The sequence below is a fragment of the Salvia splendens genome, chromosome 22 (assembly GCF_004379255.2).
Source record: "Salvia splendens isolate huo1 chromosome 22, SspV2, whole genome shotgun sequence".
Lineage (NCBI taxonomy): Eukaryota > Viridiplantae > Streptophyta > Magnoliopsida > Lamiales > Lamiaceae > Salvia > Salvia splendens.
Window position 1 is genome coordinate 240,177 of NC_056053.1, and position 69,738 is coordinate 309,914.

General features: G+C 39.2%; 6 protein-coding genes, 1 long non-coding RNA gene and 3 pseudogenes across 12 annotated transcripts; 6 read left to right on the forward strand and 4 right to left on the reverse strand.

The window, feature by feature from the left end:
• The first annotated feature begins 937 nt into the window (after positions 1-937).
• Positions 938-4,445, forward strand: LOC121786061 (putative D-cysteine desulfhydrase 1, mitochondrial). The gene is made up of 10 exons (XM_042184579.1): positions 938-1,292; positions 1,364-1,429; positions 2,075-2,269; positions 2,360-2,470; positions 2,564-2,655; positions 3,136-3,228; positions 3,316-3,373; positions 3,451-3,564; positions 3,697-3,794; positions 4,061-4,445. The coding sequence occupies exons 1-10, from the start codon at positions 1,170-1,172 to the stop codon at positions 4,263-4,265; spliced, it is 1,155 nt and encodes a 384-aa protein (XP_042040513.1). The 5' UTR covers positions 938-1,169; the 3' UTR covers positions 4,266-4,445.
• A 65-nt stretch (positions 4,446-4,510) lies between these two features.
• Positions 4,511-6,241, reverse strand: LOC121787768 (annotated as a pseudogene).
• A 6,065-nt stretch (positions 6,242-12,306) lies between these two features.
• On the forward strand, positions 12,307-16,159 carry LOC121785888 (DNA polymerase epsilon subunit B-like). 2 transcript variants are annotated; one of them, XM_042184355.1, is made up of 13 exons: positions 12,307-12,580; positions 12,677-12,869; positions 13,276-13,429; positions 13,529-13,660; positions 13,924-14,001; positions 14,195-14,299; positions 14,394-14,474; positions 14,586-14,716; positions 14,801-14,895; positions 14,967-15,066; positions 15,290-15,404; positions 15,492-15,602; positions 15,670-16,159. In XM_042184355.1, exons 1-13 carry the CDS (start codon positions 12,418-12,420, stop codon positions 15,817-15,819), a joined length of 1,608 nt encoding a protein of 535 aa, XP_042040289.1. In that variant the 5' UTR covers positions 12,307-12,417; the 3' UTR covers positions 15,820-16,159. The 2 variants fall into 2 exon arrangements, with proteins under 2 accessions (XP_042040289.1, XP_042040290.1); XM_042184356.1 differs by having other exon boundaries at positions 12,310-12,580; positions 15,679-16,158.
• A 4,626-nt stretch (positions 16,160-20,785) lies between these two features.
• LOC121786421 lies at positions 20,786-23,503 on the forward strand. The gene is made up of 2 exons (XR_006047156.1): positions 20,786-21,413; positions 22,835-23,503. It is a non-coding gene; the product is annotated as an uncharacterized LOC121786421 (long non-coding RNA).
• Positions 23,504-24,411: 908 nt separating this feature from the next.
• On the reverse strand, positions 24,412-26,822 carry LOC121786420 (BTB/POZ and TAZ domain-containing protein 1-like). The gene is made up of 5 exons (XM_042185049.1): positions 26,435-26,822; positions 26,150-26,274; positions 25,582-25,885; positions 25,169-25,485; positions 24,412-24,806 (listed from the first exon to the last, which is right to left on the reverse strand). Exons 1-5 carry the CDS (start codon positions 26,573-26,575, stop codon positions 24,656-24,658), a joined length of 1,038 nt encoding a protein of 345 aa, XP_042040983.1. The 5' UTR covers positions 26,576-26,822; the 3' UTR covers positions 24,412-24,655.
• Positions 26,823-33,801: 6,979 nt separating this feature from the next.
• LOC121786161 (protein STICHEL-like 2) lies at positions 33,802-37,741 on the forward strand. 2 transcript variants are annotated; one of them, XM_042184720.1, is made up of 8 exons: positions 33,802-33,840; positions 34,118-35,742; positions 35,816-36,038; positions 36,197-36,376; positions 36,565-36,780; positions 36,848-37,307; positions 37,389-37,446; positions 37,524-37,741. In XM_042184720.1, the coding sequence occupies exons 2-8, from the start codon at positions 34,192-34,194 to the stop codon at positions 37,581-37,583; spliced, it is 2,748 nt and encodes a 915-aa protein (XP_042040654.1). In that variant the 5' UTR covers positions 33,802-33,840; positions 34,118-34,191; the 3' UTR covers positions 37,584-37,741. The 2 variants fall into 2 exon arrangements, with proteins under 2 accessions (XP_042040654.1, XP_042040652.1); XM_042184718.1 differs by having other exon boundaries at positions 36,848-37,446.
• A 7,401-nt stretch (positions 37,742-45,142) lies between these two features.
• LOC121786174 lies at positions 45,143-48,185 on the forward strand (annotated as a pseudogene).
• A 186-nt stretch (positions 48,186-48,371) lies between these two features.
• On the reverse strand, positions 48,372-52,186 carry LOC121787513 (protein TIFY 6B-like). Of its 4 annotated transcripts, none has more exons than XM_042186257.1 (7): positions 51,915-52,186; positions 50,786-50,979; positions 50,152-50,354; positions 49,971-50,061; positions 49,564-49,885; positions 49,413-49,473; positions 48,372-48,734 (listed from the first exon to the last, which is right to left on the reverse strand). In XM_042186257.1, exons 1-7 carry the CDS (start codon positions 51,976-51,978, stop codon positions 48,614-48,616), a joined length of 1,056 nt encoding a protein of 351 aa, XP_042042191.1. In that variant the 5' UTR covers positions 51,979-52,186; the 3' UTR covers positions 48,372-48,613. The 4 variants fall into 4 exon arrangements, with proteins under 4 accessions (XP_042042191.1, XP_042042190.1, XP_042042194.1 ...); XM_042186256.1 differs by having other exon boundaries at positions 48,372-48,737; XM_042186260.1 differs by lacking the exon at positions 51,915-52,186 and adding an exon at positions 51,731-51,747 and having other exon boundaries at positions 48,372-48,737.
• A 9,296-nt stretch (positions 52,187-61,482) lies between these two features.
• LOC121787098 lies at positions 61,483-63,221 on the forward strand (annotated as a pseudogene).
• A 286-nt stretch (positions 63,222-63,507) lies between these two features.
• LOC121787708 (probable arabinose 5-phosphate isomerase) lies at positions 63,508-66,224 on the reverse strand. Its single transcript, XM_042186524.1, has 3 exons — positions 65,458-66,224; positions 64,827-65,050; positions 63,508-63,949 (listed from the first exon to the last, which is right to left on the reverse strand). The coding sequence occupies exons 1-3, from the start codon at positions 66,109-66,111 to the stop codon at positions 63,793-63,795; spliced, it is 1,035 nt and encodes a 344-aa protein (XP_042042458.1). The 5' UTR covers positions 66,112-66,224; the 3' UTR covers positions 63,508-63,792.
• Positions 66,225-69,738: the final 3,514 nt, after the last annotated feature.

Here is a 69,738-nt window from a genome sequence, read left to right on the forward strand (position 1 = left end):
AAAGATTGGTGGCAGTGTTGCCATTGGAATAGTTTCATTGGCCTCTGCCATTTTTGAGTAGTAAAGAAAAAGATCAAAAACAAAAGCCAAGAGCCAGAATCAGTGAGATCCTGCTTTGATACCATGAAAAGAAACTGCGGAAGCCATGGACGCACACACACTAGAGATATGTTTGGGGAGAGCTCTCAAATCGGCATTTTTCATTACTTCAAATGTAGCATGATGCGATACATATATTCTTCATTCAAATGCAAGTACTAATCTACTTTAACAAACTATGAACATTATACTAATCTACTTTAACAAACTCTGCAAAGCATGTTTCCTCTTTAAACCACACAACACCACGTCGCGCCAAGTACATGTGTGGTCCTCCATCTTAGCTGGCTTGTTTACGGTTCCAACACGTGCGTGCGAGGTTGATCATTGGCTCCTTTTGTGCCGCACACTCCTTACTCTTCTTTGTCTCATTCTCAGCTCCAGCTCTCATGGAGTTCGTGATTGTTTTGGATCGCGCACAATGCATTGCAGCTTGATCTGCTTGTCGGTCCAGTGACTTGAGGCAATGTATTGCAGCTTGATCAGCTTGGTGGTCTAGTGACTTGAGATCATGCATTACGACTTGTTGATCAACTCGACATGTGGCGGCTTGATCAACTTGGTTAGCAGTGGCTTGATCCAGCCTAAGCGTCTGATTATCTCTTCCAACAGGTAATAGCCAAAAATTAGTAATCATATTACATGTATTGTCCATATAGCCGCCTTCATACTATATTGGAGACTTGGGGTACTTCGTGCGTCTGTGTATTTGTGAGTCATCGAACATTGAGTTATAATTATAACTGATTTTTCAATAAAAATCTTGATGAAATATTGTGTGAATAAAACGAAATACTAATATTAATTAGAATTTTTTTTTCCGTTTTTAAAATGAGAGAGTGAGAGCTGACTCTCTACTGAAACAAGATTCACACACTCCATCGGCAAATTGAGATGATGGGAGGTTACATATAAACTACAAATCAATATCCAAGCACTGATGATAAGCAGTCGCTTATTCAATTCAGCGCCCTTTTCGATCATCTCCGTCAATAAAAAAGAAAAATTTCAGCTCAGCAAAAGGCTATCCGACAGCCACAGCAATTCATTCGATCAAATCGGAGGTTTCAATGGATTCTATGCCCAAAACCAACGACACCTCTTTCGAGTTTCCCTGCAAGAAGCCTTACACGCCGCCTTCGTGGGCAGCCAACCTCAATCCAATTCCTTCCCACGTTTTCTCCCTCGGCCAGGTCTGTTCGTTTGCAGTCGTGTTGAATTAATTGAATGCAGTAATGATTTTCTGGGTTTTTTTTTTTTGCAGTTTCCGACTCCAATTCACAAGTGGAACCTCCCTAATTTACCTAAGGGAACCGAGGTTTATCTCAAGGTAACCGTGATTCTTGATTTTTGGTGGTTATTGAGTCGATTATTGAATTATTCTAGTGTGATTGGTTGGTTAACCGATTGCCTTTTTCTTGTGCTTCTATCTGCGTATGCTTGTAAAGTTTAGTCTTTCTGGCTGTATTGTGCCTCTACATGTTTATCCTTTGGTAGATAGTTGGTGGATTGTTCGAATTCGTGACCAAATCGAGCAGCAAATAGATGAGTACCGGATGTAGAGAGCTAAGGCGTGAGCTGACATCTACTGATTCAGTCTAATACTAGCTGACTGAATCACTGACATGTAGTGATTCGTCATTGTGGGACATTTGCAATCCTTTTTAGAGAACTAGATTTCCATGTTTGAAGGGGCATGAATAATACTAGTAATTTGAAATCTTGCTCAAACTCTTAAATCTGCTAGATTGAGAAACATGGTTTTAATAGTTTGCTTGATGTACTCGTATTGGTTTCAACGTAAGTTTTTAAATTAAACTAGTTTCCATGTTACACACATATTGGCATGTGACTGATGTGGTTTGTGATTCTTGTTATCCTGGTTGATGCTGTGTTATTTTGCAATTCCTGAGTATTCTAGATGGGATTATTTTGTACCCATTTGCTGATGTCTAAAGTTTGCTATTGTTTATAGCGTGATGATCTTTCAGGAATGCAATTGAGTGGTAACAAAGTCAGGAAACTTGAATTCTTGATGGCTGAGGCGGTGGCTCAGGGTGCTGATTGCATTATAACTATTGGAGGGATACAAAGCAATCACTGCCGAGCCACTGCTGTGGCTGCCAAGTATTTGAATCTCGACTGCTATCTTATTCTACGCACGTCTAAGGTATCCCCCGGTTAGCACTCTTTTAGCTACTGAGAAATAACAGGTGCCTTCAACGTTGGTTCTTCTTCCCCCATACTTCCCTTTTTGCAGGCTCTAGTCGACCAAGATCCCGGTTTGACTGGAAATCTCTTAGTCGAACGTTTGGTTGGAGCACATGTAGATCTTATTTCAAAAGAAGAATATGCTAGCATTGGGGCTGTAGTACGTCTAATTCTTCACTGTTTAATTATGCTGATTTACCGGCCTGACAGTTTCTGCAAGTCTTACTTTTCTTTCTTTTGTTTCTTCCATCAGGCTCTCACCAACATACTGAAAGAAAAGCTGTTGAGTGAAGGCAGAAAGCCGTATGTCATTCCTGTGGGTGGATCCAACTCCTTGGGGACTTGGTAAAATTTTTCACGAAGCAGACTATTTACCTTTACCATATAAGTTTTTACTTGATTTTCTTTTTGTTGCTTTTCATTTATATTTGGTCTAGAGAACTGTAGCCTTGAGAAGCAGTGAGTGAAAATAATTTGGATAACGACGGATTTTTTTTATCATCATGCCTCATAGACACGACTTAGTCTCCTAGTACGGTACTTAATCTTGGGACAGTGCCTCATAGGATTAATCTTACCTTATGACTTGTGCCCCCCTGACAAAATGAATCTGTGATATCTCCAGCCAATTCAAACTTGAATAAAGTCCGACCAATTTGATCTCGATTAACCAAATACTGCCATAGTCTTTAATCTTACTATTCTATTGTTGGCATAAGCTTTAGTTTATTTTGATGAATCTCAAATTTGTAGTTATATTCCATTTTGTTTCTTCTTCACGTGATAGTGTTGCTATCAATCAACAAAACACTCATCTCTTCCCAGGGGCTACGTCGAAGCAGTTAGAGAGATCCAACAACAGCTTGGAAAAGGGAGCGGTGGAATAACATTTGACGACATAATTGTAGCATGTGGAAGGTATAAACCTTAGTTATGATGTAGCTGTTGTTTTCTAATCCAGTGATGGTAACCGCTGAGACGTGCATACATGTCATTGATTTGCAGCGGAGGCACAATTGCTGGCTTATCAGTCGGGACTTGGCTGAGTGGCTTGGCTGCTAAAGTATGTATTCTTCTTCCCCACTACTCTGCTCCTCCATCTTGAAAATCGTTATCTATTTACAAAGTCTGTAAATGCAGGTCCATGCCTATTGTGTATGTGATGATCCCGACTATTTCTATGACTACGTTCAAGGCCTAATCGATGGGCTCCAGGCCGGTGTTAGCTCGCGTGACATTGTCAACATTCAAAATGTTGAGCTCCATTTCTTTCTCAACACTTTTAGATTGGCATTTCTTGATATTTGAATGTTAGTTAAGATTATGACAAAATTCTAAAATTTGTTTAAAACTCTAATTTCTGCTACTTGATTGCACTTTCAACAGGCGAAAGGACTTGGTTATGCCATGAATACATCAGAAGAGCTAAATTTTGTGCGAGAAATTGCTAAAGCCACCGGTATTGTTCTTGACCCCGTCTACAGGTACGAGTTCATTTTGTCTCGATGAAACACTATGAGATATTATGAATTTCATATGAAAAATGGTGAATAAAAAACAATAGAATTTTCTCCACTTGTGGGTTGCGAAGCCTGTGCCTGAAATCGATTTAATAGCTTGAAATGGTTCCTATTTTATAGAAATATATATCCGGGCTCATTCAAACCAGTCCCTTTAACTAAATTCTTTATGAAACGTAAACTTCCGACCAATATTTTCCGGTGACGTCATTGTTTTGTGATACATGCAGTGGAAAAGCTGCGTATGGGATGATGAGAGACATGGCTGAGAATCCCAGGAAGTGGGAAGGAAGAAAGGTCCTCTTTGTACACACTGGAGGCCTCTTGGGACTGTACGAGAAAACCGAGCAGATAACGCCTCTGGTCGGAAACTGGCGCAGGATGGATGTCCATGCGTCCATCCCTCGCAAGGAAGGCACCGGCAAGATGTTCTAGAAACTTCTTTGGCCTATGTGAACATGTTCAATTTCAAGAATGGGGGAGTCATGATTCTTAGTTGTAACCTCTTTTGCTGCAATATAACTTAGTTCTCTTGCATATGTTGTGGTGACAATGAGATCATAGTGATGTATGTGTGAATGTTGGGAAGAATTCATTTAAAGCCCCTTGTGATAATCCACCCTTTTCACATTATAAACTAATCATAAATCACTCTAAATAATTTCACAAACTCTTGGCTCTCAAACACCATGAAAACTCAAACTAATAAACCAGCCAACTACTGCAATACAGTTTGTGACTGCAAATGCAAGAAATCTCCCATCCCCCACCCCCCTTTCTTCCAAAAACAATGAGAAACCCGCAAATATCCATTTTCCGCCAGTTCCCGACCAATGGGGCGACTGCATCCCCGCCAGTTGGGAGCCAAGCGCTAGACCAGCACCCGTGCATCCACTGTAATTAAATTCATAAATCACGTCATGCATCGTTCTTATTAGTAATTTATTTAAAATGAAAAAAGTGAAATAAAAAGAAGAAGGATCAAACCTTCCACATGCTACAACAATATTATCAATGTTGCACCTACAACATTCCCTTGCTTAAGCTGTTGTTGGATCTCTCTAACTGCTTCAATATAACCCCTGGGGATAAACAGATTGCAAAAATATAAAAAAGTGGAAGAAAACATACTTTTATTTAAACAATAGTACCAAGTTGCCAAAGAAGTAGATCCACCCATAGGAATGACATAAGGCTTTCTCCCTTCACTCAACAACTTCCTTTTTAACATGTTGATGAGTTCCTGATAGAAAACAATCAAGATTCGAATTCAAATATTATAAATATTCAACAAAATTAAACTTTACGTTGGTAGATATATATGCTTACATCACGACCAAGTCTATAATAGTCTTCTTCGGAGACGAGTTCTATACGTGCTCCGGCAAGACGTTCGACTAAAAGGTTTCCATCTAAGCCGGGATCTCTATACACTAGATCCTGCAGAGTCATAAGTTCAAATCAAGCGAAACCCTATCCCAAAAGCAACAAGTTTAGTCCATAATTGTTTTATTTAATATCTTAAACAGCATTATGTATGTTACAAATTTTGTTAACGTAGTAAATTAAGTATGACAATAACAACTTTGAACAGATAAAATAAAATGAATACTCATATAAAGTAAAATAAACAATGTTAAGAATGAGAATGATACTCATAGTTATTCATATTGATACTTAACCCAATTATAAAATCAGCAAATAATGATTTACCTTGGTAGTGCGCAATATGAGATAGCAGTCTAGATTCAAATAGTTGGATGCAACAGCAGTGGCACGGCAGTGATTGCTCTGCACACCACCGATGGTTATAACGCAGTCGGCCCCCTCCTCCCCCATCAAGAACTCCAGCTTCCTCACCTTGTTCCCACTCAGCTGCATTCCCGATAGATCATCGCCCTACAAATTTGAAATTTTAATTAATAATCTTGGATTAATGATTTTCATTGTTAAAGGGAGAAAATATATTCATATATTGTATATTTACAGTAGAGGAAATAACATGCCTTAATAGGCAGAGAGGGAATTTACATATGGTAAGATACATGCACGATTTACCCTAGCTATAATTGGGGAGGGATCTCCGTAATTGATCTTGTAATCTTTTGCATTAACTCCGTGATATTTGCATATCTTATAACACTCCCCCTCAAGTTAAGCAAGGGGATTTCCCATTCTTAACTTGCCAATACTTCATTAAAGCTTCTTGCATCAACAGCCTTTGTGAGGATATCGGCTAGCTGATCCTTCGACCGGACATACGGGAGATCTATTACTCTTCCTTCTATGTTCTCTTTGATGAAATGTCGATCCACCTCGACATGCTTCGTTCGATCGTGCTGTACCGGATTTTCAGATATACTGATGGCTGCTTTGTTGTCACAAAACAATTTACACGGCTCCTTGGACATCAGGCCGAGTTCCGTCAGTAACTTCTTCAGCCATAATATTTATGTTATCCCACTTTTGATTCCACGAAATTCTGCTTCTGCACTGGATAGAGCTACCACCTTCTGTTTTTTGCTTCTCCAAGTCACCAGATTACCTCCAACGAAGGTAAAGTATCCAGCAGTTGATTTCCGATCATTTGGATTTCCTGCCCAATCTGCATCTGTAAATCCATGTACCTCCAAGTTCCCATGATTTTCGAACAGAATTTCGTGCCCCGGTATTCCCTTCAAATAGCGCACAATTCTCAAGACTGCTTCCCAGTGATCAACTTGAGGTTTATGCATGAACTGACTGACTACTCCCACGGCGTATGCAATATCGGGTCTCGTGTGAGAGAGATAGATAAGCTTACCCACCAGTCGCTGATATCTTGTTTGATGAGTGAGTTCAGCTCCTTCTGTCAGTCGCAGACCGTGGTTCTGCATCATCGGGGTCTCTGCAGGCTTGCAGTCAAGCATCCCTGTTTCGGCCAAAAGATCAAGAACATACTTCCGTTGATTTATAAAGACCCCCTTCTTCGATCTCATTACTTCAATGCCCAGAAAGTATTTTAATAGGCTCAGGTCCTTCATCTCAAACTCGGTGAATAGATTATCCCTCAACCGTTTGATCTCGTCCTCATCATCCCCAGTAAGAATCATGTCGTCCACGTAAATAATCAAACATGTGATCTTCTCTTCCCTCCCTTTTATGAACAGAGTATGGTCAGAGTTACTATGTTCGTATCCATATTTCTTCATCACCTCTGTAAATCTTCCAAACCATGCTCTTGGTGACTGCTTCAAACCATACAGCGTCTTCTTGAGTTTGCACACTTCTCCCCTTCTGAACTCTCCATCGAACCCTGGTGGAGCTTCCATATAGATTGGTCGTGTCAGCTCTCCATGCAAGAACGCATTGGTAACATCAAACTGATGTAGGGGCCAGTTTTTTGTTACTGCAATAGAGAACAATACGCGGATCGTGTTCATCTTTGCTACTGGTGAGAAGGTCTCGGCATAATCTACCTCATACGCGGATCGTGTTCATCTTTGCTACTGGTGAGAAGGTCTCGGCATAATCTACTGGTGAGAACAATATCCCTTTGCCACCAGTCTCGCTTTATAGCGATCAATCGATCCATCTGGTTTCCTCTTGATTGTAAAGACCCAGCGGCACCCCACTGGTCTAGATCCCTCTGGCCTTCGACAGACTTCCCATGTTATTCTTCATTAGTGCCTTCATTTCCACCATCATCGCTTTCTTCCAATGTGGGATCTTTACTGCCTCCTCTGCAGTCCGGGGAAGTTCTTCTTCCTCGTACAAAGCGGTCATAAAAGCCTTTGCCATCTTGGTCAGATTTGCCGATGCAAAGTTTCCCACTGAATATCTGCTCTTCTTTGATATACGCTCGGGACTGTATCGTTTAGGTGGAACACCCCTTGTACTCCTCTCTGGAAGTATATACTGTCCTGTGTCCCCATCAATTGCAGCACTCTCCGTGGGTTCTACATCAGCATCGTTAGGAACAATTGTACTATTGACATTTGTTTCAGTGTTTACCTTGGATATCACTGGAGGAGGATGTTCAGACGTTGGTGACTGGGGAGGCTCCGCCGGTGACAAGACGGGCTCGGTGACAGCGCTAGTTGTCTTTGTTGGTTCCACCACAGATTCGCTTGGTAGTGGCACAAACCAATTTAGGGGTCCACTTGACCTATCAATTATTCCACTCTCCCCCTGACCACTAAAATTGGTGTAGAAGTATTCGCATTCTAAGAAGTTGCAGTTCATTGTCATTATAATCTTCCTAGACGATGGGTCGTAACACCTATATCCCTTCTGATTTATTCCATATCCCAAGAAAATACATTTTAGGGCGCACGCGGAAAATTTTGTTCGTTCGTGTTTAGGGACATGGACATACACCGAGCATCCAAAGATTTTAAGGGGTAGGGTAAGAGGTTCAGGCACATCGGCTAGGGAAGACAAGAGGTTTAATGGGGTTTTCATGTTTAAGATTTTTGTAGGGAAACGGTTTACCAAATAAACAGAGGTAGCAACAGCTTCAGGCCACAAAATTTTTTGAACTTTTGAGTCAAAAAATAAGGCGCGTGTGATTTCCAAAATAATCCTATTCTTTCTTTCGGCTACTCCGTTTTGTTCGGGGGTATAAGGGCACGAGGTTTGATGAACTAACCCGTTGTCTGTGAAAAAGTTTGACATGTCCTTGTTAACGAACTCCCTCCCATTGTCAGACCTAAGAATTTTTATAGTTGTCTGAAACTGAGTTTTGATTAGTTTGTAAAACAAAACAAATTTTTCAAAGACTTCAGATTTATTTTTCAAAAAATACACCCACGTCATTCTTGAGCAATCATCCACAAATAATACGAAATATCGAAAACCATGATCCCCAGTAACGGGCGCAGTGCCCCAAACATCAGCATGCACAAGTGAAAAAAGACTCTTAACACGAGTTTCAGTAGATTTAAATGACTGTCTGTGGCTTTTCGCCAAAACACATGACTCACAATCAAAATCCTTAATATGTGAAAAATTCGGGTAAAGAAGTTTAAGATAACCAAGAGATGGGTGACCTAGACGTCTGTGCAACAACCAAGCGTCTCGAGTAGCAGATCCGTGAGTCAACATCGCGGCACTGCCTTGGTGAGCCATCTCGTCGACATAGTAGAGCCCTTGACGCTCAGTGCCACGCCCAATTATCCACCTCGTCCTGATATCCTGTAAAACACAGAAATTTGGATGCATCAGTAGTGTACAATTTAATTCCTTTGTGACGTGACTAATCGACATCAATTTATGAGACAGCTTGGGCACATAAAGACAATTTGATAATGTCAGTGTCGGAGAAATTTCAATAGTTCCACTCCCCTCTACTGAAGTAAATTCCCCGTCAGCAGTCTGTATTTGACTTTTCATAGTTCCACAAAATTCCACAAAATCCTGCCTATCATGAGTCATAGTATCAGTTGTCCCGCAATCAAAAATCCACCGATTATCTTTTTCCCTAGACTTATGTCGCACCGCACATGCAATGGCCAGGTCATGCAAAATTTCAAACCTATTGGGGCTAACATACAACTCATCACACAATATGGGGTCTGTTTTCAAATTAGCTACATTTCGGGGGGCAGACTGTAAATTCTTGTAGTCGAATGGGGCATGATTCGAATTAACCAAAGTTTGGGGGGCGGATTGCATAGAATGGGGTTCAATGTGTAATTCATCAAAAGTTTGAGGCATATATGAAAAATAATATGGGCTAGGTTTAGAAAACCCTAGCCCATTACCTCCTTCATTGCCTCTCTCAATTTCGCCGACTCGTCCGGCGAATGCTGCCTGGCCGACTTCCTCCGTCCGTCTGCCGCCGCCGCCGCGTGGAGTGACACCGTCAGTACTCCGTCCACGGGTGGTATTCTCTGTTCCACTCGTTTCCTCCATGCCGATAGCCAATCTGGCCTTCCCTTTTTGGCTCTCCTCCCACCACTCCGGGAATTCGATCAATTTGAAGCAATTCTCACGGGTATGTTTGTTCATCCCACAATTCGAACACCATAGTTTGGATTTGTCTGGCTTGGTGGCTCCGCGGCGGCTGTTGGTGGCTGCAGACGGTTGTATTTGGCGGTTCTGTGGTGGCTGCAGACGGTTGTATTTGGCGGTTCTGTGGTGGCTGCGCTGGTTGTGTTTGGGGATGGGTCTGGAATCGGGTTTGTCGAGCCCCAAATCCGAGTCCCACCCCGTTGGCTGCTGTGGTTGTGTCGGTATTGACCGACGGCATGATCTTTAGCCGGACGACTTCTCGCTTGATCCAGCCGTAGGCAACGTCCACTGGGGGGTTGGACTCTCCTTGAGGATGTCTCGCCTTGTTCCTTCGAATTGGGAGTTCAATCCCGCCAGAAACTTGTACAATCTCTTTTGATTGGTGATTTCTCGATACTCACATATTCCCTTGTCACATCAGGTAATGGTTTTGGTTTGGCATCGATCAATCTCGATCCACACCCCGTGTAGTGTTCTCCAGTAAGTCTCCAGATCCATGTCCCCTTGGACAATCCGGCTGACCTTGTCCTCCATGTCATATATCAGGTAAGAGTCCGACGTACTCTGGTACGTTATGGCCAAGCTATCCCAAATTGCCTTCGCACTTTGATGGTGTGCGAAATCTGCCACGATTTCAATCTCCATATTGTCAACGATCCAGGAGAAGACCACTAAATCGGTCTCCTCCCACTCCAGATACTCTTTATCGGTAGGTTTCGGGGGTTCCGGTACCCCGGTAATGTGCCGCAGTGCTCGTCGGCTTCCGATGGCTACCCGCATCAGTCGGGCCCATAGTGCATAATTTCTCCCATTTAGCTTGAATGCAACTGTTACATTCTTGCTTGCCTTTAGTTTGAGATCGCCAGTCTTGACGTCTTCTCCTTCTGCCATTTCAGGTTTCGATTCGTCCGTCACCGCCTTCTGGTTGGGAAAGGTAATTGGGCAGTGATGAGGTTATATTCTGAGCCCTTGAATTCTTTGAATTTTCGGTGGCTCTGATGCCATGTTAAAGGGAGAAAATATATTCATATATTGTATATTTACAGTAGAGGAAATAACATGCCTTAATAGGCAGAGAGAGAATTTACATATGGTAAGATACATGCACGATTTACCCTAGCTATAATTGGGGAGGGATCTCCGTAATTGATCTTGTAATCTTTTGCATTAACTCCGTGATATTTGCATATCTTCTAACATTCATGATACTACTATAACCTACCTTGACATAAACCTGGGTGTTCTTAGGCAGATCCACTTGTGAATTGGAGTAGGAAACTAGAACAACAAACCGTCAAATTTACTGCATAATTAATCTACATTAATTTTCACATAATAATCCATTAATTAATTGAAACGTACGTGTCCGAGTGAGAAGAGGTGACAAGGGGTGGGAGTGAGATGTGCTGCCCATGAAGGTGGGGTGTAACACTTCTTGCTCAAGAACTCAACTGGGGCAGCCGTGTTTCATGCAGAGTGCAAGTAATTAATGAGGAGGCCAGTTCTCTGTCTATTTATATACAGACTACAGTCTACAGTGATGGATGGTTTAGAGTTTAGGCGAGCTTCATGCCTGCCTCGCCATCTAATGTAAAATTGATAAAATATGAGTAATAAATATTTTTTAAAAAAAGTGATTGGAGTGTTGTTATTAGAGAATGTAGACTATCTTATAAGGGAAAAAAACTTAGCAAAAAATACAAGCGGATTAGTTTTGCGAGACGAACCAAAATTTTATAGAAGAAACTGAGCGAGTAATATTTTTTTTTTTATAATTTGGAGTACAAAATTATGAAAAGACCCCTGGTAAAATTGAAAATTGTCGATGGCCAATTGGCCCACCGAGATAAAACAACTCATTATAAACGAAGCAAAACTAAAAAAAAGTTTTATATGTGTAGAATTTATATTTGTTTTATTTTCTCCGTCCTACAAGAATATTCACTTTCCATTTTTAGAAACTCTTTTCACTCTAATAACGTGGGATTCATTCTTCACTAACAATACTTTAATTACTTTTTCTCTCTGCTCTTTTTTACTATACTAATTTTGTACTCCCTCCGTCCCGGACTACTTGCACTTATTTCCTTTCTGGGCGTCCCAAGTTATTTGCACTATTTCCATTTTTAGTAAAAATTTTCACCTGCAGCCGTAATATTTGACTTTGCTATACACTCATTCCTTAATCTCCGTGCCGAAAATGAAACGTGCGAATAGTGCGGGACAGAGGGAGTATTAAAATTTATATCAACTTAAAAATGTATATTCTTTGGGGACAGAGGAAGTATTATTGTCTCTCAAAAGTCAAAGGGATGGAAGATAGTCAGATAGTAACAGTTTCAGAGAATTTTATTTTTTAATTAGGCAGGCCTTTCAGCCTGTGCACGTATGCCCCCCATATTTACGGTCCGGATTAAAACCCAATAACAATATGAGCCCGGCCCACACTACAGATTCCCGCCATTGCTACCCCTCAGAATTTCAGCCGTAAACACACTCATTCCATTCCTTCTGCCGCCAAAACCTCCTTTTTTTCACTCACTTCAAATCTGCATCACATCGAGCTGAACCAGCGGCGAAAGGCAACTCAACAATGAGCTCTAAGATGAGAAATAAGGTGCAGAAGAAGTTCAACATGAGGGGTTACAAACTCAAAATGGAAGCCCTAACGGAAATCCTTGGATTCATCGGCCGATTTCCCGATGCGGAAGACGAAGCGCTCGATCTACTCCTCGACGAGCTGCATAACGTCTCATGTAATGGACTCCCGAGCTTCTATCTTAAGCATTACCCTGTTTGGTGGCGATTTTTTGCTATTTTGATTTAATTGAATGTTGCTTGTTCTGTTTCAGTGAAATCGTCGATACTGGATAAGGAGCCGGTGCAGAGAGTGGTGGCGCTTTTGCTTGAAGCTGAAGCTGCGGTGGAGGAGAGTCCGACGACTAGCGGTCATAGCTCGGCTGCCTCTGCGTCTGCTTTGAGAATCATTGATGCATTTGATTTCCCCAAATTTCGTTATGATGCGATCAAAAAATTATTTCACAAGTATGTTATGTCTTTTCCCAAACCTACTTCAAATGTATTTTTTCTCAATTATGAATTTCTAACGTATTTTACCGATGCATGACAATTTCTTTAATGTCAAATTTAATATCTACTTTGTTGGTGAGTATGATGTTGTTGTGTCTTTAAGCTTGCACATATTAAGTACTAGTTGACTTGGTTTCTGAAACTAGAGTTTTCCTATGTATTACATATAGCTGAAGCTTAGTATGATGGGAATATGGGAGATATATACTAACAATATCTGATTCATAATATTCACGTAATGAGTTAACTATTTCATTCTAAAGATAGAACTGGTCAACATTTGAATGGATGGGTTTATGTGAATGTATTGATACTCGCAGCTCCTTTTTACCTTCTGATGGTAAATTTTATACTTGTTTAGGTACTCGGGAAAGCTCCCAATTTATGGTGATGCGCCTGCAAAGGTCACGCTATACAGAGATAGGTTTATGTTGTTGTTTCAAAGGCTCTCCCGGGATCCTCATTTTTCTAGGCCTGTTTTTGATAGTGATATGTCAGATTACGGCAGCTGCCAGGTAACCCTGCTGCTACATGAGTCCTTTATAAGCATACTTTCAAAAACTAGGAAGCATTTTTCTGCTGACACTTAATATTTACTATAATTTCATTTTCAGATATCGCCAATTCAATCTCTGGTTGGTCAGAGAGGAAAGAGATGGGTCATGGGACTTATATCTCAACTGGAGGATGGCCATTTCTACCTGGAAGACTTAACTGCTGCTGTGGAAGTTGATTTATCCAATGCAATATCCTTTTATAGACCAGTAAATATTTGGCCCTCTAAGTGCCTTTTACCATTTAAAGGGAGAAAAGCCTAGTAGTTGGGCTAGAATGCGTTTGTGAATAGCTTAAATCTAAAATCATCTAGCGTAGTCAATGTTAATAAGAAATGATGTTCACTGTAGTGTTGCCATTTAGAAGTCTTATCATCATGTATTGGCGTGTGATATGATTGTGGTATCTTCTTGAACATTACAAAGCTCTATGCAGTTTCTTTAACTTGAATTACAGAATCACTACAGGGTTTTTTGTTGAGAACACAATTGTCTTAGCAGAAGGCGAGATGCTCATGGATGGTATCTTTCAGGTTTGTGTTGATAATATTTGACCATGCAAAGACCTTTAAGTGCTGAACAAACAATGCTTATTATAGAATACATTAACTGTGCTTTCTAAGCTGGATCCTTGGAGAATTACCAATATTGCATCTGCAACCCTTGTATGTAACTTGCGGTTTCAACAATGGAACAGTTAATCGTAATTTCGTAAATGACTTGCAGGTGAAAACATGTGGATTTCCTCCATTAGAGGACAGAGAAAAGTCACTTGCAATGCTAGCAGGACTTGATTTTTTTGGCAGTGGTTCACTTACCAAAGAGGAGATGGTATCCTTTGAAAATTACTGCTGTCAGTGACAAATCAGATGCTGCCTCAGTTTAAAAAGTAATAATTGCTTGTCTTTCCTTAACACTGGCCCAGGTTAGACTTGCAGAGCTTGAAAGAGGGGCAGTTAATGACATGTTTGTGATACTCTCTGATGTTTGGCTGGACCATGAGGAGGTAATCATTCTTAAAATCTCATCTGCCTTGCTTAGTAATTGGTTAAATCCAATCTTGTTTTAACTTGTTAGTGTGATTCACTAATTGCTTCATCCTCCATCCTTAGAGAAGACTATGGAGAAACTTGAGATCATCCTCAATGGTTATGAGAATGAGAATGTAGTCCCGTCTCTGTTCGTTTTCATGGGAAACTTCTCTTCTCATCCATGTAATCTTTCTTTTAGTTCTTACTCCAGCATCAGGTGAGAACACCTCTATTGTATTTGTCATTGATATAAATCATGGGAAACAAAAACAGTGTGAAAGTGGACAAGGTTTGCCTGCAGATCAAACTTTGGGAGACTAGGCAAAATGATTGCGGATCATCAACGTCTAAAAGAACATAGTAGATTTCTTTTCATTCCTGGTCCTGATGATATAGGTAATTTAAAATACTTTCATAATTTCCAGATGCAAATTTAACATGCTCATATCATAAAATACTGCTTTCAGGACCTTCACATGCTCTACCCAGATGCTCGTTGCCAAAATACATAATTGAGGAGTTTCAAAGTCACATTCCAAATGCTGTATTTATGAGTAATCCTTGCAGGTATTTTCTTAATGCTTGCTAAAATATTTGTTGCTTGACCATGCTTGAATACATGCTTTCTGAACTCTGATAGCTATTTTTTTACTATGATCACACCAGTAGAAACTTCAGTAAGGGATTTCAAGCATCAATGTCTGTATTATTTCCAATTCTCTTTTAATTGCTGATGTTAATCGTTTGTTTTGAACTGACCGAAATTACTCTTCTTTTTGGTTGAAAGCAGAATCAGATTTTATACGCTAGAAATTGTATTTCTACGGGAAGATATGCTTTACAAAATGCGGAGATCATGTCTGATGCCTCCTTTAACTGAAGAAACAAGCGACCCATTCGAGCATGTAAGCCTAGTATTCTACGCAATATTTTCCTGTCTTTGTTAATTGGAATCACCCTGAAGGCCACGTGGACACAATTCTTTTGTGCAGCTTGTTGCGACCATAGTGCATCAAAGCCATCTTTGCCCTCTGCCCTTGAGCGTACAGCCCATAATTTGGAACTTTGATCACTGTCTTCATTTGTATCCAACTCCACAAACAGTAATTTCCTTTTTTATATATTAAGTTCTGAGTTCAAGCTCATCAAATTTGGTATTCAATTTTTTAGTTGATGCAGATTGTCCTGGGGGATAGAAGTGAACAGAAGGCATTCAAGTACACTGGAGTTACATGCTTTAACCCTGGTTCCTTCTCAAATGACTTCACTTTTGTGGCCTATCGACCTTGCTCGCAGGAAGTTGAACTATCGGCTGTGTAAGTATGGTTTCCGGTTGTTAAATGCACAAATAGACATTTGAGAATTGAGTGTTCCTATTTAACTGGGACATAGCTCTTTGGAAGTCTTATTATCAAATTTGTAGGGTTGAATTTATTGAAAAGTTGCTGCACATATTGTATTCTCCTTGTAGGTCAGCAACCTCATTTCTATGATTCTCTGTAATTTTTAGAGTTTATGATGCAATTTTACCCAGCTAAGCTTGTGGGCGAATTTCCATTTTATGTAATGTAATTGTATACATACCTGACTCAGAATAGTTCCCTAAACATTATAGTTTTGATTTTCAAATTTCTGATTCCTAGAGCTCTGAAACCAGATTTATAGGTAGTACATGTGTAGGAACTTCTTCCTATACGAGAACTGCCAATTAAGCACATTTATCTTATTTTTCTTTCTTTCCTGTGTGCACAGATGATGTTGAAGTTTAGCATTGACATGGCCTTTTATACTTTAGAATGGCCCTTATGCTTATTGCATGAGATTACTGAATTAAATTCCTAACTTGCTCAAATTTTTAGCTTCATTTCTTTGTAAGCTAATTTCTGAAGTAGATACTTCATTCAAAGTAGTGTCATTAACATCAGCAATGAGGATAAAACTGCCACATGTTTGAACATGAACATCCAAAACTTGACTCAAAGTATGACTCTGTATTTTGTCTGGTCGGTAGTTGAAATTTTGACTTAGACAGAACCAAGATGTGAAAGGGGTTCAAAGGTGAGAGTTTAAATTTCCCTCAGATGCTTATACAAGGAAGGCCACATAAGGTGAACTTGAAATAGGAAAAGATAAAGGTAAATTACAATTACTGCATGATGTTATTCCAATTTCCACCTAATTATTTGCATTTTCAAGCAATTGGTACTATTGAGTAATTTTATTTACCTCGTGCTCTTGGTAAAGTATACATAAGTGGAGCGGTTGCACATTTTTCATATGTTCTGTTTGCATCATTATTTGATTATTGACTGCTGTGAAAGCTGAGATCAGGGTTTGCTGAGCACTGGACTTTCTGGTACGTTTGTGGAAAAACTACGTGTCATGAAATGTGCCACTTCAAACTCTGGTGTGGAGCCTTTTGATTGGAAAACTGACTTTTCTTTCTGTTACTGGCCTTCTTTTCTTGAGCAATATTGAAGAATCATGTGTTTCTACTTGTTTTTCCAATCTGCTAAAGTTGTGATAAATATAGTATTAAAGTTTTATTATATGCAACAAACTGCATCAATCATGAAGTAGTATCAATCATGAAGTAGTATGATATTCAACACTTGACCCGAAAGTTGTGTCTTTCTGTCCATTTCTCCAACTCTTGCTTAAAGTGAAAATGTCAGTCATTTAGTACGCAGAAATGTTTTTTGAATAACTATCAAATCTAAACAGATCATACATATCTGCCGTCTTGTTTCCATTGACATTTTCTTCCTGCAGTCTCTTCCTCAGTATCTGTACCTTTGTTATTAAAAGTTGCTAGTTGGTATAGAACTGTTTAAAGATGAACTAGAATTTTTCTTTGGTATGATTGCAAGAAAAGAGTGGTAAGGGAAGCAAATAAAATAGTATGATCTCAACCAAATTTAGAAAGAAATAAATAGTTAGCCTGTACCAGTGCCAAAGGTGGTGTATCCCATCAAGGTTAGATTATTTAAGGAAAGTATCAATATGTCAACAAGGACATCTTACATCCTTGTCTTCTACCTACTATCAATTAGATCCAAAAAGTAAGTTGTACTCAAAAGACACCTCCAGTATTGCCCCTTAATTAATTCGTTAACTGATTTATAAATCCTCTCGAGATAGGTACATGTAGACCATAATCAAGGTGAGAAAATATGAATAAGCATTTCTCTATGAGCTGGTGCTGGTATTATTACAGAACAAGCTTGGCCGAAATAGGGAACTTATAATGAGCTGCTAGTAATAGTGACTGCAATAATATACCATTAGGGCAGGTAGCTGAACTCCTCAATTGTTAATTAGGAAACCTATATTTTGATTTCTCGTTGGAACGGTTCGAATGTTAGCTTTCATAGGGTGCTGCAGTTGGGAAGTTCTGATAACTTCTTAACTCAGGAATCACCCATTGCCAACTTGGTGTGCTAATGAGTCAAATCAGGTGAGATGTGGAGGTTAAGTCTAGCACAGAAGCACTCAGTATTCCACCCAAGATGGAGACGAATACAAAAACTTATATGATGCGAACTGAAATGTGTACATGGATAAGAGAACTGGCTGGATTCATTGTCAATTTGCTTGAACCTCTTACTTTTAAGGTTTTACATTGTTATAGAGTCATCTAGACTTTGAAAACATGGATCATTTAGGAAGTTATTGTTTGTGCGAGTATTATTTACTGCTTGGGATTATAATAATTTACTTATATGCTGAAATGTAGTAGGTAAAGCTGGTAAACTATCTACTAAGTCCTCCACTTAAGAATTGGCTTCAACTTAGTCATACCAATATGCATGGAACGAATGTTATTGTTATTCAAGTGATTACATGAAAACTTTGTATATTCCGTTTCTTGCATAAATTCATAAACACTATAGACTATATTCCCTTTCTTTGCAATATGCTTAACTAGTTAATTGGCACTTGAAAACTCTTAGGTATTTCTTGAAGCATGCAGTATCAATTTCATAGCTTCACATTTATATGTAGATTGTATATACAGAATATAGTGTGAAATGTGAATATTAATGAACTAAGATTCAGTCCTTGAACCTTGTATGATGAGAAAATTAAGTTCAAGCTTGTTAATGTTACTTTTCATTATCTTCTATGTTGTGATAAATATTTATTTTGATAATATATTGCGAATAGGTAAAAGACATAATTTGGTCAAATTAATAGAAATGGTCGGTTTTACAAGTGGTGGGCTCGTGATCCGTTTACAGTTGAAATTAAGAAGAATCCATTAATTTGTTCTTAATTAAGGATAACTCAATAACAATGAATATGACAAGTGAGCAGAAGAGAGGGGTAGGCCAACAGGCAAAAAACAAGTCTTACTCAGGAAAAAGGTTTTAATATCGACAGTTTTAGGATGTTGAGAACTAAGTTTAGTTGCCGTTATAGTTAAGTATTTGGTGTTAGAAAGTTAGCTTGTCAGATTTTTTTTGGATCAATCAGACAAGGTTTGCTATAGTTAAACTAGAATCAGCCTGAGAATTCGGTACGCTAAGAATTAGCTGACTCATTGTTATGATGCCAAAATTTTTTAAGTTACAAATGAAAGCTTTTCATAAAGTGAGAGGTTTTTGAGGAGTACATGTAATTTTGGACATTTTTTCAGAAAACATCAAATGTTGTGGATATGAACTATGATTAACACAAATATAATGGCTTGTCTCGATTTAGCTAGTAACGGAAAACGAACCCTTATTATTTATTGCGATGTAAGTTTATATAGGTACAATGTGTATGTAGCTTAAGTAAAAATAAATAACAAGTTTACCTTAGTTTGAAAGTTAATTTGAACTAGAGGTTTGATTTCAATATACTACTGCTGCCCCAACATTGTTATCTATGATGTGGAGATATCAACTGAATAGTATGTTAACTATATATATAATCAATTGGGAGGCTTGGGAAAATATAAACAGTGCAAATTGTTTATTTACAATAATATAAATGCACAGACAAAATGAATGCTATACATTTAATTTGTGGAGATGTTCTTTCTATATGTAGGATTGTAAATTGTGTCAAATTCAATCTGTTAGGGTGGACGAGATTTCTTGGACGAAATTGATGATTATTAGTCATTTTGTTGGGAATTTGGTTTGGCATATGTGCATTACTTTATAACTAATTTCTCAAGTTATTATGTAGTTATTAGTCAATTTGTTCAATTTAAAACGTAAAACGAAAGAAAACATGTGACAATTTCCTTAGCCACCGAGATCATATACCCAATGATTAAATCCAAAAGGTGTTAACGAAATATGGCCAAAGTTAAAATAAGATAGGTGCATATATGAATGAAATGTGGGACTCATCACATGAAAAATATAATTATCTGATTTCCTTTATATATGTATATTTACTGTTGCACAAAACATATTTTTAAATACTATATGAGTAAATTAATACGCAATATATTCCAAGGGATGCAATACACACCCTATAACATTATTGAATGGACTATGATCGGAATATTGATTCCTTATTAGATGATTATCTATGATTGAAGCAATTATAAAATATGTATAAATAATAATATATACTCCGTATTAGATATTCAAGGATAGTAATTACAATCTCCCATTTGTATTAATAACATATGCATTATAAATTATTTTTAGTGTCTAGAATATAGGTCCATGTTTAATTATTAATCTTAAATATGCGTATTAATATTGCAAATTAGACAGTAAAACGCTTTAAGCAAAGACATTAATCCTACCTACTTGACTTGGATTTCATGTTTAATTAACCTTAAATAAACATTATTTATTATCACTTCATCGCACAAACACCTGATATACACGCTAGAAATAATAAATAAAATTCGAGAACAACTTAATTTGGGCAGTAGTTAGGTTTAGGAAAGCTGGTGAAGACCTAAAACCTTATATTTATATACACATACGTCTTCTGTAAATAAGCTCTAATTAACAACAATGCCAAACATTTCAATGCAAGTCAATATTGATGTTATCAAATTAATTTCCAATGAAATTGTTGTACACATGCTCAATTGCACACACTCCACCCTCTTATTTAGGTACAAGCGTGCAAGTTTTTCGTATAGATTTGAAATCTTAGATCAAATAAAACTTGACAAGCGTGTGATATCTTATATAATTATTTACGTATATACATTTATTATTGGAGTATAGTTTAAATAGTGTTGCATGCACAGTTAGAAGGGAAAGACAAAGTGGTTTGGGTGTAGGTTAGAATTTTGGAAAAAATGGATGTTGAAAGGAGAACGACATTTACCCCTCCAAGCAACCCCCTCTCTCCTTCCATTCTATTTCTCTCTACCATACATATAGTATATATATCTTGAGATAGAGAGAGAGACAGAGAAAGAAGAGGAATACAACACCCTATATGTAATATGTGTATGTATATATTCAATTCTCATAGTAGTATAGTAATAGTATAATTTCTGTCTCTCTCTAGAGGTAGAGGTTGTACATGTTGTGTAAGTGGGTTAGTTAGCCTAGAAGTAGCATCAACTGGTGGTTCTAGTCTGTCCAAATCCCTCCCACTCTCTAACGGATCTAACCCCTTAATTTTCTATCTCTATATTCTCTTTTATTTCCCACTTATCTTCTTTCTTCCTCATCAATCATCATCATCTTCATCTTTTCTTCTTCCTACACATACATATGTTTCTTGATAAATAATCCCTTTTGAGCTCTGATTGTTGAGTTTGCAAACAAGGAAAGATTGAATTAGAGCCTGATCAACTTAAATATAGACATATATATTATCTCTGTTGTTAGTCGTCGTGATGTGCAGTAGAGGCCATTGGAGGCCGGCCCAGGATGAGAAGCTGAGGGAATTAGTTGAAAGATCCTGGAACGCCATAGCTGAGAAGCTTCATGGTAGATCAGGTATATATACTCTCTCTCATGCACTCTTCTAGCTAGCTAGGGTTTGATCATATTGGCAGTAATTTATTTGAATTTATAGAGAAAATAAATACTACTCCTACTATATTGAGATTTTATTTTTATGTAATTTATCGAATTAATGAGTTTTTCCTATTTTGAAAAAATAGAATAAAAATAAATTTATAAAATAAAACAAATCATACTAATCCAAATTAAACGAGAGCGAATCTCATATTTAACATTTCTCCATGCGTAATTTGGAATTTGAACTAGTTTGAGTACATCAACCTCCAAACTTGTAACCAATGTTTTAAAAACCGGACCTGCAAGCGAACCGGCGACGTTACTGGTTCACGGTTCAACCGGTCCAACCAGTCGAACCATCGGTCTAACCGTTTTACTGTTGCAAAAATATATAAAAATATATTAAATTTAGTAAATGATTTATAATTAATAATATATCACAAAACATTAAACCTTATAGATAATTAGTGATGTATAAATATAAATAATATTAAAATTTAGTAAATATATTTAGATATATATATTTAATATTAGTTAATCTAGATAAAAAAATTAATATTTCATGTATTAAAATAGATAATGTTTATATTAATTTAAGAAAATTTATTTTGTAAAATAATATATAATTAAATACGAATTCAGTAATTATTAATTAGTTTAGATAAGATTATTCATTAATGTCAATAGCTAGGGTATATAAATTAAGTATGTAATATAAAAAATTTATTTATAGTAAATAATGAATCTTATATGGTACTAATAATAATATAGGTGGTAAGTAGAGCATCATTAAAATATAAAGGATGATAATTATATATATTAAAATTAACAATTATATTAAAGAATAATAAAATTAAAATGAATTATTAGTTTTTGTAGATAAAATTAATGGTTAATGTATAAAAATATTTAATGTTCAAATTGTTCAATGAGCCCATGTGGTGGAGTGGTAGATGTCTTCTTAACTAAAAGAGAGGTCATAAGTTCAACCTCTACCAACAACAAATTTAAAAAAATTTTGAAAAAAAATAATAAAAAACCGGTTTCCGGTTCGCGGTCCGACCGGTCGAACCGGCCGGTCCGGTCCGGTTTTTAAAACCTTGCTTGTAACTAAATTAGGGTTTCATTTAAAAAATTATATCTCTACATATTCAACAAGATATTGGTTATCTTAAAAACCTTTTTTACCTGAGAATATTGCAATCTGCATTAAACGTTTTCCCTGCCTGAACATAAAACCACAATAAAATGCTCTTAAAGTGTTCTCAAGTTCTCACTTAAAGCTATTATATGAACATTTTCAAATTACATGTATATAATCACATCCTAAATACTTACAGTCTTTAATTTTAAATTCGTAACTATTACATAAAATGTTGTTGACATATCTATATCAGGGAAGAGTTGTAGGCTGAGATGGTTCAATCAATTGGATCCCAAAATCAACCGCAACCCCTTCACGGAGCCACAGGATTCATGGCAACCGGTGGGCCATAATAGCGCGGCTTTTCCCAGGACGCACAGACAACGCCGTCAAAAATCACTGGCACGTAATAATGGCTAGAAAATGCAGAGAGAGATAAAAAATCTATGAGAAACGATCAAAGATTGATAATGGCAGCAGAGGGAAAAAATTGAGCTTTAATGGCCCTCTAAATCTAATGGAGAATTTTCAAGAGAGGTTCGAGTGTCCGTTGAGATATAATTTTCAAATTGCAGAGTGGAATCATCCTCAATTTTGTCACACGCCAATTACTAGAATGAACACAGATGAAGGTAATATATTATATTTTTTTACTTATATAATTACGTTATGTTTTGATGACTTTTTTTAAAAGAAATAGTACTATAAGTTTAGGGTTTAGACAATCAATGGCATTTTATATTTTAGTTGTGGTTATACTTGTACATACTTGCTACTCCTCACTCATGCAAAATAGTTTATTTCTTACTAATATAGTAATATCTCAACTTCTTTGACATGTATTTTTTCGAACTTATTAAACTGATCTCATGACTTGAGAAGAATCCTTTATTAATTAATTAGCTTATATATTAATGTTTAATGCATGTATTTGTATACCGAAGCAAAGGAGTGGAGAATCCTCTCTTTTACCAATTGAAATGTTTAATGCATGTTTCGAACTTATTAAACTGATCTCTTGAGAAGAATCCTTTATTAATTAATTAGCTTATATATTAATGTTTAATGCATGTATTTGTATACTCTTAGACACCTGTTAAACCTTTCTTTGTTTTTTATCCTTGACACGTGTTTTAAGAAATGTAAAGAAAAGTGAGTTAAAAATGTTAGTGGAGTGAGGATCCCACATTTATATATTAGTTTTATAATAGAATGTGAGTGTAAAAGTTAGTGGAAAGTGGGGACCATTTACCAAAAATAGAAAAAAAAATAAAGTGGACAACATTTCACGGACGGACCAAAGTGAAAACTGGACAACATTTCACGAACGGAGGAAGTAGTGTTTAATGGTTTATATGAATAATAAGTTTGAGAAAACTTTCATTAATAGATAATACTGTATAAGATACTATTTTTATGAGACGGATAATAAAGAACAGTATCCTTATTTTTATGGGACATGGGAAGTATTTCAATTTAGAATATTAATTGTGCTTCGCCACTTGGATAAACTTGTTAAAATATTAATCCCTTCAAAACATAAAAGATGTTATACTTGGATGATAACACAAGATTTTAGGAGATGTTTTGTATGTTAAGTGGAGAGAAACTATATTTTTATATATTGATGCTAGAGAAAAAATTTTCTAAGAAAAGAAATATTAAAAAATATATATAACATGTATTATGAAACAAATAAAGTATTTACAATGACTTATACCAATTTCCCAAGTCTTCAATACAATAAAGCCCAAGGAGAGTAAGTTTGTGACTAAACTGCATCTCAATCTTAACGCAAACCAACACGATCAACTCATACGGACCATCGAGTAGTATAAGCGCATGCTTTGTAACCATCAAAATAAATTAATACACTACTCCACAACTTACAACAAAACTATACTACTCCGCCCGTACTACCAAAAACGTAGATTATTACAATCAACTAGTTGGCTTGACAGACAGAAACAAAACTGCAATGTGACAAGTTACAACACACAACAATAACCACCACATTTTTTTAAACTACACTTTTAACCATAAATTTACATGGCAAAGTAAAGTGAGAATTGATTTACAGACTAAATCTCCTCACCCTGCGAGGGTTCAATGCGATCCGGGAGAGAGAAGAAATGGTTCTGGCTGAGACCACCTTCTTCACAAGCAGTCTCCACCGCGCATCGTTGTTCCCTCGTCCATCTTGTTGTGCCTTTAACTTGAATTGCCTGTATGAAATTGAAATTATATCATAGTGTTTGATACTATAAAATGCGACTGTTTTCAAAATATATATTTATAATCACTTTTTCTGCTGTTGTACAAACAGCTCGATTCATTTTTCTTTTCACAGAGAATCTTCAATTTCATATTTACACCAAATAAAGTATCTGATTGCATCCCTTTAACACAATCTGCTACCATTTAGAGTTGGCAAACAAGATATAGTACAATCTGTATATGCTAAAAAACTAGAGTTTTTTTTTTCTCTTTCTATATGGTTGGATCCAAGTGAATTTCCAAATGTTATGCTAAATCAAGTACTAGTAATTAAATATAGATTGAAAGATAAAGAAATGCTTCACATTACCTGCAGAGGGGGACTGTGCATTCATCAGGCTCATCACAAATTGAAGAGTGCAGCTTGAAGAGCTGCAACATCCGCGTGCAACGCGAACACCCTCCATCACCCCTCTTCTTGCAAGCACCGAAATGCTTGATCAGAAGCTGTATCCCTTGGCAGGTCGAGAACTTGCTACACGGACCCTTATGCTTGTTCGGGTCCATGTCACATGGACCAACGCTCGTGCATCCCTCTGAACATAAATGCTCAAGACAATCCATTGCTTCACTCAGCTGCATATATAAACTCTGCTCCCGCCTATGCCTCCTCGTTCTCTTCCTCCTCTACACAACATCAACAAAAGTCAATTTCCAAAACATATACTACTACTACTACTACTACATCATAGTATGGATTTGAGGTATAAGGTGTACACATACCAATTCAGTTTCATCGATGTATTGTAAAATCTGGAGCTCGAGATGAGGATCGTGGTCTTGCAAGAACTTCCACGCCTCGGTTTCTTCAACAGCTTTGTAGTTATTAGTCAAGAATCTCATACATTTGAGGTAGAGATCAGGCGCGTCACACAGTCTTGCAAGCTGAAGCACATCAACCACGTTTTCGACGTTCAATCTCTTAGCTAAGCCTCTTGTGCATACCTGCTTCAGCTGTGGTACAGAGTAGACATGGGATAAGGCAAAGAGGTGCATTCCATACTTTTCCATTTGCTCATGGCTGCACCTGAAACACGATTACACACGAAGGTCAGTTTAGTAATTTCGTGGATGATATTGGAAACAGAGAGTAAATAAAATATCTGCTGCTATCAGCCAATCACCAAACGAATCGGCGAAAATAAGCCACGTGGTTATAAATGGACAGCTGATGTTGAAATTTTGAATTACTCTCCTTGAGATCTTTTAGAATTACTATTGAGTGAGATTTGAAAGAAAATAAAGTTACTAGTATAGTACTATTATTGATCAAATGTAGTACTCCACTTACTTGGCGAAATACATAAACTGGAGGAAGATGTGGACGGCATCGAACGGTACGCCGGAAATCGTGATTTTCCGTTCGGTACTCTGGAGCTTCTCTATCATGCTCTCCAGCACCGGCGATGCTGATGCCTGCAATTTTCCCCAATTATAAATAAAAGTTTCCATACATTTCCTATGAACCTAAAAATCGAGATTTTGAATCTGTAGCATGCAAACAGAATTACGGCGAAAGCGAAAGAGGATCCAAACAGACGCATTGAGCTGATGAATCGAAGATCGGAGACTGTACCAAAATCTTAGAATGAGCCCAAATCCGCTGACCGGCGGAAGTGAAGACGCGCATATCCGGTTGAGGCATTTCACCGGCGCCGGCGTAGGGGGGAACGTATTTCAGTCTCATTCTGGCGGAGAGTTTCTTCTTCAGCTGCATGATGGTAGAGTTGATTCTATTCAATTCGATTCTATTCAATTCTATTCTATTCTATTCTATTCTATTCTATAGGCGATTCACCCAATCACCCGAACCCGGTTGGTTACTCCAAATAAAAGTAAATATTTTATTTTGGGTCCATATCTATTTCGTGTCTGATTTTTATACTCTATATAACAACAAATAGATGTATGAAGCCTATAGTTTTATTAGAGACTCCATCAACGGAATGAGATCCCCTACTGTGCAAGATACCACAACAGGGGATGCTGTGGTGAATCAAACCACACATTTTTTAAATGAAAAATAAAAAATAATAATACAAGTAGGGGAAATTATTGTGTGGTTTGATTCACCACATCATCCCACTGCTGTGGCATCTTGCACAGCCACAGCAAGGGATCTCATTCCCTCCATCAACACATCACTGCCCAATCAAACTTACTTCCTCCATTCTCCATTAATTGCCACCAATCATTTGTCCGTCCCCTATTAATTTACACCTTTACTTTTTAACTACTACCTTTAGTAATAGACCTTACATTCCACTATAACTCATTCCACTCACATTTTATTATAAAATTAATATATAAAAGTAGGACTTACGTTTCACTAACTTTTTCCATCCATTTTCTACTACATTTTCTAAAACTCGTGTCAAGTCAACTGCCGTCAATTAATGGAGGATGGAGAGAGTACTATATTACAAAAGTCAACAACTAAAAGTTCATGGTTTAAGTTTAGCTTATAGTTAGGTTGGCAAAATGAATGTGTTAGTAAATTAAATTTTGACTTAGAAAATAGATCACTCACTCCTTTAAAAATCCTATTATCCAAAAATATGTGTGAGACAAGAATCCAAGATCATTATGAAGCAAGAGCAGATCCAGTTTATGCTAAAGTGGGCACCACACTCACTCTTCTGTATTTTTACACTAATTTTCAAATATACATTAAGTTTTTTACTAAATGCACAAGAATATGCAATTTTTGTTGATGTTAGATAAGAAATTGAGGATTTCAAATTTGAATGAGGGTCATGTGATGTGAGTCAAATATGAATAAACGGCATTTTGAGATCCGAAGCGTCTTGTATGTGTTTAACCACACGTGTCATTATAATTCCTTTCACCACCACACTTTTCCAACTTGCACAAATCAAAGTATTTTTTAGTACATGTTGGAGCTCGAGGACGTCGTGGCATTCCAGTCCCCACTAGTGAAAAATCTCAAAATTGTCGTCGTGGACAATTGTGGTCGAAGTAGATTAAATTAGCAAGATTTTGGTGGTGGTAGCCATAGGTTATGACTTATGATGATGATGAGGTAGGTATTTGAGGAATTAAGTCCACTCAATTACTAGTGATGAGTCATGTTTTGTTACCTTGAGAGGGTTAGGGGCAAAGTTCGATTTCAAGAATCATGAGTGTTTGGTTCATACTTGTTGTATTTTATGTACAAGTATATGCTTCCTATAATAGTTCAAGTGTTTGGTAGTTTGAATTTGATTGTGGTCATACATAGTTTGCATCTGTTTTGTGGGGATTTGCTCTTATTGAGACGTGAATATTGCACAATATTAAGTAGGAGTAGTTTGCATCTGTTTTGTGTTGACACTTGGTTTTGAATTATGATTGGTTTATAATTAGTCCATCTTCACTTTATAGCATGTCGTTTAATTACACGTCGTACTCGAATTTTAAAATATTTTATGTTATTAAAATATAGACACATAGATTCATATGTATTGTTTTGTAACTTTGTCTATACATGTTTATGAGTGATTATGCATCAAACTAAATTTAAAAATATCAATGGCTAGCATCTCGAGTATACTTAACTTTTATATATATATATATAATTTGAATTTATATACGCATGAGTGTAATTTTAACTTGGCCATCGTTGTAACTTGTGATTATATATGTTCGAACACGCAAGAACATAGTAATCTATTATCTGATTATCTCAATAATGAAATCGGACAACTTCCAAAAAAGTGGGGCAAAACTTATTCATATACATAAAATATACATAATTTTATATTACCAGAATATGAAGATCTATGCTGATGTATTTGTACAGATTTTTAGCTAATTAGAGTACTACTCCATGATTTTATTATTTCTACAATGATTTCATTGTTTTCTCAATATGTGTATTTACTATACTACTACTTACTAATAAAACTTTATTCACGTTATGCCCGTGTCATATAATGTCACTAATCTATATAACAAATAAAAAATAAATGATTATTTTAGCAAATACTCTCTCCGTCCCTGAAAGTTTGTCACACTTCTTTTCTACACTCATTTTGTAAAAATAGTACTCCTTCCATTTAACTATTTATTATTATTTTTATAAAATAAGTGCAGAAAAGGAAGTACGACAAAACTTTCAGGAATGGAGGGAGTACTGATTATGGTGTTGGACTATTCGTCCGTTTCATATAATGTCACTAATCTATACCATACAAATCCAATTAATTAGCAGATTAAAATTTGGAAAATGAAAATATCCTAAAACTGTTACACAGTTCAGGTTTTCTTGGACTAGAATATTAGTATTAACAACAATTTTTCCATACCACTAAAATTAAATCATGCTGACGTAATCGTTACAATATTCAAAATGTTTAAAAGACATGAAATAAATTCTAGCAAAAGTATTTATACTAGTATAAGTTTAAGAAGAGTAAAATAAAAACACAAAATAGAAGTCTAAGCTATTTCATCAAAAACTCCCGGTCGGGCGAATTCCATGATGTATGCTAATGAAAAATGACTGCCAACGAACCTTGCAGTTAGTAGAGTGTCAAGTTGCTACCATTTTTTTAGACAGAGAGAGATATTTCAGACTACGTTTCAATTAGTACATGTTTCTACTATCACGATAAATGATAAAATTTCATTTTTTTAGCTATAATGTTGTTATCATAATTAAAGACGAACTTAGCTTTGGCCAAGCCGCCGCTCTAGCGGGGGCTTGATTGGCGCCGGACCCAGTACCATTGCTAATGTCGTCCCTTGCTTCTGGATGACATGCATGGCTGCGTGTGTGAGAAGAAGAAAGAGGGAGAAAGATACAATTGTGAGGAAAAGATATTGAGTTCTGCCATCTCGTGTGTTACTTATTTAATTATTCAGTTACTAAGGTTTAACCTTATACCTATGTACTATGCGAATTTCAAGTTATCATGCGAATTTCAAGTCATTTTTTCGTGTGAATTAAATACACATAAATTATTCAATTATAAGGGTTTAGCCTTATACCTATGATATGTCAGAATGACTTTTCAGCTCGATTTGCAAACACCGTGCGACTAAAAATATTGTTTTGTAAATGTGACAATTTTAATTATTTTTGCAGAGAACACAGTCGATGAGATGTTTGAACTCCATGTAACATGTGATTACGTTAAAGAAATCACAGGCTTTTACCTGTGGTACTGTGTGAATTTCATGTCATCGTGCAAATTTCAAGTCATTCTTTTTGTGCAAATTAAATACACATAAATTAAATTATAAAATTAAATTAGCCTTATCAATGATATGTCCGAATGACTTCTCAGTTCGATTTGCAAACACTGTGCGACTTGAAAATTTTGTTTTGTAAATCTGACATTTTAATTATTTTTGCAGAGAACACATTCGATGAGCTGTTCGGACTCCACATAACATGTGATTACGTTTAAGAAATCACGGTCAAGGATATGATTATGCGTAAACCTATGAAGTTCATAACGCTACTTTTTATCAAGATGGCATTGAGAAGCATTTCGATGATACAAAGTCGTATCGGCAGATGCTACCATCGGAGAGGGAATTGTGGCACAATCACCATGTACACCATCAAGGACATATGCACCAATCAAGATACTAGAGGCATGATGACTGTTGTTGATAATTTGGAACACTGCAGTTACAGAGGCCACTATTTTATCGAAAGAGTTGAAATGTGAGGTATCTGAACTCATCTGTGTGAATTTCATGTCATCGTACGAATTTCATGTCATTCTTTTTGTGCGAATTAAATACACTTAAATTAAATTAAAAGGGTCCAGCCTTATCTATGGCATGTCAGAATGACTTCACAGCTCGATTTGCAAACACCGTGCGACTTGAAAATTTTGTTTTGTAAATCGGACAATTTTAATTATTTTTGCAGAGAACGTAGTCGATGAGTTGTTCGAACTCCACGTAACCTATGATTATGTTGAAGAAATCACGGTCAAGGATATGATTATGTGTCAACCTATGGAGTTCATAACGCTACTTCTTATCAAGATGGCATTGAGAGGCATTTCGATGATACAAAGTCGTATCGGCGGATGCTACCATCGGAGAGGAAATTGTGGCGCAATCGCCATGTACACCATCAAGGACATGTGCACCAGTCAAGATACTAGAGGCATGATGACTGTTGTCGATAATTTTGAACACTGCAGTTTGAGGTCACTATTTTATTGAAAGAGTTGAAATGTGAGGTGTCTAAACTCAAGAAAAAGAGAGGACTAAAAAAACAACTTTGCTGAGAGAAAGATGGGAGTTTTAAAATATAAGGCAATATAAGGAGGAGTTTAACAATTGATTACTATAACGGCAATATAACATCAATAACAGCAATATTATTGTTATAACAACAATATTATAACAATAATATTGAAACGTAGTCTACTAACTGCAAGGTCTTAAATAAGTCATAAGATTATTAAATTAACAATTAAAATTAAATTAGACTAAAACCCTAACCAAACTTAGCTACATGGACGGGAAGGGGACACCGAGAGAGGCGCTATTCGGATTGGAGGGGAGGGACGCTGCCGGGTGGAATTGGGCGGGCGATGCCTGGTTGGAGGAGATGGGCAGCAATGGCTGGTTGGAGTTGAGGGACAGCAATAGAGCTGCCCAAGGATTACCGAACCGGCGGTTAAAACCGAAACCGTAACAGCTGGTTACGGTTCCGAACCGAAACCTCGAGAAATATTATGAACCAAACCGTGAATTTTAGAACCGTAGTTCGGTTCAGGTTCCAAATTTTTCGAACCGAAACTGCGACCAAACCACCGGTTCCGGACGGTTCCAAACCGTCGGTTAACCGCGGTTCACGGTTCCGAATCGCCAATGCAATGATAAATTTAAACATAGTTAATCCTTATATTAAAACTATACTCCATTATGGTAATAACTTTATAATACTATTTCCGATTTTCTTAATTAACACAATTTTTTACGTATGGAGTGTATGGAGTATGGAGTATGGAGTATGGACCATTATTAATAAAGTATTTATCAACATTATTTAATAAAACTTAGAAGAATTGATTACTTTAAATAAAGCATAATACTCTAATTAACATTGATTAATGAATCTGTAGTCTTCAAAATTTATTAGTTGAGTCTTCAAAATTGATTGGTTGGCTGTGGGTGATGACTGCACTATTCAAAATTGATTGCACAAAACACCATTTCTTTTATTTCTATTTTTTTTAAATGCTGATTTTAAATTCAAATTGGATACCATTTTCCCCTATTATTATCTATAAATACTCTCCTCTATCCCCACTTATACTCCCCCATTCTTGTAATTTGTATATGTAAATTGTAAATTGATATCATTTTCACCTTACTCGTCTTAATTCAATTTAAACTATTCATTTCCTTGTTCCAATTTATTTTATAATTTCAAACTACATGGCAAAAAAAGTTAAGGAAAAAAACTGCGAAACTGAACCTAAATCGCTACGAACTGTCCGAAAACCGACGGTTCGGAACCAAAACCGAAACCGTGAAACAGTCTCACGGATTGGTTCCGGTTCCATATTTTTCAAAACCGAAACTGGCGGTTCCGAACCAAAACCGCCGGTTCATGAACCATGGGCAGGTCTAGGCAGCAATGCCTGGTTGAGCGATGCCAGCAAGGAGTTCATGAACGATGCCTGTTGGGTGATGAAGATAGGGAAATCCATCCGCTATCGAAATCCTGACCATATGTAGACGCGGCGAAATTTGATGCTAAAGCCACATAACCGTTTAAAAACGGATATACAGTCATATTGATCTTAGGCTTTTTGATCATTGGATAGTACATCACCACATAATATAATCAAGATAAACTTATTAAACACCTAAAAAGCCACAATCTTTACTTTCTACGACAAAGAATCTAATTATTTCAAACAAAAAAGCCCATTTAAAGTATTGAGAACATAAGTAATTATCTCAAATTCATCCTTTCAAAATATAGTCAAACTTTTTCATTTATCCCCAACCTAATTTGGGAAATTAGCTTTAAATATCCATTGCATTTTATTCATGCGAGACTTTCCTCCTCCCCAACTAACGTGCAAACAAAAAGAATGTAATAGCATCAAATTCCAAGAATACCCCTCTAAGCAAAAGAGGTATTTTGCCAATAAGGCTATAATCGTCAGAAAAAATTAAGAACTCTGCAACTATTGCAGATTAAGAATGGAACAGCAAACAGACATGATGAGAGTATCTGCAAGAAATAAAATACTAAAAATTTAAACTTTGTCTGAAAATCCCTGCAGAGTTGTTAGTATCTCGAGTGAGAAAAATAAAGAAAGAATAATTTTGGTATTATTCAATGAAATGGCGTCCATTTCACCCTCAGTCATTAATGACATTTACTGCATTGCCCCTCACCACCACCCCCAAGAACGTGAATTAAACAGTTAAGGGGATGTACATATAATGTATACTTGTATTTATGTGTAGAGTACAGCTCATTAGTGAAAAAAATTCAATCTTTTTCGTTTACTTTTGTGGGAATCATGTTGTATGGGAAAAATATGTAATCTTGGCTTGTGGTCTTCCGAAAATCTCGGTTTTTCGTTTGAATTTTTTCTTCTTGTGGTGAGTTTCAATGGGAAGCAGACAACTTAGTAATAGCTTCTTCTTCAATCCACAGGTTTTGTGTGTTTTTTCATGCATTTTTTTCAAAATTTTTTCCCTTTTTGCTTGTTTTTTATGGTGTATTGAGTTTCATATATTGTGAAGTATGTTGGCAATATTTGTATTCCATTTGTTTATGTTCTGCCTTTTTGAATTTCAAGACTTCATTATTTAAACGTGAGAAGTCTAGATTTGTAGTTGGGATTTTATAATAGTATTCTCATAGATTTTTAAAGTTTTAATATTCACAATTATTTTCTCTATGTTTGTGATTGCATTATCTTTTCTGCTCTTGTGTGCTTCAGGTAGAAATGGTGACCAATGTGGATTCCAATATTTGATGTGGTGAGAAAAAAAAAGTGGTACATTCTGCTGTACACAGTGTATATTGCTTTCTGATTAAATTGGTTTGCCTCCCTTACAGTTAACTTCTTTATTATTTGTGTACACACAGTCAAAATCATAGGTCTTGAACTTTTGAAGCTTGTATATATCTTTGACTAGTTTACTTTTTAGCTGGAGAATCTTGTTATTCATCTTTTTTTCATGTTCAAGAAAGATTAAGGTTTAATTTAAGCTGAGAATTTCACTATCTGAATGCATTAGTATTGGTGATTTTCAGGTTGACATTGCAATTCCCTTACACTAGCACATGTCAGTGAGTCTGCTTTAGTGTCCATTCTCTTATTCTGAGGGATGGATGGGAGGCGGCGTTCTGTCGATGTCCCTTTATCCAGAACGTTGATAGCCCTTAGGAGAGTGAGGTCTCTTCGGGATCCATCCACGAACTCCATGAGCAAGTTGAACGGCTTAGTTGATAATGTGAATTGGGAGGCATATTCGAATGATACAATCACTATTGGAGTTGAAAACAGTTGTCATAGAGTGAATGAGGGTGGTGATGATGGTATAGGATTAAGAAATTCGACTTTGGTTAGGGCTGAGGAGCATGGTATGGATGAACACAAGCTGTATAATGGTTCAAGAAACTGTATGTCAAGGTTGATGCTGCCACAAGATTTAGGGGCCATGGTTGGGAACAAAGGCTCTGCACACCGGAGCTCGTTGTGTGCTGACGAGGCGGATGCTGCATGTGACAGCAATGTGTTGAGAGAAAGCTACTGCAAAGATTATGGTGAAAGATATTTTAATTTCAAGTGTAATGAACCCGATGAAGGTGGTGCTTCGTGTGATGAACCCGATGAAGAATTGAGGCAAGTGAAGAAGCAGCATAGTAAGTGGCATCCAGAGTTTGATGGTCTAAGTAGTGAAGCGAGTCCATGCTTGTCTCTTGATGAAGCTCGAAATGAACGAGCAAGCCATGGAATATCGCTGTATGAAGGTGAAGATGCTGGTTTCATGGATTCTTGCCATCAAGGATGTGGTATAAGTAGTTGTTGGTCAAGAGGTAGGAAGCTTAGAGGACCTAGCCTTCTTTCTGATGTCGAGGAACAGCCTCTTTTATCAGAGGATGCAACAGTAGAGAGCATCGACTCTAGGCACAACTGTGGAGGGGTTAGTCCATATGTGGAAAGTCCAAGAAGCCTCTGCCAAAAGTTCATGCCTAAATCATTTGGTGAATTGATAGGGCAAAGCACAGTGACTGCCTCTCTATCGGATGTCGTTTCTAAAAGGCAGATAGCTTCCCTGTACCTCTTCCACGGGCCACGTGGAACTGGGAAAACATCGGGTTCAAGGATCTTCGCTGCTGCACTGAATTGCCTCTCTGTGGCGACTACAAGACCATGCGGCATGTGCAAGGAATGTGGTTTGTTCTTTTCGGGCAGGAGCACCGACGTAAAGGAAGTCGATTCTGCTAGAATCAACAAAATGCAGAGGTGTAGGTTTATCATGAAGAATGCTCGTAGCCCTCCAGTATTCTCGCGGTTTAAGGTTTATATCATTGATGAGTGCCATCTGTTGCAGCATGAGACGTGGGCAGCTATACTGAATGGCCTCGAGGAGATTCCTCGACACGTTGTCTTCATAATGGTCACACCTAATCTTGATAAGCTCCCGCGCGCTGCCCTAACCAAGTCCCAAAAGTACCATTTTCAGAGGGTGAAGGAAGTTGATATCACGACCAAGTTAGGGAAGATATGTGTTCAAGAAGGACTTGATTTTGACCAGGATGCTTTGAACTTCATAGCAGCTAAATCAAATGGTTCGCTGCATGATGCAGAGATGATGCTCGATCAACTGAGCTTGCTCGGCAAAAAGATAACCGTTTCATTGGTTCATGAAGTAGTAAGTGGTAATCATTCATTATTCATTTAGCACTATTGGGATCTTGAGTCTAATTTATTGCTCATTGCTGCAGAATGGAGTCGTTTCTGATGATGAACTGCTCGATTTGCTGTATCTGGCAATGTCGTCTGATGCCTCAAACACAGTTAGAAAGGCCAGAGAGCTAATGGGGTCGAGGATAGATCCGTTGCAGCTTGCATCGCAGCTGGCAAGCCTCATCATGGACATTCTTGCTGGAAAGTGCCCCTCTGATGGAGTTTCAGAGATGAGAAGGAGCCTTTTTGGATCAGATAATTGTACGATTCGCTATATAACTTTCCTGTTATTATTGTGAACTTTTTTTTTGATTTAGGGCATTCAGGCTGTATAGTACATTCATCCCCCTCATCAACTTCATGAGTTATTTGATTCTGATGATTTTGCTTCATTGCACTGAGCAATCTTTTTCATGCAGCTGAAGATGACACACGGCAGCTCAGTCACGCCCTAAAAATATTGTCACAAACTGAGAAGCAGTTGAGGAAGTCGAACAACCAGATGACATGGCTGACTGTGGCTCTTCTCCAGCTGAGCTCTGTAGCTTCAAACGAGGGGATCGATCCACGGCTAAGCACGCAGTCATTACTTCCACAAGGTGAGGATCGATTATAATGATTTGGAATGACATACTCTCTTAGTCCAACTAAATGTGGCTCATTACCTTTGGACACTCTATGTTTTGTGTTTAAAGTAGTATATGTCCCACTGGTGGAATGATCCAAAAAGAAAACGAGCCACATTTATTGGGTATATACACAGCCATGGCTGACTTGAACTTTGCAGATGGCGATTTCCTGAGCTCATCATCAACGGGCGACAGTTTCAAGCGCTCCGTTGCTTGTGCTTGTGGAGACAATGAGTCTGCAAACACAGACACAAAGTATGACCGTGAGACTCTTGATCTGGTCTGGATACGATCTGCTGGGATGTGCGCGTCTAGCTCTCTCAAGAAGTTCCTCCTCAAATGCGGGAACTTGGCCTCTATTCGTCTCTCCCAAGGTAAACCAGCTCCATTCTTGCCTCATGTATCCAGCTTGTTTTGCTCAAGCTCTCGTGTTCTTGACAGCAAGGATTGCAGTGGTAGAACTCGAGTTTGATCACCCTGACTACGCATCTAGGGCTGAGAAGTCATGGAAGGAGATTGCTGGGGCGTTGCAACTTATACTGGGCTACAACGTGGAGCTCAGGATAAACGTGGCTCGTGATGGCTCGAGCAGGAATGGGAAGGCCAAGAAGCCATGCCTCAGCTTGCTCAACTGTTCACGGAGAGTGCTTTTTATGCCTCAGTCCTCTGCAGAGTCCGGTGCCAATGGTTCAAGCAACTCTGGTTCAACTCCCACGACTGACAGAACGAGGGATAGGTACGTGGAGACATGCTCCTCTGAGTGTACCTCTCAGGTTTCGTGCCTGTGTTGCCATAGAAAGGTGATGTCCAAAACCATCCGGAGCAGTGAGGGAAACGCACTGAGCATTGAAGCCAGTGCTCCCAATGCCTCGTTTCCAGATCAGCCGGGATGTAAACAGCGGTATGCCCTCTCGTGCACAATGATCCTCGTATTTTTTTTTCTATTACATCTCGTGTTTCACTATCACATGTGTATTACCAGATCAAGGGAGCACTCAAGGTTTCATTGCTGGAGAGCCGCCATGTTTCCTTTCCGAAAGGTGATGTCGGCTTCTTTTTTTTTCGTGTCACGAGATTGATAAAACATAGGATTGAGTACGAGTCTGAACACGTGCAGGCATGGCAGCTGCGACATCACCACCGAGAAGAGCACCTTGTCGACTACCCCCTACACTAGCCGAGGATGTTGCACATCACGGAAGAGATCTGGTAGCAAAAATAGCTGATCAATGTTACTAGGAAAAGAAATTTACAAAAGAAAGAATGCAGGTGTCTTTTTTTTGGACGGGTAAGTGAGGGTTTTTTCTTTTTTTGTTCTAAACTAGAACTTAGATTCCGTGTTTATTCTAGACTTTTTTTTTGTTCCGGATTTGGGAGAGACGCATGACCCTCATGCGTCTCCTTTTAATGAGACGCATGAGGATTATGCGTCTTTCATAGAGACGCATGACCCATTTTTTTCAATTTTTTTTGAACGACGCATGACCCTCATGCATCTTACATACACTGAGTAATGATTGCTATTTTTTGGAGAGATATTGTATGAATATTGTAATACGCAAGGTCTACAAGCCTAGTAAAATGATGATGTGATGTTTGTGTTGTTGGTTGAGATATTACATATACTCATTACGCACGATTTTGTGATGGCAGTGCTGAACGATGGGAGTCAGACCAAGGAAAACAGCTTCATCTATGTATTAATAATGCTACTAGCCTACTTTTCCACTTTCTCACTTTCCCACTTTTCACGCCACCTTTCCCACTTTTCCCACTTTTCACGCTACTATTTCCACTAGCTCCACTTTTCACACTAGCTCCACTTTTCACACTAGCATGAATAATAATGCTACTGCAGTGTATGTATTAGAGACGCATGACCCTCATGCGTCTCTCCCTAAGACGCATGACGGTCATGCGTCGTTCAAAAAAAATTGAAAAAAATGAGAGACGCATGTCCCTCATGCGTCTCTATGAAAGACGCATAATCCTCATGCGTCTCATTAAAAGGAGACGCATGAGGGTCATGCGTCTCTCCCAAACCCGGAACAAAAAAAAAGTCTAGAACAAACACGGAATCTAAGTTCTAGTTTAGAACAAAAACAGAAAAACGGTAAGTGAATACAACAATTTTCACTGTCTTTGCTTTTCTTAGAAATCGAATGTTACAAATTACCATGTGTCATGTGTGAGTCCGTTCACCAAGTCTAACTATATTAACAACTAAAAAGTTGCTACTAATTGAGAAATTATAACTACATAAATAAAAATACGAAAATAGTAATTTTTTATACTCCTTCTATTCCATGTTAATAGAGTTATTTTTTTCTATTTTGAAAAGTTTCAAGATAATTGAGTCATTTTTATTTTTTACAAAAAGTAATTCTCCCATTGTTTTATTCTTTTTTTCATCTTTCTTAGTTTATTTTCTATCACTTCATTCATCATCTACTATAATACACTATTCTTAAAAAAATGTTTCAGTTAACAAGGAACGAGGGACTAACTTTTCATATCCTAGTATATGATGATACTATTTCGCCCGTTAAATAGTTTCTTTTGGTATATGAAAGATGCTAGAATGATCCATTAATTAACTTTTTAATAATTGGATCAAAATTAGCAAAAGTACTAAAATTACATTTCATGACCTACATATATAATTAACTTCTAACTTTTTAATTCAATTAAAGGTCACTGAGAATGAGTTTAATTTTTCACAAAAAGGACATGCAATTCTTCCTTTTGTAGTCCATCCAAATAAGTTGGCATACGCAGGAAAATCATTAATTGTCCACATAAGAGCAGCTTTCATATTAAAATTCTCCCTAGCATATAAGTCATATGTCTCAACTGCTTCCCACAATACTTTTAGTTCGGTTGCAGATAAACATCGATATCATTACCAGGACCCTTTTCCCCGTGTATAACCATTGAGAGAATAAGTGAGGTCCTTTCATGCATGTCCAAGGTTCCATATTGTAAACTACTAACATCACAGGCCAAGTATGCAGTGCTCATGGTTCGAAAAGGATTAAATCCATCACTAGCTAATCCTAATCTCACATTGCGGGAATCAACGGTAATATTTGCATATCGCTCAACAAATGCCTTCCAGGCAGCTCCATCAGCGGGATGTCTACGACATCTTCACTGATATTATCATTATCTTCATGTGGATGGGTGTCATCAATATCATTATCCAATGACTCATCACGACCACGACGACCACATGGGAATGCATCTTTAAGCATTTCTCTTATGTCACCAGATCCGACAATGCCTTGTTGCATATTAGATGTGTTTGCAACATCAAAAGTACGTAGGGGATTATGCACATTGGTAGGAATAGATGAGAAAGATTCATCATGGAAAATCCAAGTTGTATAACCATACACAAAGCCATTCCATGCTAAAGTGATCTTCCACCACACTTGGTTCATAAGAAAATCGATTGTAACTATTTTTCCATCAATCAATGCCTTCTCTTTAGCAATTTTTATAAAATTTTCTACACCCTCCAAATAAGCCGGATGTGTTCTTGGCTTTCCTATCCAAGATTTATCCATAGATAATAAGTAAGACCTAGGTAAGTCATGAGTATTAGGATCAAATAAAACATTATTGTCTCTAGAACATAGTTGATGCAGCAGCAAAACCATACAGAAAAATATGTTATGTGTCCTCTAAAAACAACTTTCATTCACATACATGTAACTGTATAGAAGAGAATTTTCCTGGTTGAGTAATAGTACTCACAGTCTGGGAAATCTGGCTTATCTGTATGTCAATGTTCTTCAGATGGGTGGACATACCTTGCACATCTGTCTCAACCTTCTCCATCCTTTGATTGTTCTGCTCCATGAGCTTGTTGGTCTGTAGCATGAAAGACTTGAGTATGTCTTCCGTGGTCTTCTTCTTTGGATCATTAACCACTCCATCAGTAACTGTGAACCCTAGGGGTGGTTGCAGAGCATTATTGGGGTTCCCATACGAGAGATTGGGATGCCCCGTGTTCCCGTACTGATTATATCCTCCACCATGAAAGTTGGGGCGTGGATTATTGTAGTACCTGTTGTTGCCCCCTTGATTCACATAGTTCACGTCCTCCATACTTCCTTGGGGCTCTTGAGACGGTTTCCCCATTATCATGCAATCAAATTTCATAGTCAACGCATCCAACTTGTCGGATAGGGCACTCATAGGGTCATGATCTGTAGTAGAAGCCACCCTATGCACCTTACTCCTTTCGTTGCTCTATCCTTCGTCATTAGATGCAAGCTCCTCAATCACTTCCATGGCTTCATTCACTCATTTCTTGAGAAAATTACCGCCTGAGCTCAAGTTCAACTCTCGTTGTGCTTCAGGCACGCATCCCTTGAAAAATGTAATGACTTGAACTGTCGGGGTTAACCCATGGTTGGGACACCGTTTCATCAGAGATTTAAACCTCCCCCATGCGTCTCTGATATTCTCTGCAGGAGTCATCTGAAAGGCAATGATCTCATGTTATCTCTTTATAGCTTCACTAGGGGGATAGAATTTCTCCAAGAATTTTTCCACCATAGCATCCCATGTTCTAATTGATCCTGGCTCCAAACTCTCTAACTAGTCCTTTGCTGGATCCTCTAAAGAGAAAGGAAACAGCCTTAGTCGAACCTGCTCATCTGTCACTCCATTCATCTTTGTTGTGTTGCAAATCTGAATGAACTTAGTGATATGCTTGTTAGGGTCATCTGTGGATTTACCCCTAAAAGCAATGTTCTCCGCCATCTGGATTAGTCCTCTTTTCAGCTCAAAAGTATTGGGCGCGAGTTGCTATGAACAGTTGGATTTGCCTGGCCTTGGTATACATATTGATTCTGCACAGGCACAGGTGGTCCACGGTTGACCTGTTGACGCAACTCCTCCAGCTGTCGTAGAAGCTCTGCATAATTGGGAGGAGGGGGTGGTGGACCGTTGTTACCCTCTTTGTTCTCCACCAGACTAGGAGAAACGGGATCAAACTGAATATGATCCTGAACTGGTGATCGGATGGGTGAAAGATCCCTCTGATCTGAAGATGCTCCTGCGCGGGTAGGCGAAGAGGTGTGAATTTTCTGCGTGAGCCTCCTATATGCGTTCCTCTTCTGGTTCGATGCTTCGATCTCAGAGTCGAAAGGTTCTAGAGGCAAACCTTTAGAGCGTGTGTGCATACACCTGAACAAGAAACACAAATGTGAGAACTCAAAAAAATTAAACGAAAAATAAAGCAGTAAAATCTGAAGTAGTAATCTTGATTATTATCACGATATCAAGCTATATAACACAAAAATTGTCCCCGGCAACGGCCCCAAAAACTTGACTCAACTTTATTTTACCCAAATAATACCCGCAAGTGTACGGGGTTATCGTAGCAAATAGCAAGCAAGAGTATATCGTATCCCACAGAGACAATTAAGTGTCAACCTAAGTACCACGAACTAATTTCAACTACTATCCAGACGATCAGAAATTTTGGTTTTAAAACTAACAACTACTGAAAACATGTAAATGCAGAGATTAAAATAGAACACTTAAACAAGAAAGCAATTAAGCAAGTTGTGTAAGATGATGGAGAAATATGCAGAATTCAAGGATCCGATGCACAACTCATAGCCTAACCCAGTTAAAACCGATTTACCATTTAAAGTCTCCAGAATTGTTGAATCAATCACAATTGTTGATTAAACCCCCTCCCGAGGTGAGAAATCCGTAGATTAGGTGTAATAATTGAAGTCTCCTTCTAATTCTTAGACCTAACTCCTAACAGTTTGATTAGATTAATGATCCCACTCAGAATCTCAACTCTTCCGAGTTTTATTGAATAAAGGTGTGAATTATTCTTCTTTCAAGATTAATTATTTCATCTCCCGATTACTCTAAGAAACCCTACACTCCCAATTGGTGATCAAACAATTGATAGAAAAAAGCACAAGAATAATTCAAACAATTGCAAGAGCAAGATAAAATGAAATCAATTGGATTAAAACTATGAATCAATGCATCTTCACCAAGAATTCTACATGAAAGGTTTAGTTACTCATGTTCATGGTAGAAAACAAATCAAAACTAAGAAAAACAATGGAATTCATGATACGAATTACAGTTGGCGGAGGAATTGAAGCTTGAATCTTCAATCTTCTTCCAAGAGTTCTTCGAAGAGAGAGAGAATGTGTGTTTGGCGGAAAATGTAGAATAGAATGAACCCTAGACTTCTTCTCCTTTTAAACCCCATCAAAAATCGAGTTTTTGGCATAAAAATAAGTCAAAACAACGTACCCGGCCAGGTGGAATTATAAAGGGTAAAATCACCTGGCCGGGTGATGATTTTCGACCAAATTCTGACCTTCCAGCGCTCAATTTGCGACACCCGGCCGGGTGGAATTTACAGGGTTATAATTCCACCCGGCCGCGTGGGATTTTCTGGACAGCGCAGTGTTCGTAAAATAGCCATAACTTCTTCTAAGGGGATCCGATTGAGGTGTTTAAGATACCCACGCGAAGCTCTTTCGAAGACGAAGAGAATGATATGCATTGGGGGTTGATTGGACTTCAAAATCTCCAGTAAAATCGTCTCAAACCAAGGTTGTTGTACATCCACCTATTTTGCACATTTTTCTACACATTCTTAAGAAAATGCTCAACATACCAACATAATAGAGAAGTAGATATAAACACGCCTAATAATAGACGTAATATGATCAAATTCATACAAAACCACCCTCTAAAACCATGTAAAATCCAAGTATGTCATGGTAGTTGAAAAGGGGCGACGACTGGAGGACGTTGATGTCGTTGTTCGACCCGACTACTCCAAAATAGGCATGCCAAATCCACAACCGGTAGTCAGCTATCGCCTCAAGGATCATCGTGGGATTCTTGGCCTTGAAACCAGTAGTGTACATCCCTTTCCAGGAACGGGGCAGTTCTTCCATTCCCAGTGCATACAATCTATGCTGCCTAACATCCCCAGAAACTCGTGTTGATTCCCGTGCATATCCAGCAAAGCCTGACAATCTTCGAGGGTAGGCTTTCGAAGATACCTATCCCCGAATATCTCCCTAACGCCATGACAAAAATACTTCAGGCACTCTCGGGCAGTCGTCTTGTCGATGTGGAGGTACTCGTTGAACATATCGGTCGCGCCTCCGTATGCCAGCTACCTGATTACGACAGTGCACTTCTGAATCGACGTGTGGCCGGGTTTACCAGCCGCATCCTCCCGCACCCTGAAATACCTGTATCGATGCTTCAAAGCGCCCGTGATACGCAGAAAGAGCGGACGATGCATCCTAAACCGTCGCCGGAATAGGTTCTCCCCAAACCGTGGCTCCGCTGCAAAGTAATCCGCGTACAACCTATGGTGGGCAGCGAGGTGGTCTCGGGGTACTATAGTGCGACGATGGATGGGTCGAGGCACCGCCGGCGCCGAGGCCGCTTGTTTCTGCCTCTCCGCGGCCTCCCGCACACGTGCGTGAATCAGTCGCATCATGTGTTCATAATGCCCACCACTACCACTACCACTACAGGCCATTACAGATATATAAAAGAAATTTAGAGAGAGAGAAACTTGTTAATACAAGTGTTGCGAATGAAATGAAGTTCAACGGGATGTATTTATAGAAATTAAAAAAACATTTAATTCAATAAACGAGAATTCAGCGCGGACGTCCGTGGGAGTCAACGCAATGGCGGACGTCGGCACGAAATTCCCCGCGGAATTCCGCGGAACGCCGCGGAACTGCGAATTCCTCAACGGAATTCCGTATCCGTGCATGCCACGCACAATGGCGGACGTCCGCCACGGAATTCCCGCACGCCGGTGGGAATTCCGCGGTGACGTCCGCCACTGCTGATGCTCTTAGGGCATAGGAGGACAGCCGCCTCCCACCGCAGCCCCCCTTCTCGCACAGCCGTTTCATAGCCGCGGCTCGCCGTTTTCACGCAATAGGGCGCCGCGGCCCGCTCCCAACCCCTTCTCCCTCAGCCGTGTCCTCGCCGAGTAGTCGGCGAAGGACCTTCCGCCCCTCCCATCTGTCCACGCCGCGCCGCCCACGTCCTCCACTATGGATCGCCGCAGCTTAGGCGAGGGCGGCCGGCGCGCCGCCCCTATTGTGGATGCTCTTAAGAGACACATTTACTTATGCGTCCCCAACTTCAAGCTTAATTTAAGACGCTTCTTTTAAGCATCCTTAGTTTTGACTATTTTAGAAAAATCCCAACCCAATTTTGAGTCTGTAATTTAGGGACACATCTATTTGACATATCTCTAATTTAAACCCCTTTGATACGCATCTATTTAACGTGTCTCTAATTTAAACAATTCGAGACGCATCTATTGAATGTGTCTCTAATTGTCTCTAATTTAAACAATTCGAGACGCGTCAATTTAATGCGTCCCTAATTTAAGGACGCTTATATTCGCGTCACAAATTTTGGTTATTTTAAAAAAATTCCCAAGGCAAGCACTTGCGTCCCTAATTTTGCGTCCTAACGAGGTATATTTGTTGTAGTGATTATACTTTTCGTTGTCTTCGAAAGTATCAACAGAATATACCTCAAACTACTTGTTCCATGTCACCAATCACCAAAATGCAACTAAAAATAAACTACACAGTTGAAACAAGAATTAACCTCAAACACAGTCAAAGAAAAGACAAGAAAAAAACTGTCTAGTCACACAAACAAACAAATCAAGAATGCATCTTCCTGCAACATCAAAGTAGGCCTTTGGATACTCCAATGTTGTTGCATTGCAATGACAGCCTCCCCATTATGCCTTCTCTTGCAACCTTGCAAACACCATTTCTTTCAATTTCGTCGTCCCACTTTCCCAACTCCCATTTATAGGAGCCTCTCTCTGTCCCTCTCTCTCAATGGCGAGGTACGCGCGCGAGGACTCGAACAGGAGGCTTGAGACGCTGCTGGACTTGGACAAGACAGCAAAAGGCGGGAAGACGTCGCTAGGCAGGCCACACGGAAGCTGGTCCCCGGCCACGGCCTCGAGTTCACAAACCTATCATACAGTGTGTTCAAGAAAATAAAAAAAGATGGGGCGTGGATCACCAAGGAGACCTATCTGCTCAACGACATCTCGGGGCAGGCGATGAAGGGAGAGATCATGGCCATCATGGGGCCTAGCGGGGCAGGGAAGTCGACGTTTCTTGATGCCTTAGCAGGCCGGATCGCGCAGGGCAGCCTCGAAGGCCATGTCAAGATAGATGGGAAAGCAGTAGGCCTCTCAAGATACATACATACCTTCACACCAAATACACTTTATATAATGTTGATTGTGTTTTTTTTTTGGTAGGTAACAGCAAGCTATATGAAGATGATCTCATCCTATGTGATGCAAGATGATCAGCTCTTTCCTATGCTTACTGTTTTTGAGACATTCATGTTTGCTGCAGAAGTGAGGCTTCCACCATCCATCTCCACAGCTGAGAAGAAGAAGAGAGTTGTTGAGCTTGTCAATCAGCTTGGTTTAACAGTGAGTAGTTTCTGCCTTTTGCCCTCTCTCTTTCTCTCTTTCCCTTCCTCTCACACCACAAGTGTTGTTGGCAGAGTGCAATGCATACATACATAGGGAATGAAGGGACAAGAGGGGTTTCTGGTGGGGAGAAGAGAAGGGCGTCTATTGGTGTTGACATAATCCACAAGCCATCACTGCTGTTTCTTGATGAGCCCACCTCCGGCCTCGACTCCACGAGCGCCTACAGCGTCGTGGAGAAGGTGAAGGACATAGCCAGAGGAGGCAGCATAGTGCTCTTAACAATCCATCAGCCTTCCTTCAGAATCCAGATGCTTCTAGACAGGATCACAGTCCTTGCTAGGTAAAAAAAATGTGAGCTTTCTTTATTTGAACAAGAAATCAGATTATCTACGCAATGACATATACTGCAGGGGGAGGCTGGTATACATGGGGAGCCCAACAGCATTACCTGGCTACCTAGCTGGCTTCCAACGCCCCGTTCCAGAAGGCGAAAACAGCATTGAGTATCTCCTCGATGTGATCAAGGAGTACGACGAATCAACTGTGGGGCTTGACCCTCTTGTGCTGTACCAACGCGATGGGATCAAGCCGGAGCAAGCCGCCACCACCCCACTTCCGAAGAGGATCAAAACACCACAGGCAACCCCGGCCCGTGGGAAGAGCTCGTGGTCGAAGCACATCAGCCTGCAGAGTAGCCAGTTCTCCCACGGAGGAGGCACTGCCATGACTCCTAGATCAGGGCCGTTCGATTACAACAGCAACCATGGTGATGATGACGATGATGACGAAGAAAACTTTGATGCCTCATTGGAGAGAGAGAGCAGAATAATGGCTCAAACAACACTCAACATGAATCAAAGTGGAGCTTATCCAAGGCTTGCCTCACATTTCTACAAAGACTTCTCTGTCTGGATCTACCAGGGCGTCACGGGCACTCCCCGACGCGCTCCCACGTGGACCCCGGCTCGCACCCCTGGCCAAACCCCAGCCAAAACACCACTCTCAAGCACAAGAAACAGAAACCACCAACCTCCAAAAACACCTGTTTTCAGCACTTCTTTTGACTCATACACAACTTCTTACCAAGATTTCGACTTGGAGGAGGAGCCGGTCCTGGACGAGCCAGAGCACAGGCTCAAGTTCGCCAACCCATGGCTGCGCGAGGTGGCCGTGCTCTCATGGCGCACGGCCCTCAACGTGATACGAACACCCGAGCTCTTCCTCTCAAGAGAGATTGTTTTAACAGTGATGGCTCTTGTTCTTGCCTCTCTCTTCAAGAAACTCCACAGCACAGAGTTCCTAACCATCAACCGCCTCCTCAACTTCTACATCTTCACCATCTGCCTCGTCTTCTTCTCCTCCAACGACGCGGTCCCAACCTTCATCCAAGAGCGGTTCATCTTCATCCGCGAGACCTCCCACAACGCCTACCGCGCCTCCTCCTACGTCATCTCCTCCCTCATCGTCTACCTCCCGTTCTTCGCCATCTAAGGCTTCACATTTGCAGCCATCACCAAATACATCCTCCGCCTCCACGGCAGCATCATCTCCTTCTGGCTGATCCTCTACGCCTCTCTCATCACCACAAACGCCTACGTGATGCTGGTCAGCGCAGTGGTGCCGAGCTACATCACTGGCTACGCGGTGGTCATAGCCACCACGGCCCTCTTCTTCCTCACCTGCGGCTTCTTCTTGAAATCTTCACAGATCCCCATCTACTGGAAATGGCTGCACTACATCTCTGCCATCAAGTACCCTTTCGAGGCACTGCTCATCAACGAGTTCAAAGGCACCAGGTGCTACCATGGCTTCGGAGAGGAGCTCCAACCCGGCCCCCTCGGAGAGATCAGGATCAGCGAGCTACACAATGTGACACGAGAGATCAACTGCACGACTCGTGAGAACGAGCTCATGTTGATCGGAGAGGATGTGTTGTTCACTATGGATATTGATCACATTGAGAGCATTTGGACTGATATAGGCATACTGCTCGCGTGGGGCGTGCTGTATCGCCTTTTCTTCTACGTTGTGCTCAGGTTCTACTCCAAGAATGAGAGGAAATGAATGAACTTCAGTTCAAACTTGAAGATCTCCTCATTTGTTTTGCTGTAAACTTTCTATATAAATCTAATTTTACTTCCTAAAAAGGATGGATAGTGTAGGATTTTGGAATCAAGTTTCTTCAATCCTTTAAATGGATACTGAAAACTGAAACGCAAACAACATTGGCTAAGAGATTCTTGATCACTCACTGCAACTGAAGAATCTCCCATCTGAAACAACCATTCCACCTGAACTGTTACAGTAGTCTTATATGCCAATTGTCATGGATGAATGTCCATTTTTTCCCTTGATAAAGTATGCATGTTTTTAATCATGTATTGTTGTAATGTATCTATATAATTTCAGGTTTGTGGGTCACTGAAGATAAATACTCCATAGTCAAGGGAGTGTAAAACAATAATAATACTTCTATTCTTGATGCAAAAGTTAATCTTTATATAGTGTGACTACTACATTTTTGTAACAAATTCAACACAAAAATGGACTGCAAGTCTACAACAATGTATAACAGAACAAAAAAGAGGACATACAAAAAGGTTTACCACAAACTGAAGCTTAGAAATGTTTTTATCTTGCATCTCAATTATCTCTATAACTTATTTGAGGCTTCTGCTAATAAAACCACCCTCTCAGTTTGTTGCTGGAACTGGACAAGTCCCCGGAGACTTCACCGACAAGCTCTTCGTGCCTGTTCCGGCAGCACAGTAATCCCCAGATTGACATTCACCATAAGGTGAAGCACTGATCACCCTGCTATGGTCAGAGCAAGTCTTTTTAGACATAGATAATTTTGCAATATTTGAAACGAAAATTGCGGATTATGAACACTGAGCTGAGCAGAAGAACGCGTTTTATGTCCAGTATGGAGTGTATCTTTTGCAGTTAAATTTCAAAGACGTATGCACAAAGAAAGTGCATCTCCAATCATGAAAACGGACTAGTAGAGTTGGACACTGATACAGATTTAAAGGAAAAACGCTGGTTTTGAACAATGATCTATGCACAAGTATGCTTTATGTTGAGTATGGAATAAAGATGCGAAAGGAATGGAAATTTTGTAGTTAGTATAAAAGGCGTATGCACAAAGTAAGTGCGTCTCCTATCATGAATACAGAGTAGTAGACTCCGACACTGATACAGATTTCAAAGAAAAATGTGGATTTAGAACATTAAGCTAAGCGGAAAAATGCTATTAAGTTGAGTATGGAATGAAGATGGGAAAGGAATTGAAGTTGTGTAGTTAATATAAAAGACGTATGCACAAAGAAAGCGTGTATTCTATGTGACAACGGACTAGTAGACTTAATCATGGAATACCAAAATCATGGTGTTCTCAAGTAAGATTAAGGTAACATTGCTTGAAGAAGAAATGAAATCTCATTTCAAATGAGGTATGTGTAAAGAAAGTCATAAGAGCTAGAAATTTACCTCTCCTTGCGCTTCTCCAGGAACCGGGCTAGAGATTTTCTGCGAAACTGAGGAACAGTGTCTGACAACAACATGACGAGGAAGAAGATATTAATGTCTATGAGGAATGTAAAAGTAAGAAAATACAGAAGCAGAAGCAAAAGAAAAGTACCTGGTGATAGAAAGCTTGCAGATCCTAGAGGAGTAACAGATTTCAGAGGTTCAGCATTGATAGGAGGCGACATACGAGCTCCAGATGGCTTAGCAGCAGTCGTCTCAGTCCTAATACCAGCCCAGCCAGCAGACTGGGAGACGCTAATAGGGGTCATTGGGACAGGGCTAGAACGATGTGGAGTAGCTGCGTAAGGCTGGCTAATGGTTAGCCTGTCGGGAGCTGAAGGTCTAGGCACGGCCACCTGAACCGGAGCTGCAGGAGGCATCGCCTTAGGAGTCACCAAAGGTGCATTTCTGGCTAATAGCATAATAGCCTGAGCCTATATCCATTTGATGAACGGAGTTACAGCAAATGGACTGACACACACTAAGCCTCAATACAAAGAAAACGCGTATATAGTGTACCTTCTCGGGAGAAATGTTGTCGTAGGCACAGACTGAGCCGTTGTAGAAGATAGTTAGCTGAGCAGGCGCGTTGGAGATCTTGGGCGAGCTCCTGCACGACAAGAGTTGATTTTAGCCTCATAGTTAAAATCATCACTTTTCTTGGGAGGTTTTGGATGACTAATTTTCACAGTATAAAGACCTAAAATCAGATGTGCCAACGACTGCGGTGTTAGAGGGCTTGGCCATTGGGCCTCCGGCTATGGGAGCAACGTAAGGCGGGTGAGCCACAGCAGGTGAAGGGGTGGTGAGTGCATGACGGATGTTGTGTGCATCTCCGTGCTGATTCGAGTATGTTGTCATCGTATAATGGACCCCGCCTTGCTTCTCGGAAGCATTGCTTTTCTGCACAAATCAAAATGGATAGTTTAAAGGCAGCCTAACACTAGAGAGACACTCAAATCCATCTATTGCATCAATCCATCTATTAAAATCTATTACAGCAAATCAATCAACACTTGTCACATTCAACTAACCAATATAAGAAACAACACAGTTAAATAAATGTGTTCTAATTCTTGTAAATCAACAAAAAGGATTCAAACCAATCAATCAAAACATATCACAACAAACAACATACTAATAAGCAATACAGTTAAATAACTGTCATCTAGTTCTTGAAAAGAAACAGAAAGGATCATCAAATCTATTACAACAAATAAATTCAAACTTACCACAACAAACAACCTACTAACCAATTAAAGAAACAATACAGTAACTGTCATCTAATTCTTGAAAATCAACAAAAGGGATCCAAAAATGGGACCATAACCAACCTGTGAGCCAGGAAACTGGCTGAGATTAGAGTCGAAAACATCGGTATTTAAGTTAACTGGACCAGATGATGCAAGTGAGTGGAAACCAGTCTTAGGTTGCTTGTCTTCTTGAGCACCTTGAAAAGACAAGAGCTGAGGATGAGCAGAGCCCTTGTTTGAGAATGACCACTGCATTGGTAAGCTTTTCACAGGAGCTGATTAACAAAATCAAAAAATATACTATGAGATGAAAATATGAATCAAGAATCAAGAATGAATCAATATTAGCAATAGATTTTCTTGCTCAGAGACACCTTATTTAAGGACTTAATTAGCTAATGATTAACAACCAATAAGTTAATTTGGTAAAGTGTAGATCTAAAAAAGCTGCATAAAAAATCACAAACTGCAGTTCTCTTAATATCTTTTAATCATAATCAAATACTAGCTAGGAATCCAAGATAAATTAAATTAAATAATCCAAACTTGTAGCTGTAGAGAAAGGGGTGTGACATTAAATTTAAAAAGAAGTAAAGATTCTTAGAGGCGGCCAGAAATAAAATATTTTAGCATGTGGAGTGGTGACTTGTGACTTCTTGGAGAGCACTGTTTAGTGTATTGTTTTTATTTACATCCTCCATATTGCTGCTTTATTTACAAAACTACAAATCCAATACACAATAAACATAGAATATGAATATATAAACATGGGAGATTAACATTTTTTAATATAAAAGGAAGACTTGTACAATTAAGTTAACACTGCAACCAATAAAATATTATTCTAATACCCATATTGATGATTTCTCACGAAACGTGAAGAATCCACCTCACAAATCATTATAGAAAGAAGAACATTATTTAATTTAAGCTACAGTAAACAGCTGGTGGCATGCCAAAAAAACTCATAAATAAATAAATAAATAAATAAATAATTGCTTTGAACAAAGAAAATTGTCCCTTTACCTTACAAACTGCCATGTTGAACCCTCTTGTGTTGTTTACAATAAAGATATGAAATTAGAAAAATAAAATGTAAATTTCACATGCCAAATTCTCAAACTTACTAAATAGGGAGTACATAAAGTTTCATAAATTCTGAATACAACCATACTATAAATAAATTTTTAAAAAAAGTTGAAGAAAATACCAGCTTCATTTATTTCATCAGGAAGCTCCTGCTTCACAAACAAGCCCATGAAATCTCTCTCCATCTTCAAACTTGGGCAGAAATAAAGAAAAAATACCACCTTTTTTTCAATTTGCAGTGTTTCTTGAGAATCAAACCCGAAAAAGAAAAGGGTCCGAATTTTTTTTTTGCAGTGAGCTGTTTAGACTTTAGACGAAGGGCTGCTCGTGAATGAGAGAAAAAATGAATATTTGAAGAGACAGCAACACAACATGAGAGAGAGAGAGAGAGAGAGAGAGAGAAGTTGAAGGATTAGATGTAATAACTGTATCATATACAGTATAATACAGGTTTATGATTGTGACATTTTTCGGAATTTATTTATGTTAAACCCTTCTTACTGATAAAGAATTTTACTTTTTCTTTATCCTTTTATTTCAAGTTGAAATATTGGCATGAAGACGAATTATTTTTTCCGAAACTGAGAAATAGGAGTATATAAAATTGAAAATTACTAGTATTAAATAAATAAAAATGGAAAGGATTAAGGAATACAGGTTACAGGTTGAAGGAGTAGCAGTGGTAGTAAAAACACCACGTGAGCCAAACATATTGCATGGCACGCTTTTAGTTGACACGTGGTTAAAAAAGTGATAATTCTCGTGCAAAATTTAGGCTCACGCGACTCACCTGATTATCAAGCACACCTTAAATATTGGGATATGATAGCATCACCACATGGTGACACATAGAATCCACCTTCCTCCACGTGTCGTGTACTTATTGGGCCTTTACGGCTACGTCCATGTGTTCGATTTTGTGATACGGTTAGAGCACCCGCAACGCTGTGTCGTTGCGGTGCCTAGGCAGTTCCGGAGGAACGGTTCCGCAGCGGCACGCGTTGCAGCCGCCGTGTCGTCGCCAAACCGTGCCGGGTGTCGTTGCCACGGCCCGCGGCACGACACGTTCCGCCACGCACCGAGGCGACGTGGCGGCCTCCCATTCGACGTGTGACGCCCACTCGCTGCTCCGTGAGTGGGTTTCGTCACGTGACGCAATAATTCATTTTTAAAAAAAAAATTCGAATTTTAATTAAAAAAAATAAAATTTTTGCAACGGTGTATTGTTACCGTTTTTTTAGCCGTTTTGTAATTTTTTTTTATTTTTTTTATGATTTATTTACTCTATAAATACTCCTATTTCATATTCATTTCACTCACAAACACACATCTATTCCTCTCAAATCCTCTCTATTTCCACCTCAATTTTCATCTCAAATCAACTCTGTTTTTCTTCTCCCACATTTAATCAAATTAATGGATCCTTTTGAACAAATGCATCAAATATTGAAACAATCACTTGAAGAAGATCGACGACGGGAGGCGGAAGAAGCCGCGCCGCCCCAACGACGCTCCCGTACGTACATCCATCGTAACCGGGAGGAAGCCGCCGCAAGGTTAGTACACGACTACTTCTGCGATAACCCAGTTTGGGGAGATACGTACTTCCGTCGCCGTTTCCGCATGGGGAAACTGTTATTTCTCCAAATCGTGAATACTTTGGCAGCCCGGGAAGAGTTCTTCCAGGAAGGGTTCGATGCGGTCGGTCGTCCCAGCCACACGACGCTGCAGAAATGTACTGCAGCAATCCGCCAGCTTGCGACTGGACAAACGGCCGACATGTTCGACGAATACCTCCACATCGGAGACAGCACTGGGCGAATGTGTTTGCTCAAATTCTGCAAAGGCGTCAGGGCAGCCTTCACCGACGAATTTCTCCGGAGGCCAAGCACGACCGATTGTCAGTTCCTGCTCAACCTTCACGAAACAGTGCACGGATTCCCCGGGATGCTCGGCAGCGTCGATTGCATGCACTGGCAATGGAAGAATTGCCCGGTGGCGTGGAAGGGGTCCTACACGAGCGGCCACAAAGGCACCCACCCAACCGTTATACTCGAGGTCGTTGCCGACTACCGCCTTTGGATCTGGCACGCGTACTTCGGGGTCCCCGGGTCGAACAACGACGAAACGTGCTCCACCAGTCCGACCTCTTGACCGAAGTTTTGGATGGTAAAGCGCCGGCCGTCAACTTCGTCGCCAACAACCGGCTTTATAAAATGGGGTACTATCTCGCCGATGGCATCTACCCGAAGTGGCCTACCTTTGTGAAGACGTGCAGTGGGTCTGTTAACCCAAAGCAGGCTCTTTTTGCGCAGAAGCAGGAGGCTGCTCGCAAGGATCTGGAGAGGGCGTTCGGGGTTCTCCAATCGCGCTTCAACATCATCAAAGCCTCGGCTCGTACGTGGTTCATGGAGAACATGGTCGACATCATGTATATGTGCATAATCTTGCACAACATGATTGTCCAATATGAAGGACCCCGAGGCGGGAAATTGGTTCGACCCCGAATCCCCCGGAAGCTCAACCGCAAGTAGTCCGCCTCGAAGTGGAGCGCATCCGTCTATACAAGAACGGTTATCTATTCGTGCAAGGACACGCGACTCTAGCGCCCACACCCAACTCCAACAGGATCTAATTGAGCACATTTGGGCAAACTTTGGCGGATGAAATTATTAAAATTGTGTAATTTTATTTTTTTAGGATTTTAATTGTGTGTTTTTTATTTTTTTTAAGTTTAAGTTGTAACTTTGTTTTAATGTTGTGTGTTTTTTATTAAAGTGTGTTTTTTAATTGAATTGAGTTGGAAATAAAAATAAAAAATGAAATTGAATGAATAGTAATTTAAGGAACGGTTAAGGAACGGAGGGTTGCAGGTTCCGTTCCTTAGTTAAGGAATTGAGTAAAAAAGTACAGTGGGGCCCGCAAATAGTAGTTTAAGGAACGATTTAGGAACGGTATAGGAACAACGTTGTGGATGGCCTTATACGGTTTACTCCCTCCGTCCCCTAATAGGAGTTGTTGTTTGACCGGGCACGAGTTTTAAGAAATGTAAAGAAAAGTTGGTTGAAAAAGTTAGTGGAATGTGGGACCCACTTTTTTATATTGGTTTTATAATAAAATGTGAGTGGAGTGAGTTAGTGGAATGTGGGGCCTACTACCATTTATGGTAAAAATGAAGAGTGACTCTTAATGGGGGACGGCCCAAAATGGAAATTAGCGACTCTTATTCGGGGACGGAGAGAGTATAATTTAATTTTAAAATAATGTCATGTTGCATTGCTTTTTTGCTTATCGAATAACACAGAAAAATTTAATCTTGAAGGAACGAATGCAAGATAATTAGATTAAGATAGTGAGCCACATAAAATATGTTTTGCGTGAATAGGAAAATATATAATCCATCCGCCCACTATCAATAGTGTTTATATAGTGTATTTATTTAGATATTAGAAATAAAAATCTCTTTTTTCATAAATTATGGCTCTTCAAGTTCAAAACCACTTTCATAGCAAGTGTGGTTGGGTGGATTTATAACTCAAAAAATACTTTAATTAATTATTTACCTCAATAAATATTTCTTAAAACCAATTTATTCAAGAAAAAATAGATCTATTCTTACATATGCATTGAAATTAAATTCAATGATAGACTATGTGATAAAGGTCAAATTAGCAGTAAAGTAGGCGATATTCTAAATATCTAATCTTATTCATTTTGAATATGTTAAAATCAAAACTAGTGTTAATTGGTTAGTGAATGTACTAATTGGAGACGTCTTTTCCACTTGATATATTAGTCATGTGAACCATGATCTTATGTGCATAAACAAGGCCCCCACTTTTTAGTGGTCCTAAGTGTTTTTCTTATCTTTATTACAAGAAGAAAAATGATAAATGTGTCATGGCTCCTCATCACACAAAAGTTGTGAAAAACAATAATTTTGAATTGACATAACACCATGGGTTTTGAATTTATTCACATTTGCTTTACATTTTTCATTCAAAATCATGAATATCCTCAAAATTAAAAAAATAGCTCCAAATCGAATAAAAGCCATGTTCAAGATTCAACAAGCCATCATCCACGACGAAAAAGCATTTAGAAATGAAACGAAATAAGTTAATCTTTTGGTCAAACCTGCAATAATTGAGATATTATCCAATGAAATCCACTTTCCAGCCCACATGAATTGAATACAGTGTAAAATACTAGCACAACTTCACAAGTAGTAATATTTAACGAGACACCCCCACATAAAAAAAACATAACACTAACTAAATTTTTATATTTTATTTTGTTGTGTTGAGAAATGAGAGATTGTCTATGTATTCACATAGAAAGGTGTTTATGGCTTGGATTTTCAAAGAAAATCTTCATGATTTTTTAAGCACATGAAGATGCTCTCCTCCCCATATATATTTGATAGAGACAATAATATATTTAAAGAAAAATGTATTTGATCCAAGAGACAAATAAATAAGCATTGTATTTTTAAATGTTAGTGTTGTTAAGATAAAAGTAATAATGATAATAAGTGAGCATTATTAATAAAATTATTATTTTTATGAATGAAAAACAAAAAAATTATAATTACTCTTAATAAAAGTAGTGTTTAAATAAACAAAAGTTGCCATTTTCTTTTATATGAGATTAGACTCGTTTAGTCTGTACGTCAATGAATACTATATAATATCATTAAAACATAAGTAGTAGTACAACAATATCAAAATGTAGTACATGTGAAATCGTGAATAATATATAAAACCTAAAGTTAAAGTTTACAATTTAAAATAAAGAAAGCGGATGATCATGCAATTACAATTGTCAAGTTGCATAATTATTTAGATTTTATGTTGGGACAATTGTCTATCTATTCAAATCCATACCACACGTTAAATGCGAGTATTTTATTTGGGAAAATAATTAAATTAGAAATTGGAAGACGAGAGCGACAAGTGGAATAAGAGATAAGAGAGCATGTGATTGGCGTTTGAATATCCAAATTAAAAATCAGATTTTTGTGGTTTGGTCCCCGAACTTCGGCCAGCGAAGGGCCCAATATTCTCAAATATTACATTATTAACCCTTAATCCATGATGATTGATGTGACTAGAGATGGATCGATGATACGATACCGAAACAGTTTAGTTAATACCATATATCATACAAAAAAAATTTAATACCCATTTGTCTTACAAAAAATATTCTAAATATATTTTGATTATATTTTGTATTGCTGAAACCTTGAACATAAATTTAAAGTCAAGGAGTACAAAAAAATCCAATATATATTAATATCTTGGTTTATTGCCACACATGCGGTTCTCATGAGTGGCCTCATGTGTATTTTCGATTAATTATTCTTCTAAGATAATTCTACGTGTGGTTGGTGATTAAATTGCAACTCTTTATTTAAATAATGAGAGGAGCGATTAGGAATTCGATAGCAACAAAGGATGTGTCCTTGCCTCTACCATATAATTTTTAAATATTTTTGCTCAATTTTTTTCATAGTATACATATAATTGTATTTATCTATGATGATTCTCAATTAATCTTTTGACTCTTTTATTTAATTCTAATAGAAATCCATGAGTTCCATTCTAAAACCAATTGGTGATAAGAGGAGAGACTCATGAGACTTATATAGTGGATTAAGCTCTTTGTGTACACCGATGTGGGATATTTTTATATTCATTTTATGTTTCAATTGCCAACACCCTCACCCTTCAAGGTGAATCGACTTATATAGTGGATTAAGCTTATATTCATTTTATGTTTCAATTGCCAACACCCTCCCTCAAACCCTTCAAGGTGAATCGACTTATATAGTGGATTAAGCTCTTTGTGTACACCGATGTGGGATATTTTATATTCATTTTATGTTTCAATTGCCAACACCCCCCTCAAACCCTTCAAGGTGAATCTTGGAGGGGTTGAACTTTTTTTTTAATGATCGATTGGACAATCGGCCCAATATTTTTTTTTCGATCGGTTGAACCACTGGCCCAAATTTTCAGTCCAGATATACTGTCGGGTCAGTCATTTTTTCGGTTTCGGCCCAGAAATCGACTTATATAGTGGATTAAGCTCTTTGTGTACACCGATGTGGGATATTTTTATTCATTTTATGTTTCAATTGCCAACACCCCCCTCAAACCCTTCAAGGTGAATCTTGGAGGGGTTGGACTTTTTTTTTAATGATCGATTGGACAATCGGTCCAATATTTTTTTTCGATCGGTTGAACCACTTGCCCAAATTTTCAGTCCAGATATACTGTCGGGTCAGTCATTTTTTCAATTTCGGCCCAGATATACTGCTGGGTCAGTTAAATTTGACCCACAGTCTGCGACCCGCTCTGATACCATGATAGAAATCCATGAGTTCCATTCTAAAACCAATTGGTGATAGGAGGAGAGGCGGATTAAGCTCTTTGTGTACACCGATGTGGGATATTTTTATATTCATTTTATGTTTCAATTGCCAACCAATTCAAAATATTTAAGGGATTGATAACATCAACGCGGTTATGTGTGCATGTTCAATGTCTTGGTTTATTAGTTATTGATGAGACAATTTATTAACCTTTTTAAATATATTTGATTAAATGTTTTCTTTTTAATTTAGACGAGTGAGTGAGAGATTACAAAAAATTTCAATAAAATTAGAAGCGTAAATGAATTTCAGCAAACACATGTATGTGTCACAATTTCGTCCCTTCATTCCAACTATGTATTCCAAAATGGAAATATTTACTTATTGTAGAAATAGGTTTTAGGTTTGGTTGCCCTTTTGTTAGTAACTTTATTTTGGAATTAGGCCTCAATGGATTCAACCATGACACAACATCAACCTATATTTTAAAGTTGCATCCATGAAGTAGCATTTGTTTTGTAAAGTTGTCTTTAATTTGATGTTTGCACATACCTAATGACAAAAACAATTGATGCTCCTTTTCACTTAAAGAATATTATATGATATGTTCTCCAACTATTCATTAAAATTTACTCCTATATACCAAAATAGATTAGATCTGTTCTACTTATAAATTTACTCGTTAATACTCTTCAAGTGAAAAGGAGCATCAATTGTTTGAGGTCTGTTTGGGCTCAATGGCCAGTTTACATTTATAGCAAGTCCGCTTATGATTATTGGACCGAGAGACAGCCCATTATTAAGTGGATTGTGTTGTCACGTTGAATTGAAGTCCATAATATTACTAGCATAGTTAATAAGCTGACAAAATATTGCATGCCATATATTATTACTCATCGTTCTCCCTTTTCTTTCATTTATCTAATTTATTTGTTAGTTTGTTAGTATATTATAAGGTATACGCAGCTTCTATCTTTGGCTATCTGATATTTATCTTTATTCATTACTATCTGATATCAGCCTTTATTCATTCCTAACTAATTATTAACTCGTGACTCTCGGATCCAATATTAAGGTGGCATTCAGAGCATCCGCGCCGACGGACGGCGTCCGTGCCACTGGCGCGGCACCGCTGACGCCGCTGCTGCAATCCCGCCGCTGGCACGGCACTGCTCGATGCATCGAGCACGTCCGTGCCGCTGAGCAGGCTACGTGGCGCGTTCTGATTGGCCAATGGATTATCCGTTGGAAATTCTTTTTTTAATCGAAAATAATACCAAAAATATAAAAAAATTATTTTCAGAATCCAAAAAATATAGTCCTTTTATTACCGTTTTCTGGAATTTTTTTGATTTTTTTAAAAAATTTTTATTCCCAAATCATCTATAAATACACACATTTATCATCCATTTTTCACATCAAATCATCTCTCATTCATATTTTTTCATACAACTTATCTACATCTTCCTCTCTCACTCAAACCCTCTCAAATGGATTTCACAAATATCATTGCGGAAGCGGAGCGCGAAGAACAAGAATACTATGAACAATATCGTGCCGCCTATGAAGCCTATGTCGCCGCGACTACCCCCGCCCCTCCTCCTCGACCAACTAGATCAACTTGTCGCTACATCCCTCGTGACCGAGAGGGAGCCACCGAAAGGCTCGTTGCCGACTATTTTTCCGACCAACCGCGGTTTCCGGAAGATTACTTTCGGCGTAGTTTTCGTATGTCAAAACGGTTGTTTATGCGTATTGTCAACACATTGTCAGCTCGTGTTGAATACTTTCAAACAAGTAGAGACGCAACCGGTCGGTAAAGTCTCTTGGCGTTGCAGAAGTGTACTTGTGCCATCCGACAACTTGCTACTGGGCAAACGGCTGACCTCTTCTACGAGTATTTGCATGTCGGTGAGTCAATTGGAATCCTTTGCCTTAAAATTTTTTGCGACGGCGTTCGTTCTGCTTTCGGTGAGGAATTCCTAAAGCACCCACACCGATGATTGTCAACAGTTGCTTCGTCTTCACGAAATAGTCCACAGTTTTCCCGGTATACTTGGCAGCATTGACTGCATGCATTGGAAGTGGAAGAATTTCCCGACTGCTTGGAGGGGCAACACTTAAGCGGCCACAAAGGCGGCGGCCCAACACTTATCCTTGAAGCGGTCACCGACTACCGCCTATGGATTTGACATGCATATTTCGGTATTGTCGGATCCAACAACGACTTGAACGTGCTCTATTCTTCACCACTTTTCAATGATGTTTTGAATGGTGTAGCACCGGCGATCGACTTCACCGTCAACGGAAATGCATACCACATGGATTACTATCTCGCCGATGGTATCTACCCAAGGTGGTCGACTTTCGTGAAGACGCTCAGCAATCTGCAAGACTCGAGACGGGTTCTTTTTACGCAGCGTCAAGAGTCTGCTCGGAAAGACGTCGAAAGAACTTTTGGGGTCCTTCAAGTCCGATTCAACATTGTGAAGGCCCCGTCTCGGCTGTGGTACGTTAAAAATATCACCGACATCATGTACATGTGTATTATCTTGCACAACATGATTATAGCTGACAAAGGACCGAGGGCGGCTAACTTTTACGACGAGGATGAAGCTAGAAGCTCAACCGCGAGGTCTCCCCTACGCTGAGGTGTGCATACGACGGTGGGCGAGAGGATCGAAACAAGAAACACAATGCGCGATACCTGAAACACATTTGGTGTTTTTTTTGTAATTTGTAATAGTATTCCGGATATTTTTAATGCATTTTAATATTGTGGAAATATTTTTATTTAAATTTAATAATAGAATGGTGGAACCCTTGAGCATGTCCTTGCGAAAGAGTACGAATGTGGGTGTTGTGCTCTTGCCTAAGAGCAGAGAGTAAAAAAGTAATAAAAGTGGGTCCGGGCCCACATCCGTGCTCTTTGGCAAAAGCACGGATGGGGATGCTCTCATGACATGTATAGTTGAAGAGGGTGTAACTCCAAAAATAATTACACACATTGTTATTTCAACATCATTCATAATGGTAAGGTAACTCAGAAAACATTCCTAGGATCCTCACAATGCCCACATTAATAGATTTAACCTTTTCAGGTCACTAATAAAAAAACATTGTTTACCGAGCATCTCCCATGTGGATGATTAGTGTCAAAGCCTTTTTATAACTATATATGAAAACCAAATTGTGGGTGATTGTCGCCAAGATTAATAATTAAATAATTATGGTTTTTCTATTACATGGTAGCTAGGAGTACATAAATAGAAGTATCAAACAAAAGCTCCCCAAAAAAACGTAACCGTTGACTTGCTCTAGCAATAATAATCATCAAGAAGAGAGATGGTTGTTGGTGAGACAGTGTTGAATTCCGGCTATAAGATGCCGGCGCTGGGATTCGGCACCGGCTCGCATCCATCTTCGCCGGCGCACGAGCTCACCGCCATCATCGTCGATGGCATCGCCGCCGGATACCGCCACATCGACACCGCCGCCATGTATGGCATGGAGGCGGCCGTGGGCGCAGCGGTGGCAGAGGCGGTGGAGCGCGGCCTCATCAAGAGCCGCCGTGAAGTCTTTGTTACGTCGAAGCTCAATGTGTTCGACACTCATCCAGATCTTGTGCTTCCTGCCCTCAAACAAACTCTTAGGGACTCCACTGAAATACTCCAACTCATTATCCTCAACATCACATTGGTTATAAATTTGGAACCTAATAGATTAACAATACTTCAAATCTTCAATCATCGATTGAATGTTAAATCTATAATTCAGCATCCTTCTTGTCTAATCCATATTATCACTGATTTTTTTATCTATTTGTTTTATGTCATTAATTTCAATAATTACATATAAATCAAAGCTTGATTAATCCTTTTATTTGAAATTGTATAGAAACTAGATAAATCAATGACGTCAATAATAATTTTCATTTATTTTATAAATTAATAACATCGATAATAATCTTGAGTATTGGAATCAAGCTACATGACTAAAATGAAAAAAAAATCGCTATGGACTAAATTAGAACGTGCTCTCAAATGGCGTTCTCATGAGATATATAGAATATTATTTTATAAAAATCCATTTTTCGAAAAAAAAGCCTACAAGTCTTACATGTAGTGTATTGAGTACTTGCACTTGATCAATTAAGTATATGTACTTTCGTGCTCTTGTAAATTGTCAACTATAATGTTTGAAACAACATTCATTTTAACCTGAAAAATCGTAGGAAAATATTAAATAGTGTACTGATTTGCAGTGATCTAAAGTTTGATTACGTGGATCTCTACCTTATACACTGGCCAATAAGAATCAAGAAAGATGCCAACGTGTCTAATCTAAAAGGCGAAGACTTGTTAAAGAGGTTTAGTGTTGTAAGTTGGGATTAGCCAAGTCTATTGGCGTCAGCTCTGTTAAACTCTCTAAGCTCTTGGAATTCGCCACCATTCCACCGGCAGTCGACCAGGTCGGTAGATCTGTTCGTCGGTTGGTATAAATGTGTGACATCTAATTGTTCAATTCATTCATCATAGGTGGAGATGAATGTAGCATGGCAGCAACAAAAGTTGGTGAAGTTGTGCAAGGACAAGAACATTCATGTCACAGCTTGGTCTCCTCTCGGAGCTAACGGTGCGTTCTGGGGCACCCTCGCGGTTATGGAAAGTCCTGTTCTCAAAGAATTTGCAGCTTCGAGAAACAAGACTGTGCCTCAGGTAATTTGTCGTGCAAAGAAAAATAGATCAACTTAAATAACTAGCGAGTCAGTCAGTCTTTTGACTTCCTAACTATTAACTCGTGAATCTCGAATCGAATACTAAGGTGGCATTGAGATGGATAGTTGAACAAGGTGTGATTCCAATAGTGAAGAGCTACAACAAGGAGAGGATGAAGGCAAATCTTGAAATTTTCAACTGGGAACTAAGTGATGAAGATATCTGCAAGATTCTAACTATTCCTCAAGCAAAAGCATTCAAAGGAGATAGATTTATTATTCAAGGTCATGGGGATTACAATAGTGTTGAAGAACTCTGGGACGGAGAACTTTAACGAAACATTGATCTTCTGTAACTCATTCGAGCAATTCGATTTTCTCTGTCGTGCACCGAAACTCTTTTTAGCTCAAAATCAGCTGCGAATTTGGTTGCCTATACACTCTCTTTTCTGCCACATTCAAAAAATAGTTCGTGTGTGCATATGTATTGTAACTATAGTACTAGTAGACATTTGATCACTATAAAATAATTATTTGCAAAAAATGAAACCATGTCAACAAAAGCTTAACATAATCATTTTAGACATTACAAAAGCTAGCAATTAAATGATAAGAAAATGGTTAGCAAAGGAGAGAGGTAGGCTCAATTATAGCACAAAAGCATTCATTTAACTACATTTTTCAAACCCCTTTTGCTAATTTACTAACACTAGAGAAATTACCATACATTACAACATCACAACACTAGCAAATATCTAAACATTATGGCAATCTTTATTTGAACACAATCTCAAGCATCAAGGCTTCAACCAGCCCTCTTCTTCATTGGGAAAGAATACAAAGAATAATAATGACTAGGGAGTAATAAATGGAGGAGTTGAAGGATGATGCGACTGCCAGGAAGAATCACAGGCCAGCAGAGACCAACCCATGCAACGTAACGATACCGATCACGACATTATCATCATTAATGACGGGCAAGAACTGCACCGGTGATGGTGGAGACTCCATCTTCTGCATTGCCTCCACAGCCATGGCTTCTGGGCCAATGGTCCTTGGCTTCCTGCAATAAACAGATAGGAGTTGTTGAACTAGACGATCAGGACGTCGCAGATAAAACCAACCTATCTTGCAATACAAAGTTGAAGTGCTTCTTATAAGGAAAGATGGGAGAAGTTAGAGCCGGTATCTATGCTTCAATGCGGCTTTGCCACATCAGCATGTCAGACTTTGGGAACTAGAAACCTTTTTCTTGAAAATCCAGTTTCTGTTAAACAGTGTATAAGAGCCAGAAATTGCAAGAAGACTAACAGCAGCACTAGCCTGACCGCCTACCCCTTCTTCCTAGGCCTATTACCAAGTCACTCTCTTTGCCCTTCTGCCAGACATCTAATTTTAAATTCATCCAACAAATTCTAAATGTCTCGTGTAGGTTTCCAACAAATTCACCAAGCAAGACACAGAAATAACCATATTCGAATCAAACCAGAGTTACCTAAATGGTCGAGGAAGAAAATATCACCAGAAACAGAGAATCATGATCCAAAATAGGTTCAGTTGATTAGGGAGTAACTCAGATAATTGTTTCACCAAGTGTATAGTTTTTATGAGAGTAATCATTAAACGTAGAAACCAACACCTAGATCTTAGTATTACAATAAATCATCAGTTTGCTTCACGTAAATCAGGTTTTCGCCAAATCACATGAAAATATAAAGCAACACTAGGGAAAGCAGTTGTAGGCTCTTAAAGGAGAATATCAGCTTCCTCTAAGAATCTAAGTTTAGGGATCTTTGTTAGCTGCATGGATTATAATACACGTATATGGATTGGATTATCAAAATGCACTTTGTCTTTATGTCAAAATCCAAGAGAAGATGCTTTACTTGCAAATGCAGCAACTTAAAAGGCAACACTATGGAATCAGGTTAGGAACGCACCTGCTACACGTCTCTCCCACAGTGAGCTTGAAGATCCCCTCGCCACTGGCTTTCAATGTGCGCCGCAAGTCACCATCAGTGAAAGTACCTAGCAGATGATACTCATCGTTTATAACAAGAAGGCATCCACAACCTTTACTGGTCAGCTCTACAAGCAGATCCATGATCAGGTCTTGCTCCCTGCACACTGGAAGCTCGTCTTTCTTCTTCATAACATCCTTCACCTACAACCAAAATGGACTCAAGATAACTTGGGAAATTCACCATTGCGCATAATACCACAGAGAAACCGAGACACAGATAAAAGATCCACCAAAATTGAATCTTCTCCCACCAGTATTCACAGAAATCATACCCCAACAAACAGCTCCCACCAACACTCCTGTAGCATTTATACAATTCTACTCAATTTTCTGCACAATCGAATCCTTACCAAACTAAACCCAAAATTACCAAATCACAGCCATTCAACCTAAGTGTAAAAAGGTAAATCAATTCTCTCAGAATTCAACATCTTTCTTCACCACATTCATATCAAGCTTCAAAAGCACCGAATTTTCCCCCCAAATCAACATTACAAGCACACACACACAATCCACATAGGAAAAGAGAAGCAGACCAAAAAAATCACCTTAAAAATCAAGCTCTTCCCAATCCTCCCAGCAGGATGATTCGACGCATACTCCTCCTTGCTCAGATTCCTGGCCCCTATAAGCGCAATCGCCACCGTATCCCCAAAAACCATCTGGATCGCCGTCGACGTGACCGGCGCCAGATCGAAGGGGCACAATTCCCTCTCCAGCGGCAAATGCACATTCAAATCGCACAGCCGCGTGAGCCCATTGGGCGTCACCGACGTCACCGAGATCAAATAAACCCCTTTCGCCTTAGCGCACGGCACCAGCTTCAGCAGCTCCTCCGAATTCCCGCTCTTGCTGAACAAAACGAGCAAATCCGCCGCCGAGAGAATGCCGATGTCGCCGTGGAGCGCGTCGACCGGGGACAGGAACGCCGATTTGATCCCGAGAGAGACCAGCGTCTGCGCGATCTTCTGGGCCACGAAGCCAGATTTCCCGACGCCGGAGAAGAAGATGGTGCCCTCAGCCTTCAATAGAGTCTCCGTGAAAGCTAGGGTTTGGGATATGTCGAGATTGTGGAAGAAATGGTTGAGGTAATTTTGCTGGCATTTGAAGAGATTGAGCAAATGGGCTTTGTCTAATTTCTGCGAAGATATGCTAATTTCTTGATCTTGCGGGTCGGTGAGTGAGAGAGAAAGAGACCCCATTTTTCCGGATTTCTTTCTCGAGTGAGCTGCTGCATCTGTGATTCAACCAACAAATAAACGCGCTGAATTTTTAAGATGATTGCAGATTTTGGCGCTGATGCAACAAGCTACTGCTAATGCTATTTATGGTAATGTAACTAATTTTTTTGTTTTGTTTTTTTTTTTAAAATTATGGATAGGTAATTATATACTCGTATCTTATGGAGTAGTAAATTTTATTTACTTATACCGATATATTATCACTTTTCGATCAAAAATTTTACTTACAATATCAAACTATTATCATAACTTGCTGAAACTCCATCGATTTACATAATTTGTTCAAGATTTCAAGTGTTAATTCCGTAATTGCAGAAACTACAATTACTGCAAAATCATAGTAATATATTTGTAAGTAAAACTTTTTAGTTTGTGTAAAATCATAATTTAAGTGTCTAAATATTTGGAGTTAGAAATCTATGAAAGATTGTCGGTCAGGCGACATAACAAATTAATAATTCCCAGTCGCAAACTATAATTAGTACATATAGTATCGTCGTAGGACCCAATATTATTTAATATTCATGATCTATATAGATATGCTTGTTTAATAATTGATGTGATGTTGGGTTGTTCACTATTTAAGTGACATGGAATTCTGAATCTTCTGATTGGCGAAATATCCATATTAATTTGAAGTTTCAACTTTACAAAACTACCACTTGTTTAACAGATGCTGCTCTGTAACATGAACCCAATGAATTTTATCCATTGATTGAGTTATATTAATAGTGTACCTTTTGTAATCTGATGATTTGGCGAATTTTTGATGGTGATGAATGCAGGAAAATACAGATTACGATACAGAAATTTACGTGGTTCGATTTACTGAGGTAAATCTACGTCCACGGGAAGAAAAGAGGGCAGAGTTGTATTGCTTGATCTGTTTTCTACAGCTTACAATACAGACTTCTATTTGATATTTGATCTCTAGAGAACTTCTTTAGAACTTAACCCTTTTCTATCTGATCTAAGTTCTATTTATACATTGAACTAAGATCGTGGCTTGCATCACCACTAATGATGGTTGTGGATGTCGTGGAGGTCATGGAGATCCTGCATGGGTCCACTATCTTGCATGAGATCCTGCATGAGTCCACTATCTCTGTACTTGGTCCACTATCCTGCATGTGATCCTGCATGAGTTGACTATCTTCCAGTTCGGTCGAATACTGAGACCGAACTGCTGAACTATTGCCGAGCAGCTTTAGCCGATCTGAGAGTAGAGCTTGACTGGTCGGCTTTTACCGAGCTGTAGGCTGGGGCCGAACTCTTTGGTAATGCCGAACTGATACTCTTCCTTGGGCTTTGGGCTGATGGGCCGTCACTGCTGTTGGGCTTGTTTAGTCCGTACTCCATCACTACCCCCCCGAAAAGCGAAGTGAATCACTTCGGCGAAGCGAGTCATTTCGGCATTCTGGATAAAGGTACGGGGGAGGCTGACGTCAGGGGACGTGCCTTGCGCGTGACTGCATTAAATGCGACAGTAAAATCCGGCCGTTGAATCCTGAAAAGGTGGGATTCGAAACGGTGCGATGATTTTGAAATCTTCTCCGAATCTGATAAATACGTCCTTTCTTCATCAGTTGAACACTTTTTGCTATTGCTTCTTCTGCAATCTCTCTCTTTTGCGTAAAAAATTTCCTTCCGCTTTCAAGAATTTCTTCAGACTTTCTTCAGATTTTGCAAAGAGTAAGAACCATGTCTTCTTCTTCTTCTTCTGAGTTAGGTAGCGGTAGGAAAGGGGGCAAGGGGTCTTCTAGCCGGAAAGAGTCCGGGGAGAAGACTGTAGAATACTTTCACAGCGTCTTGAGTAAGGACACCGTGATATCTCTACACGAAAAATATCTTCTTCCCGGGGGGAAGGCGGTGGTTCCCGACGATGATCATAGGGCTAACGACCCGCCGGAGGGTTATGCCACCGTTTACGAAGCCTGCTTAGAATGCGGGCTTCGTTTCCCTCTTCCCCCACCTTTTGTAGAGCTTCTTGATTTTTTTCAACTCCCTTTAGGTCAGGTGACTCCGAATTCGTGGAGGCACTTGTCGGCTTTTGCTGCCGAACTCCGTAGGCTAGATAAGGATCTGTCTCTGCGGGCAATCCTTAATTTTTTCCAGTTTAAAAGGAAGGGATCTTGGTTTTACTTGATCCCCTTACAGCCTTTTAGGGCCTTCTGCAAAACCAAGTGGCCGAAATGGCAAAACCGTTTCTTTTTTTATAATAGGACTTCGGCTCCGAGCTTTCCTTGGAGAGGGCCGAAGTCCGTGATTCCCCATCCTCGGTTAGAACCGTTGGCCGAGCTCGAGGGCGAGCTCAATAAGATTCCTATGATTAGGAAACAATACTCGGAAACTGAGCTCGTCAAGGGCGACCTCGTGTTCAATATCTCGTCTTCGGACGAAGAGACTGAGGGTGAGGATTTCTTTTTTATGCCTTACTGCTTTAGCGGCGAAAACTAACCTTGTTTCCTTGTTTTTCGGTAGTGAACATATTGAATAAGCTGAGCCGCAAATCTTCGGAGTCCAAGGAGCCGGAGAGGCCGAAAACCATCAGCTCGGCGTCTGATGCCGAGAGGACTCCGAAGAGGCAAAAAACCTCTTCGGATCCGAAGAAGCCGGAGTCGACTTCGGCAAAGGGGAAGGGGAAGGCCCAGAAGCCCCCAAGAGCGTCGGAGAGAGACATCGTCATGGGGCCCCCTTCGGAAAATGTCTGTGAGCCTTTTGCATGGCCCACAGACTTCGCCGAGGTGAATTGTCTTCTTGATTCTTTGGCTTTGCTTCTTTCCTGTATTTTTGGTGCCCTCTGTTGACTTTTTTCTTTATCCATTTTCAGAGGAACGATATGCTCTCCAAGCTCGTCGCCGTCGAACTCTCCAAAGCGTCCAACGACTATGCTGAGATGCAGAGGAAGTTGGCGGCTGCTTGTCACCGGGCCGAGCAGGCTGAGGCAAACTTTGAGAAAGCCAGAGCTGCTAGGATTTCGGCCCAGGATGAAGCTCAGTTTGCCAAAAACCAGCTCGTCATCCAGCGAGAGCAGACGAAACGGAGGGATGCTGCCGCCGTGGTTGCCCAAGGGGAGGTTCTCCGTGCTTTCGCGGAGAAACTCTTTCTGAGCAACCAATTTTCAGCCTTTGTCGGTGATCTGCTGAAACTGATGACCGATAAAGCCGAGCAGGGTCCCGAAGTCATCCTGCCGTTGTACGGCCGAGAGATAGCAGCTCGGCTTCAGAGTCTGCCGGTGCTTGAGGAGCTTGCTTCGTCCTCGGTCCTGCTTTCTGCAGACCAAGTTCGTAGTTGCCGAGCTGACCGCGATGAGAACATGGAGGCTATCTTTGCCTCCATAGGGTCAGTTTCACCCGCTCCAATTTTCCATGGAGAGGGTGAGACCGAGCAGCATGGGCGGCAGACCGGCGATGAGCAGGCCGAGCAGGAGGCGCATCAGATCGGCTACGGTGGCGCCGAACAGGCTGGGGAGAGCAGGGAGGCCGAGGCTGAAGCTGAAGCAGACAAGGAGAAGGAAGCTGAACCTCACCGAGAAGGCGGAGACGAAGCTAGCGGAGTATGATTTCGTCTCCCTTCTCTTAGTTTAGT

What these genes read in the sequence shown, in the direction of transcription:
- LOC121786420 (XM_042185049.1), bottom strand. Translation starts at nt 26,575, where the DNA reads ATGCAGCTGAAGAAGAAACTCTCCGCCAGAATGAGACTGAAATACGTT. An exon ending in CAGTTTATGTATTTCGCCAA is followed by an intron (nt 25,886 to 26,149) that starts GTAAGTGGAGTA and finishes ATCGTGTTTCAG; the next exon opens with GTGCAGCCATGAGCAAATGG. An exon ending in TGCACAGTCCCCCTCTGCAG is followed by an intron (nt 24,807 to 25,168) that starts GTAATGTGAAGC and finishes AATTTCATACAG; the next exon opens with GCAATTCAAGTTAAAGGCAC.
- LOC121787708 (XM_042186524.1), bottom strand. Translation starts at nt 66,111, where the DNA reads ATGGGGTCTCTTTCTCTCTCACTCACCGACCCGCAAGATCAAGAAATT. An exon ending in GGAAGAGCTTGATTTTTAAG is followed by an intron (nt 65,051 to 65,457) that starts GTGATTTTTTTG and finishes TTTTGGTTGTAG; the next exon opens with GTGAAGGATGTTATGAAGAA. An exon ending in GTGGGAGAGACGTGTAGCAG is followed by an intron (nt 63,950 to 64,826) that starts GTGCGTTCCTAA and finishes TGTTTATTGCAG; the next exon opens with GAAGCCAAGGACCATTGGCC.
- LOC121786161 (XM_042184718.1), top strand. Translation starts at nt 34,192, where the DNA reads ATGGATGGGAGGCGGCGTTCTGTCGATGTCCCTTTATCCAGAACGTTG. An exon ending in GCAGTCATTACTTCCACAAG is followed by an intron (nt 36,377 to 36,564) that starts GTGAGGATCGAT and finishes TGAACTTTGCAG; the next exon opens with ATGGCGATTTCCTGAGCTCA. An exon ending in CCATGTTTCCTTTCCGAAAG is followed by an intron (nt 37,447 to 37,523) that starts GTGATGTCGGCT and finishes GAACACGTGCAG; the next exon opens with GCATGGCAGCTGCGACATCA.
- LOC121787513 (XM_042186256.1), bottom strand. Translation starts at nt 51,978, where the DNA reads ATGGAGAGAGATTTCATGGGCTTGTTTGTGAAGCAGGAGCTTCCTGAT. An exon ending in TGATGAAATAAATGAAGCTG is followed by an intron (nt 50,980 to 51,914) that starts GTATTTTCTTCA and finishes TTTGTTAATCAG; the next exon opens with CTCCTGTGAAAAGCTTACCA. An exon ending in TGCAAGCTTTCTATCACCAG is followed by an intron (nt 49,474 to 49,563) that starts GTACTTTTCTTT and finishes TGTTGTTGTCAG; the next exon opens with ACACTGTTCCTCAGTTTCGC.
- LOC121785888 (XM_042184355.1), top strand. Translation starts at nt 12,418, where the DNA reads ATGAGCTCTAAGATGAGAAATAAGGTGCAGAAGAAGTTCAACATGAGG. An exon ending in CAGATTACGGCAGCTGCCAG is followed by an intron (nt 13,430 to 13,528) that starts GTAACCCTGCTG and finishes TTTCATTTTCAG; the next exon opens with ATATCGCCAATTCAATCTCT. An exon ending in TCCTGGTCCTGATGATATAG is followed by an intron (nt 14,896 to 14,966) that starts GTAATTTAAAAT and finishes TACTGCTTTCAG; the next exon opens with GACCTTCACATGCTCTACCC.
- LOC121786061 (XM_042184579.1), top strand. Translation starts at nt 1,170, where the DNA reads ATGGATTCTATGCCCAAAACCAACGACACCTCTTTCGAGTTTCCCTGC. An exon ending in ATAATTGTAGCATGTGGAAG is followed by an intron (nt 3,229 to 3,315) that starts GTATAAACCTTA and finishes ATTGATTTGCAG; the next exon opens with CGGAGGCACAATTGCTGGCT. An exon ending in GTTCTTGACCCCGTCTACAG is followed by an intron (nt 3,795 to 4,060) that starts GTACGAGTTCAT and finishes TGATACATGCAG; the next exon opens with TGGAAAAGCTGCGTATGGGA.